Source organism: Astatotilapia calliptera, chromosome 12, assembly GCF_900246225.1.
Source record: "Astatotilapia calliptera chromosome 12, fAstCal1.2, whole genome shotgun sequence".
NCBI lineage: Eukaryota > Metazoa > Chordata > Actinopteri > Cichliformes > Cichlidae > Astatotilapia > Astatotilapia calliptera.
The window spans coordinates 7737101-7809012 of record NC_039313.1 but is presented as its reverse complement, the minus strand read 5'-3'; the positions used below and the strand labels follow the sequence as shown (position 1 = coordinate 7809012).

The following is a 71912-nucleotide window of genomic DNA, read 5'->3' as shown; positions in this document are numbered from 1 at the left end:
GTAATAAAATGTGTCCACTGCAGTGGTGGTTGTTAGCTATGTTACCACATTTATATCTTCTCTTTGTTGTGACAAAAGTAAAATACTCATCATACATTGTGTCACAATACAATATTTCTGGACCACTTGTTTTATAGCTTGGCCTTTTGCTTACACAGCGCAGACTTTCAGCTTTTATTTGAGGGTCTTCACCAAACCGTGACAATAACCATAGAGATGCTGCTTTTCTACACAGTCCCCTGCTTTCAGCTTCCAAAATATAATTGAACAAGTTGACATAATTATGCTGCACGGTTCTGATCATAAACTATGGCATTTTTTGTGTGTCATTGTGTCACTGCTTAATCTTAGTGTCCCTGGTCCAAAGAATCCTGCTGCAGTATTGCTCTGGCTTTTCCGATTTCTTTTTGCAAATTGTAACCTGGCTTCGCTGTTTCTTGCTTTTTTGCATCTTGCGGTGAACCCTCCGTGTGTCCCCTCACAAAGTAGTCTCCTTTTGCCAAATGTGGATAATTGTATGTCTGTCTCCTTGAAACTGCAGTGCACTCTGATGTCGTTATTTTTATTTAATAGAACGTTGTCATTTTTGGATAAAATACACATTTTCAAATTAATTGCACAGGTTTAAGATCACAGGTGACTTCCCCACACTGGTGCTATAATGAACATTCTCCTACACATTCATACATTACATCAAGCAACACTAACTATATGTTGATGCCTGATTTATTCATTTGTTGTGTGGGTTCAAAGTGATGTTTCATTCAACTCTGCATAAACTGATACTAATGAATCATTTATTTAATTTGTGGTCTCCTGCAACCTCTAATGGTTAATCTGCATGTGCGATGCCAGGTGGCCTTCTGGGAGGACTTTCTCTGTTTGGAAGCAGCTGAAGCTGATCAAGTGTTGGGAATCTAGCAAGCACCCAGTTTTGTTTGTTGATTTTCATGCTGAATTCTAAATTTATCTCTGATCTGACTTGATTTTTAGGAAAGATTAGCTACTTCTATCCTGTTACAGCTGGATATAATTTTTATAATACAATGCATTCCAACATATCCATTTTAGAGGGCGCTCTACTGCTGCCCTGCTATTGTATTGCAGAGCCGGCATTCACATGGCTCTCTTCACAGCAGAGTAGTGGCCGAAGCTCCAAAAGGAAATTATGAATGGAATTTTTCTGTTACCACTGTGAGTGTTTCTCTGCCAAACTGTGCCGGCAGCTCGCATTAACAGAGTCCACTGTTGTGAGTTCAGCACATGAAAGAGCAGCTCTGGCACCAACGTGCAGAACAAATCTTCTGCATTATTGCTGCTGCTTTACTGCCATCAGCAAAAACCCTGACTAGTTCACATACCAACACTGGCATTGTGTGCAGTGTATAGAACGAAACTATGTCCACTAATCCACTAATTGGAAGATGGCTGTTTTGATCCACCTCCTCCAGTCAGCATGTCAACTGCCCTTAGGCAACTGAAATAATCTGTTTCAAATGATTACTGAGCATTTAAATATGTAGGAAAAAGCACTGTGTGTGAGAGAGAGAGAGCGAGCGAGGGAGAGTGTGGGTGAATGTGCTCAGTGCTTTTTACTGAATAGAAAAGCGCTATAGTACAAGTCTGTCCACCAGCTTCTTAAAGAAAAGGTAAAATAAGTGACAGCAAAGAACTTGCATGGATGAGTAGCATTTTCTTCTTCTAACTTCCATACCCAGCCCCAATAGCCGCATGTCTTTGGACTGTGGCAGGTAGACGGAGAGAGAACATGCAAACTCCACACAGAAAGGCCCTGGCCTGATGGTGGAGTCGGACATTAGCAACAGTGCTAACCACCGTGCTGCCCTATGACAGCTGTGATAGGCTCCACCCCCCCTGTGACCCTGATAAGGAAAAGCAGAAGAGAATGGATGGTTGAACTTCCTTACTGAATCCAACCTCAAACCTAAACTGAAAATCTGTTTCAATAATAGAGTACTGTGGAAAAAGTATAGGTCCCATTCCTGATTTTTTTAGAGGTTTTTCTTTTTGCATATTTGTCACACCCTGTGTGAAAAAAAAGTGACCTTAAACCTAATAAATGGTTGTGCCCCCGTTAGCACCAATAACTGCTATCAGATATTTCACATCACTGAGGAGAAATTCTGCCCCACTTGTCTTTGTACTTTAAAAAAAAATTCAGCTGCATTGTAGGTTTTTTCAGCATGAAGAGCCTGCTTAAGGTCATGCCAAAGCATCTCATTCTCATTGAAGTCTGGACTTTGATTAGGGAAGTGAAACATCCAAAGGTGGACTTGTTGGTATTTTGGATCAGTGTCCTGCTGCATAACATGAGTGTCCTTGAGCTTCAGAGTATGAACTTTCAGGATTTTCTGGTTGAGACCAGAATTTATGATTGTTTGAATGTTAGTGTGATGTTCTTTTTATCTTTTTATCAAATGCTGTGTTACTTTTATGCCAGGTAGAGTTGGAAAGTGTGTTTTACCCTCAATAAATTAAATTGTAATTTAAAAACTGACTTTTGGACAAAATTAAGAAATCGGGAAAGGGGCAAATACTATTCGATAGCACTGTTTGTTGACTTGGTGCCAAATAAATGACAAAGATGAAAAAGATGCTTAGAGCAGAGTATTGCCTTAACATCTTGCTTATTGTGGAGGATGAGATGGGGTGAGACAGAACGACTTGTCTTCAAAACACGTTTTTTGTTTTAGTTGAAGTCGGGGTCTATGCAGCAAATTAGAGTCGTTGGGCAGAGAAGCATGAATCCTCAATATATCGAACCTTAGCTTGGCATGATTTAAGATACCTGCGCGTAAGAAGCACATGGGAGTTGTTAGTAGTTCTCAAATGCTTTTTGCATGATTGATCAGCCTTGTTGATAAATGCATTGCACACAGAAAATCGATTTTTGATGATACATCAGTTTGGGGTTTTTGTTGTTGTTGTTGGGGGGGGGGGGGGGGGGGGGTTGTTTTTTATCTTGGACTCCACTAGAGTAGCTTTGGATGATTCACAGTGCAAACTAATCTTGATCTTATTTTAGGCCCTCAGGTTGTCCTCTGGAAAACAAGGGAAAACACTAGATCCCCCTTGAAAAAATTATCATAACAAATATTTGATACATTTTTCATGATTAGCAACTCAGATGAGTACTGACAAGATGACTGTGTCTTTGTATGAAATCTTCCTGCAGCTGCTGGGTATCGTCCTGAGCTGCATCTTCTGGAACCTTCTGGTGGAGATGAGCGAGTCAGCTGACATGGTGGACTTCAAACTGAAGAAGTTTAATTACAGCGAGTTGGACCTGGCTGGTGCCGGATGGTGCATGTGCCTGCCCAGGGACGGTGGCTACCTGCCCGTCCCAGTCGTAGAGCCTGAACGTGACCCCATTGATATTCACCTGGAGAAGCTCAAGAAGCAGCCGCTTCGTACACACTCTCAGCTCCAAAAACTGCAGCAGTCCAGATCTGCCACTGGCCTGGATGAAGTAGACGTTGGCCGCAAGCATAAAAGGGAACACTGAATGGTCTTTTTTATTTTTTAATCATCATTATTATTTTGACCTGTCATGCCTTTTGGGAGGTTTTTTTGCCTTTTTTTCTGTCACTGTAGAGTAATTTTGTTTGTTGGAATTGTGTTGCACTACTTGATAACTGAAACTTTCTGTAACTTGATCAAACGAAATTTGGTCAGTTAAAGTGACTAAATGTACTTTGACACTTTGTGGGTGAATTTGTTTACAACAACATGTGAGAGAACAACATGCAACAGGAACCTTTTTTACATTTCTTTTGTTTGTGTCTGTTGATCTTCAATGATTTGTGGCACTAAATCATATTTAATTTAATTTGTATAGCCTTTGAAAATGAACTACAGGATGTCTTCATGTGCTAAAGCTTACCTCAGGCTATTTTGAAAATAGCCCAGTAGTCAGAGCACAGTGTGGTGTATAAATTATAAAACCTTGAAAAAATGTTTGTTTTTGGTTTTGTTTGTTTGTTTTAAAAGTGTTGGAGAAATAGGAGTAGCCAAGTATGTCTTGCGTGTAGCGTCTGTGACGGATGTATAGAGTTTGTGTATTATTTGATTTTATTATGATTTCTATTTAATTTTGTGAAGTCGGTGTACATTGTAAGACTGATAGTTGTGGAATAACATGGAATGCATGTTTTGTACTGTATATAAAGTAAGTTTAAAGCGGGGTCGCGGGAGACAACAAAAAAACTCAGTTTGTGTTACACGTGAATTATACTTCTACATCCCAACTACGTCATAACTTGTGCAATAACCAGAATCCCATTTTAACCATGCGCTGTAACTTTCTACGTAACCCAACGGGAACCTCGTGAGAAGTCTAACTACACGTCAGGTCGACGCATGCCGCAACGACTTGAATGGCGTGGAAGTTTTCAGTGTAGGTATAAAGGGAGTTTCCGTTTACTACACAAGTTAAGACTTTAGTTTCCTGCAGAATTCTTAATCAAGCTTTTGGCTCTCAGTGGGAGGGGGAGGGGGGTCCATCTACTCCATGTTTTTCAACTAATCTTTTTATTCCTCCCATCTTTTAAAGGAACAACTTTAAAGGGATTATCCAGACTACTAATCCAGTGGGCCAACAACTCTGACAGTGGCAGTTTTTGTATCTGTGCAGTGCACTGTTTTGAGCTTTCCCTCAGCTCCTGCTTGTATCAAAACTACTGTTCATTTCAATAAAGCTGAATTTATGTACTGATCTTTTTAATTCTTTTTTTCTCAGGGCTGTTTGCATATGAACAGAATAAAGAATAAAATGCTCTTATGACCTCCAAAGGGAATTATTTGACAACAGCAGCATTTCTCTCAAAACATTGCTGAAACTTTTTCCAGAAAATTGAGGGGGTAAAGCAACAATAAATGACTTGCCAGAAATCCGAGTAAGTGCTTGGATTTCTATGTGTGGCGTCTTCTTTAAAAAGTATCCTAGCCCTAAACTCTAACTCTGTGCTATCAGAATATCAAATGCTTGACTTGAAAATTGTTCTCTAGTTTTGGTACTGAATGGACAGTGCCAAGCTTATATTAGACCTCAGAGGGAAAAAACCACTCTGCATGTAGGTATATCGACCTAAGCTCAAAGATCCTGTTGGGGCAGGATGTATTTTAAAGGTGTCTGAACTCCAAAACTGGCTTTTTGGCTGCCATATTAGAACTTTGGAGTCCAATGGAGGCCAACCTGTATCCATAAAGTATCCTAACTAATAGACATATAACATGCTAGAGTTTTGTGCACCAAAGTTGGAGCAGAGTTTTTTTAAACATGCTGCACCTCACAGGAGGTCATAATATTTATCATCCGTGGTTCATTCAAATGCACTGACTCGCCAAAAAAAGTCAAGAAGTCCGGTTCAGTGTAGTTATTTGACAGGGGTCACCACATCATCGACTGACTTACTTTTGGAGCCAGACACTTTGACAGTGGCTTCATCTTCCCTAGCCTTCAGGACCTGGATGGCTTGCCGCCCCCCCCCCCGACCCCGATTCCAAAACCTCTGAAAATGCACTGAAAGACAACAAGAGGCCAGAAGACCAGAGAGAAACAAAAGTGTGGATCATTGGGTCCAGCTACATCAGATGAGACGAGGGTGAAGAAAAAGAGACTTTTGGGGAAAATTTTGGACTTAATGCCAAAGTCCAGTGGTTTGGCAAAGGAGGAATGCGCTGGTGGGGAGTCCTTCCTCATTTTTATGAGGACCTATCCACACAGAGTCCACCTGACATACTGGTAATCCATGCTGGGGGCAATGATTTGGGACTCTTTTCTGCTTATAAACTTTCTTCTGTCATTGAGAAGGAATTTCTGCAACTGTACACAGAGTTTTCCTCAATGACACTTGCATATTCATCCATCAACGAGCGTCAAGTGTGGAGTTATGGAAATCCAGGCAAAATCAATAAGGACAGGAAGATTGTGAATGCCAGCATTAGAAAGGCTGTCGACCGCTTTGATGGAGTGATTATTGAGCATCCTCGCATCAGGTTTTTCAACAACTCAATTTTTTTACCCGACGGAGTTCATTTCACCAAGAAAGGAAATGAACTGTTTCTGACAAGCATCCGCTCGGCCATCCAGAAAAGTCTTCAGTCAACTCACTGAAAACTGACTTGAGGCATTTCTTTCACAGTCCAAAAAAACCATATGTTGTTCATTTTAGGCAATGTGAGCAACATATAGCTAATGTGTGCTCTCATTTTTCTTTCCTTTTGCCTCTCACCCCCCAACCAGTCATGACAGATGGCTGCCCCTTTCTTAGCCTGGTTCTGTCAAATGTTTCTTCCTGTTAAAAGGGAGTTTTCCTTTCCACAGTTGCCCAGTGTTCGCTATTAAAGGGGATCATTTGATTGTTGGGGTTGATAGTTTAGAATTTAATTGGCTTAAACCAATAAACATAAAACTTCAGGTGAGAGGTTCACATAGTAAGGAGCACTACAAAAATTACAAATAAAAAATAAAGAAAAGAATTTTTGAAAAAGATCTCTTACTGCTTTGTTTAGTTACTTAAATGAACACTGTATTTTTTTTTTTTTTTGTCATAGAAGAATAAGAATATTAATATGAATATGAACACTAAGGCGTTCCCAGGCCAGCCGAGAGATATAATCTCTCCAGCCTGTCCTGCATCTATTTTATGAACAAATATTAGTAGGCTGAAGCCTTTTAATATGAACTTAATAATATGAACTTATATAGAACTTACCTGAATATATAGAACTGGATATAAGCACGTCTAACAGCTCCTATCCAGGCTAAACGCCTTCTTTTGGTAACATCCAACACATAAGCTCCCTCATGATGCTTCCAGGTGAGGAAACAATGAAAAGAGAGCCCATTTTCAAGCCTATTGCCTTGCCGGTAGTCCAATCTAACATTCCAGCCGACCACACAGCATGCATTTGTTTGGCCTGCTAATATGGCGCCTCGACCAAAAATCCTGGCCACGCCCCATATATATATATGGGGCGCACCCCTTATATATATATATAAGGGGTGCAACGATACACAAAATTCACGGTTCGGTTCGGTTCGATACTTTGGTGTCACGGTTCGATATTTTTCCGATACAAAAAAAATGTTCATGCATTTTTAATTTGTCATTTATTAAAATTATAAATATATATTTTAACTCAAAAGTACAGTTTTTAAATTTAACCCTAACCCTTGTGCGTGTTTTTTATTTTGACAGCGAATGCGCACCTGCGGACCACTTATGTGCAGCCCTGGTTATTTAGCTCGACATATTGCAGCCACAGAAATTATTTTGTCCATGAAACCATAAAGCTGCACTTTCTTTTTGCCTTATAGTCTGATTTGTCATAACTTCTCCGTTTTGTGGTAAGCTTTTCTTTGGCTGTCACTTCTTCACCCTGACCTGTCTTATTTGGCTCAGCAGAACTGAAATGCTTTTACACACTCACTCACATAAGCTCAGCGATTCTCTGCGCGATCAACCTCTCACATGTTTAAGCTTGCTGCGGGAGATTTCACTTGTCATGTTTGCATAGTAAGCTAACGATTAATAAGACGATGTCAGAGGAATTGGTGCACAAATTATCATCACTCACAGATCAGTGCTGTCGCTCTCTATACACAGTTCGCACGATTGCAAAGTGAAAGCAAAAAAACAAGCGCAAATTCAAACGCGATTTCAATATGTCACATATTGACAGTGGCTCACCGATGCCAATGACATAATTACCCAGCTACATTTCTGAAAGAATGCAAAAGCATTGACATATATTTTTCCTTCCTACAATAGCCCGACGGGCAGGGTAGCCCGACTGAAAAAATCGCTAGCCCCAGGATGTCAGGCTAGCGATATTGCAAGCCCTGTATCTGATTGAGGAATCACTCATCTTTGGAAAAGAGAGTTTATTACAGAGAAATGTCTCTTTCCAAAATAAAAGCTATACTATCCGCTTCTTCTGGGCTATATTCTCAGCAGCATAAGGAGAATCATGTGCTAACAGCTGTCTAAATGACTCGGCTAAAGTTAGTAGCATGCTTGTTGTTTTTGTCTTTGCACTAGGATGATGTCGGCGTAAATGTGCAGTCATATTCGTTGTGTTCCCACTAGTGCTTTCAGGTTAATCTCGTTGAAATGACCTTAACACCACAACACGGCAAATCTCCGTTAACGAGCTACCGCCGATAGCCCCGTGCATGGGGCTAGACGGCTAACACGTTAACGAGCTAACTGCGCTAACACACTAGTTCCCACCCATGTAATTGAGCATTGCATGGCACATCCAACATACTGTTTTACTTTAGTCCATGACTCGCTTACCTTCAGGGTCATACGTCACATGAAAACCAAAATAATTCCAAACGCCAGATCTGAATGAGGGTGGGGGAGGTGCCCTGCGCTCTTCCTTCTGACTATGCTGTCTGTGTGGAGCACTCAGTGGATCTGCGCTCGACAGTGCAGCCTAGGCGGAGTAGTCGAACGCAGATTCACTGAGTGCTCAACACAGACAGCATCGTCAGAAGGAAAGTTGATAAAATAAATTACAAATGTTGTATTGTTCGATACATATGCGTACCGAACCGAAAGCACTGTATCGAACGGTTCAATATCGATACGAATATCGTTGCACCCCTAATATATATATATATATATATATATATATATATATATATATATATATATATATATATATATATATATATATATATATATATATATATATATATATATAAAAACACCCAGCACGCCCCTGTGGGCGGTTTATCCTTCAAGCTCGGGTCCTCTACCAGAGGCCTGGGAGCTTGAGGGTCCTGCGCAGTATCTTAGCTGTTCCCAGGACTGCGCTCTTCTGGACAGAGATCTCCGATGTTATTCCCGGGATCTGCTGGAGCCACTCGCCTAGCTTGGGAGTCACCGCACCTAGTGCTCCGATTACCACGGGGACCACCGTTACCTTCACCCTCCACATCCTCTCGAGCTCTTCTCTGAGCCCTTGGTATGTCTCCAGCTTCTCGTGTTCCTTCTTCCTTATATTGCTGTCATTCGGAACTGCTACATCGATCACTACGGCCGTCTTCTTCTGTTTGTCTACCACCACTATGTCCGGTTGGTTAGCCACCACCATTTTGTCCGTCTGTATCTGGAAGTCCCACAGGATCTTAGCTCGGTCATTCTCCACCACCCTTGGGGGCATCTCCCATTTTGACCTCGGGACTTCCAGGTTATACTCGGCACAGATGTTCCTGTACACTATGCCGGCCACTTGGTTATGGCGTTCCATGTATGCCTTGCCTGCTAGCATCTTGCACCCTGCTGTTATGTGCTGGATTGTCTCTGGGGCATCTTTACACAGCCTGCACCTGGGGTCTTGCCTGGTGTGATAGACCCCAGCCTCTATGGATCTTGTACTCAGAGCTTGTTCTTGTGCTGCCATGATTAGTGCCTCTGTGCTGTCTTTCAGTCCAGCTTTGTCCAGCCACTGGTAGGATTTCTGGATATCAGCCACCTCCTCTATCTGCCGGTGGTACATACCGTGCAGGGGCCTGTCCTTCCACGATGGTTCCTCGTCTCCCTCCTCTTTCTTGGGTTTCTGCTGCTTGAGGTATTCACTGAGCACTCGGTCAGTTGGGGCCATCTTCCCAATGTATTCTTGGATGTTCATTGTCTCATCCTGGACTGTGGTGCTGACACTCACCAGTCCCCGGCCCCCTTCCTTCCGCTTAGCGTACAGCCTCAGGGTGCTGGATAGGGATGGGTATCGAAAACCGGTTCTTGTTGAGAACCGGTTCCCACTGTTTCAATTCCGTGGAATTGTTTGCCATTTTTGCAAACGATTCCCTTATCGATTCCAGTCGCCCCGAATGACGTCATCACGTTGCGGAGCGTCATTTACCTGGCAGGAAACACGGCGCGTAAGCGGCTCAAACGCTCAAAAGTTTGGTTATACTTTACGAGAACGGATGACAATAGGGCAACTTGCAATACTTGCAAAGTAGATATTTAATTTAAGGGAGGAAACACTACGAATATGCAAAAGCATTTGCTCACAAAACACGCGATGACCTTAAATGAATTTCGTGTTTTTAATTCCGCTCCGGACTCGTGAATCTCAACCCAGCAGCAGCGGTAACGTTTGCACGTCCTCTCCCGTTAATGCGGCAGGTAAATAATCAACTAACAGTGCATATTATGTTAGCGCGATCTGCCTTATTACAAAACCTGCCATTACTGTGCATTTAGGTGATCATGATGAGAGAGACAGAGTCTGGCTGGCTCAGATGCTGGCAGCTCTCGCTGCAGTCTACCGTTAGCGTCTCCTTTGAGGCCAGGATAGACGAATGTCACCGAGCAGTGACTAAGTTTGTGGTAAAAGGCTTGCACCCATTTGCCACAGAAGATGCCCCCGATTTTGAGTGAATGTGTTTAATTGTAGGCAGGGACATTACTGGATATTCTTGTGTAATTGCTACAGAATGATTTATGTTATACTTTGTTATTGCTACAGAAGAATATTTATTTTATTATTTTACATTTACAATTTTTTTTCCTGGGGACCCTGTGACACCCCATTGAAGAGCCGTAGGCTGTGGATCTCTTAAGATCTCACTGTTGGGTTTGTAAGGCCATGTTACTCCTAAATTTCTATCTTGTTCAAAGAGAAGATATAAAACAAAGTTCTAAGCTAATCGACCTTAGTGTTCTCCTTTTTTTAAAGAGAATCGATAAGAGAATCGATAAAGAATCGAATCGTTAAACAGAATCGAAAATGGAATCGGAATCGTGAAAATCTTATCAATACCCATCCCTAGTGCTGGACTTGGGGTGAAACCCTCCATGCATGGTAAGGAGCTTTCTTGTCTTTATGTCAGTGGCTTCTATCTCCTCCTTTGGCCAGCCTATTACCCCAGCAGGGTACCTGATCACGGGCAGGGCGTACGTGTTGATGGCCCGGATCTTGTTCTTACCATTCAGCTGACTCCTCAGGACTTGCCTGACCCTCTGCAGGTACTTGGTGGTTGCAGCTTTTCTAGCGGCCTCTTCATGGTTCCCATTCGCCTGCGGGATCCCCAGGTACTTGTAACTGTCCTCTATGTCTGCAATGTTGCCTTCTGGTAGTTCAATCCCCTCAGTTCTGACTACCTTCCCTCTCTTTGTTACCATCCGACTACACTTCTCCAGTCCGAACGACATTCCAATGTCATTGCTGTATAGCCTGGTAGTGTGGATCAGTGAATCGATGTCTCGTTCACTCTTGGCATACAGCTTGATGTCATCCATGTACAGGAGGTGGCTGACAACTGCTCCGAGATTGGGTACATAGCCCCAAGTGCGATAGGAGAAGGATCGTTGAGTGTGAGAGGAACTGACCTGAAAAATAGGATCATGGCCAAGCTTGAAACCTGGATCCCCCGTAGCCGGTTACCAAGATTACGTGAAGTTCCCTCAGAAGGTCTGCTAGATGATGTTAATGCAGCACTACGGGCAATACCTACAACCACGATTACCGACACTAACAAGCTGATCTACAATACGGCAACAGTGATCAGTGAGATGCTTGGCTACAAGTTGAACAGCGACAAGGGGCAGTACCCTCCATGGAGAAGGAGGCTAGAGGGCAAGATCAAAGTAGCACGGAGGGAGGTTAGCCAACTAACGGAGTTGCAGAAAGGTGCGACAAATAAGGTGCCTAAGAAATACAGCAAGCTGTCCATACCTGAGGCCTTGGAAACTGCCAAGCAAAGACTCACAGCCTTGGCCAGCCGCTTGAGGAGGTACACCAGAGAGATAGAAGGCAGGAGAATAAACCAGCTGTTCTCCACAGAACCAGCAAAGGTGTACTCTCAGTGGCAAGGGAACAATAAGAGAACAGCACCACCAAGGCTGGAGACGGAGCAATACTGGAAGAGCATATGGGAGAAGGATGCAACCCATAACGGCAATGCTCAGTGGCTAGAGGATCTGAGGGCTGACCACAGCGACCTCCCTGAACAGGGTCCAGTAACCATCACAGTGGCAGATATCCAAGAAAGGGTCTCCAGTATGAAGAGTTGGACAGCACCAGGGCCCGACATGGTTCACGCCTACTGGCTGAAGAAGCTGACTGCACTCCACGAGCGTCTGGCAGCACAAATGAACCAGCTGCTAGTTAACGAGAGACACCCGGAATGGCTAACTGAAGGCCGGACGGTCCTGATCCCCAAGGACCCCAAGAAGGGACTGGTCCCCTCCAACTACCGACCAATAACCTGCCTCAGTACTACATGGAAGCTCCTGTCAGGCATCATATCGGCTAAGATGAACAGGCACATGGGTCAATACATGAGCGGGACACAGAAAGGAATTGGCAAGAATACCAGAGGCGCAAAACACCAGCTACTGGTAGACAGAACAATCAGCCGAGACTGCAAGACCAGACTGACCAACCTGTGCACTGCCTGGATTGATTACAAGAAGGCCTATGACTCAATGCCCCACAGCTGGATACTGGAATGCCTAGAATTGTACAAGATCAATGGGACCCTAAGAGCCTTCATCAGGAACTCAATGGGGATGTGGCGTACAACACTAGAGGCCAACTCCAAGCCCATAGCACAAGTCACCATCAAGTGCGGGATCTACCAAGGAGATGCTCTGTCCCCACTGCTGTTCTGCATAGGCCTGAACCCCCTCAGTGAGATCATTAACAAGACTGGCTACGGATACCGACTACGGAACGGAGCAGTTGTCAGCCACCTCCTGTACATGGATGACATCAAGCTGTATGCCAAGAGTGAACGAGACATCGATTCACTGATCCACACTACCAGGCTATACAGCAATGACATTGGAATGTCGTTCGGACTGGAGAAGTGTAGTCGGATGGTATCAAAGAGAGGGAAGGTAGTCAGAACTGAGGGGATTGAACTACCAGAAGGCAACATTGCAGACATAGAGGACAGTTACAAGTACTTGGGGATCCCACAGGCGAATGGGAACCATGAAGAGGCCGCTAGAAAAACTGCAACCACCAAGTACCTGCAGAGGGTCAGGCAAGTCCTGAGGAGTCAGCTGAATGGTAAGAACAAGATCCGGGCCATCAACACGTACGCCCTGCCCGTGATCAGGTACCCTGCTGGGGTAATAGGCTGGCCAAAGGAGGAGATAGAAGCCACTGACATAAAGACAAGAAAGCTCCTTACCATGCATGGAGGGTTTCACCCCAAATCCAGCACCCTGAGGCTGTACGCTAAGCGGAAGGAAGGGGGCCGGGGACTGGTGAGTGTCAGCACCACAGTCCAGGATGAGACAACGAACATCCAAGAATACATTAGGAAGATGGCCCCAACTGACCGAGTGCTCAGTGAATACCTCAGGCAGCAGAAACCCAAGAAAGAGGAGGGAGACGAGGAACCATCATGGAAGGACAGGCCCCTGCACGGTATGTACCACCGGCAGATAGAGGAGGTGGCTGATATCCAGAAATCCTACCAGTGGCTGGACAAAGCTGGACTGAAAGACAGCACAGAGGCACTAATCATGGCAGCACAAGAACAAGCTCTGAGCACAAGATCCATAGAGGCTGGGGTCTATCACACCAGGCAAGACCCCAGGTGCAGGCTGTGTAAAGATGCCCCAGAGACAATCCAGCACATAACAGCAGGATGCAAGATGCTAGCAGGCAAGGCATACATGGAACGCCATAACCAAGTGGCCGGCATAGTGTACAGGAACATCTGTGCCGAGTATAACCTGGAAGTCCCGAGGTCAAAATGGGAGATGCCCCCAAGGGTGGTGGAGAATGACCGAGCTAAGATCCTGTGGGACTTCCAGATACAGACGGACAAAATGGTGGTGGCTAACCAACCGGACATAGTGGTGGTAGACAAACAGAAGAAGATGGCCGTAGTGATCGATGTAGCGGTTCCGAATGACAGCAATATCAGGAAGAAGGAACACGAGAAGCTGGAGAAATACCAAGGGCTCAGAGAAGAGCTCGAGAGGATGTGGAGGGTGAAGGTAACGGTGGTCCCCGTGGTAATCGGAGCACTAGGTGCGGTGACTCCCAAGCTAGGCGAGTGGCTCCAGCAGATCCCGGGAATAACATCGGAGATCTCTGTCCAGAAGAGCGCAGTCCTGGGAACAGCTAAGATACTGCGCAGGACCCTCAAGCTCCCAGGCCTCTGGTAGAGGACCCGAGCTTGAAGGATAAACCGCCCGCAGGGGCGTGCTGGGTGTTTTTTTTTTATATATATATATATATATATATATATATATATATATATATATATATATATATATATATATATATTTTGCCCAGACAAGCGCCATCTTATTGTCCTATCCGCCTACTATGTCACACGATGAAAATATTTGAAAGAGTCATTCATGCACGTCTTCGGAAAATCGTCAACGTCACCCCCAATCAGTACGGTTTCTCCTGCTGGAGAATACAAAATAATGCAGTCAATTTTAGAGCGCAGAATTGTTGTAGGGCTGTATTGGTTGACACACCTGTACAATGTTACGTGGAGATCAAGGGCGGTACTTCTGGATTGGCAGGGGGTGGTTTCTATAAGCAACTGGTATCTATGCAAAGAAGGGAAACCCTTCTAAACAGGAAAAGCCATAGAGGAGCCAAGGCAGTAGAAATATGAAATTCACGTACATTCTATATATAGAATTTTCATTGTAATTCACTAAAACACTAAAAGTCCCATAAATTATCCATTAAAGATGTGAAGGCGGCGCCGTCCTCCAAACGCCCTGTCTCCACCACTTCTCTCCAGCAGCCACGGAGGGACAGGAGGAAAGCGGCAGTCACTCTACTTTAATTACCCAGAGTGCCTTTTAATCATTAACTGAGCAAGACTAACCCCGCAGGGGCAGCGCTCCGAGTTACACCCGCTGCTCAAGTGTGTGTCAGGTATCTTGTCTCCCGAAGCAGGCGTCCGGCCGTCACCTCTCTGCTTGTCACCCAATTGTGCGTTTCCCTCCCCTCAGGTCTAGCCGCTGGCAGAATATCCTCTGGTTCCGCTTGTTTCTCTCTCAGCCCAGCTCGCCGGGCCTTCCAAAAACCTGCCCGCATCCACCAGTTGAGCTCCACTCTCCCAGAATGTCCAGCCTGCACACTTGACCTCTCCAGTATTTCAATTTAGCAATCAGAAGTGGACAGAGTCTCTCAAATATACACACTAAAAAACATGCAATCACTGCAAGGATAAAAACACTCAAGAAGTATGAAAACACAATGCACAGCAACACATGCAAAACAACACATACAAAGTCCAGAAAAAGCCATTTCTCCCCCGGATGACATTTTCATCTTGAAGAAGGAGGACCGGAGGGTATGTTCCAACTCCTCAGCCTCCCTGTGAAAATCTATTCCAGGGTGTTGGAAAGGACAGTCCATTCATTTGTCGAACCTCAGATACAGGAGAAACAAGTGTTCCTGGTCGTAGAACACTGGACCAGCTCTTTACCCTTTCGAGGATACTTGAGGATGCATGGGAGTTTGCCCAACTACATGTGTTATTGTTGACCTGGAGAAGGCATTTGACCGTGTCTTTCTGAGTGTTCTGTGGGAGTTGCTTCGGCCGTATGGGGGTGTCTGGCCCATTGCTGCAGGCCATTCAATCCTTATACAACCATTGCAAAAGCTTGGTCCGCATAGCCGGCAATAAGTCGGACTCATTCCCTGTGGGTAATGGGCTCCGCCTGCCCTTTGCCACTGATTCTGTTTGTAATTTTTATGGACAGAATTTCTAGGCGTACCTAAGTGGCGAAAGGCTTTCACGTGGGTGGTCTCAGAATCTCATCTCTGCTTTTCACAGATGATGTGGTGATGGCCTCCAGCTCGCACTGGAACAGTTCACAGCCGAGTGTGAAGTAGTGGGAATCAGAATCAGAATCTCCAAATCTGAGGACATGGTCCTCAGCCATAAAAGGACGGAGTGCCCACTCCGGGTCAGGGACAAGTTTCTGCTCTAAGTGGAGGAGTTCAAGTATCTTGGTGTCTTGTTCACGAGTAATGGGAGAAGGGTATAAAGGGTACATACCAGTCTGTCGTGGTGAAAAGAGAGCTAAGTGTAAAAGCAAAGCTCTCAATTTACTGGTCGATCTACAACCCTACCCTCACATACCCTCCTCCAAAGGGAGATGGCCCACTTCTCTGCGGAGGGAGCAGCGTCTTGGCAGCCAAAAGAATAGCCTGTTTGAAGGCCCAGTGACTTCCCCACAACGGCTCTGAGCCACCCGCAAACCTGCCTTTTTAAAATTTTCTTAATAATTTTCTTAATAAATGGAGCTCTACTCCAAAATAAACTAACCTCTCTTTATTCTCTTAAATAATTGGTCTTCACTATAGTAGTATATTTTTTCATTAGTATAATATGAAATTAATTCTGCATGTGTCAAGTTGTGTGCCAATATTTGCTGTGTAGTAGAACTGAGATATTAGTTATTACAAATATTTATTTGAAATAATATTAATAAAATTCTCAAACGGAAAAACATTAAACATAAATATATAAAATATAACTATTTACAGAGAGACAGGAATATAAAGGACCCAGCTTAAAGTGGAAGAGCCTCAGGGAGAAGGAGGAGAAAAATAAGAACATTGTTTCTGCCCTTGAGAGCCTGCTGCCTCATCAGAAAACTACTGATTGCTAGGGTCCAATGTTTCCAAATTTAACACAGCTGCGCTGTTTTCAAAAACGAATTTATAAATTTGAAATTTCACTAATACTCTCGTCTGAGGCGGCATGCTCTCCAGAGCAGGAACAAGGCTGAGGAGGAAATGCTCCATTGGAGACTGGCGTGGCCTCTTCAGCGACTCCAGGATGGCCAGCTCCACCGCCGATGGACCGTCCTGGGACCCGTCCCTCGTCTGCCTCAGAGTTGTCCAACTCTGTGGGGCTGTAAAACAGCACAAAACACAAAGAAAAGAGAAGGCTGCTGCTAGATTTTCATTTTCAACATTGAAAAAAACAGGATATAAACAGATTGGTTGTAGATATTTAGTAAAGGGAATCACAAGGGAATCCAACCGAGTAAAAAGTTATCAGTGCTTGCTGTACATCTGTTGCTACAATTACATACCTGTGGGTGCAGCAGCAGGAGCGGAGGGACCTGCTGCAGAATATTGTCTTGACTCAGTCTAGACAATATTAAATGTTAACAGGTTTTAAACAACAGTCATAGAGAAAGTATATACAGTGGTCCCCCATTTACTGCAGCAGGGGTTCTCAGAATAACTAGCCCCTCGCCACTCACTTTATACACTTTTTTTCACACACACGAGCATTACTCACAGTTCCCACAAGTTGATTCTCAAAGTGCAAACCTTCAAAACGTAAAACTATTATTATGCCGCGTTTTTTCTTCGTCTGCCTGCCACTTTCTGCGCCTTTTTCCCTCCCGGTGCAGGTGCCTATTTCCGAATGAGGGTCATAGTTATGGGTGTTTTTGTACAGTTTTTTTTTATTGGGCGTGATGGTTATCAAAACCAGGCATGACAAATTTGGCAAGCGCAGGAGACACGATAAGGAGGAGATTTGTCAATCAGGCTGCAGAATGCAATGCGCATTGTTGACAGTTGTACTGTGCAATAAAAAAATCAGCGAAAAAGCGAGGCAGTGATGGATGAACAGCGGGACCACTGTGTGCTGTTTATTAATAAACAATAAAATATATTCCTATATGACAACATGCTAAAGAGCAGAAAGGTATTTGTACATCAGTGGGAAAATAGCGGGGCAGTAGGTGGGCTTGCTAGCTTTCGTGAAGTCAAAAATTTCAAAAGAGAAATGAATAAACTTACCAGGTTGGCAGCTTCACATATCTTCCTCCAAGCTCGGTCCTTTTTATTCCTGTCTCGGTACAGAAAGCAGCTTTTATTATATTTATACAGCAAGAGGACCAGTTAGCTTTGCACAAAAATACCTGGAAGAATTGTCCTTTAGTGCCTGTGCTTTTGTAGTTTTACTTAATTAAAGTCCAGTTTCCTCAGATTTTTTAAGGACACACTGCATATCATTCCAAGATTCACCACAGTTTTGGCAAACAACTCTTTGAGAATCACCTTGCTGGTGCAAAAGTACTATTCTCTGCCTGTTAAACTATGTTATGTTTTAGCACTCATAAATCCAACTAAATGGGAACAAATGATGTGTTTTTGTGGCAGGTTGCTAATAACAAAGTGCCTAAAGATCAATTTTAAAATTGGTTCTTTGCTAATTTTTTCTTTTGTAAAAAACACGAAAATGTTCGTGCCTGTAAATTCTGATTCTACCTCTTTACATTAGTAAGACGGACAAAAATTCATGCCTTTGTGGAGACTTGATTGAATTCCCCACATATCTGTTTCAGTTACAGGGGAAAGCTGACCAACCAATCTGCAGTCAATTTCACACTAATCGCTCCATTTGCTGTTGGATAAAAAGACACATTTGATACCATAAGCTTCTCCTTCAGAGTATCAAGACCACAGATTTTTTCCTGCTGAATGATTGCACAGAGGGTTCTCATCTATATATATATATATATTAGTGCTGTCAGTGTAAATATAGTTAAAACAATGTTAATGCCATAACCGTACTCGCCGTTAGCGAGTTAACGCAGATTGGCCCGTGCTAATGCGTTGACAGCGTGCAACCCTAGCCCTAGAAACTACTGAGTACCGTTTTGGGTTGCTGCAATGAAATTTCAGGAGAATAAACTAGCCCTGTGCATTATTTTTTCTCTCTGATTTTACCCAGTCCATATCAGGATAGATATCCACAGCATGACTTTTATCCCATTAAGAGTGAAAGTGTTACTTTAATTTTTTTGAGCAGTGTATATATTACTTATTTCTGAATAATATTTTACTGTATATTATTCTGAACATTTTGCATAATGAGTGTGCTGCTTCACTTACTTTAATTACATTTTCAATATACAACTTGTGTCTATTAAGCTCATTTAAAGTTTGTTTGTTTTTTAAAAAAGCCCAAAAAAATTTCCACTTTGCAAAACATCTATCCAATGATGTAAATGTTTTTTTATGTGATAAATCTGTAATAGAGCACAGGAGAGCAGCCTGAAAATCTGTATTAGTGAAAAGCCTGTATTGACTGTGCAGTCAGCCAAGAAATGAGAATGCAGACAGAACTAACAACTAACAGAGAAATAACAACAAACTCTGATCAGTGAGTGGCACTACTGGGACAACTGGATGCTCACCAGTGTCAACATTCTTCATCTTGTGGAACTATAAATGTCAGGGACAGCAACAAGACACTGTGCATCCACCACCATGACTCAGACTGAACTTTGGCTTAAATGTTATAAAAATCTGAAAACCTACTCCCAGTGTGTGCTGGGTGATCGCCCAGTTATCCCACTAGTGCCACCCTCTGATCAAAGTACTGTATATACCTGATCATATGTCTAGAGTGACCAGTGGGGCACGCTTGTGTGGAGTAATTAAGTAAATTCTAATAAAGCTCAGAGGTGGTCTGCAAAAGAAATACATTTAAAACATAGAAAAAACACCAACAAAGGGCTTTCAGGAATAAGTCTGTAAAGGACAATTAGTATGTAATTTCAATGTAATTTTAGATTGTTTTGATATTTTGGGTTTTTTATAGTTTGTTTGTTTTTTTTGTTTTTTTTAGTTAAAATCTCTATAAAGCTCATCAACAGATGAGTGGTTTTGTTTTTAAGTGTTTAAAATCTCGTCGTAGATGATGTATTGACTACGGACCTGATCATGCACAACACACCAACACCCACAGATAACATGGCAGCCCCAGTCATCACACACCAAAGGAACTTCAACAGTGACTTCAAACCGCTCCACTCTTCCCCCAGACCTGGAAAAATGAAAAGCAAATTTCTCCTTAGCTCGAGTAAGATGCTTGTGATGTTGTCCCTGGTTCAGGAGCAGCTTGATATTAGAAATGTCACAGCTGTATGTCTTATTGTAACATCTGACACCAGCCTCCTTGTAAAGCTTTTTCCACTCATTGCACCAACTTTTCATGAGCGTATTCACAGATCTGTGGTCATCCCCACTGCTTGTTCACTTTTTCCTGCCACACTTTTTCCCTGCAGTCAACTTTCCATTATAATGGTTCAATACAGCACTCTGGAAACAGCCAGCCTTTCCAGTAATGACCTTCTGTGGCTTACCCTCCTTGTGGAGGGTGTCGATGACAGCTGTAAGGTCAGCGGTCTTCCCCATTTTTGTGGCTGCTAACACAAACAGAGATATGCTGTATTTATATTGGCTGAATGGTAATTTACTGAGGTCAAAATATATATCCCAGTATTTTGAGATACCGTTACCGTCAAAACTAAAACCCAAAAAGGCTCAAAATATTCCACTTTATAGTGAATGAATATGTTTTTGAATTTAATCACAAATAATAAACTCTTAAACAGGTACATGTGTATACTGACAGTATTCTGGTCAAAACTCGCACCAACAGTCACTTCAAAGCTGTAATAAATTCCCTTCGAGGCTCACATAAGGTCACTGCTGTGATAGCTTGCTATTCTTTATTGCTTTTCCACAGTCCTATACATATTGACCTATTGGCACATTATAGAGATTCTCTACCAGTGGCTGGTGTTAACCATATTCTGAAACGGCTTCCTGCCTGAAGCTCTCTGCTCAGTCCTCATTGCCCATTATTGACCCAGTCACGAGAGAGAGAGAGATAGAGCGAGAGCCAGTTGGAGAGACAAACAGAGACAAATACAAAGGAGCTTTCCTCTTTGCCGACTTTGTACCATTTAATAGTTTGTTGGAGCTCCACTAGCATGTTTTCATTGATGCTTCCCCACAAGCAGCCAAACTCTTTTCTTCTTTTGCTTACTCCAGCTGACAACTAACCCAGGTAGGCTTTAGTATGTTTTTTCTTACTATATTACTTACTTTTCTTACTATTCTTGTTGTTGTTGTTTTTCTTTTCTCTTTACCCACCATTGATTTATCTTGTTGCCTGAGCAGTACTGTGTCATTTTCTCAGCCTATTGAGTCACAGATGACATTTAGTCTCTGTTTTTCCCATCCTTGGCTCCAGGCCTAACATATGTAAATTAAACCAGCAGTGTCAGTAATGTGGGGAGTTTGGAGAACTGTGGTATCTGAAACTAGAATTCTGTCATCTTCAGCTCTGTGTGACAGTTTTGATCATGTCTAAGGAAGTCACACGAGTAGTGTGTGATCAGTGGCTCTTAAAACATTTTTGCTTTATTCCCACAAGACACTGGTCTGTTCTAAAGGGAAATAAAGTTTCATAAACAGTCTTTGAAAAACAAGCTAATGACATGTGGAATCATTCTTTAAGCTTGCTGAGGCACTAATGAGCCCCACTTATCCAAAGTACTCGGATCCCATCTCAATTGATCTATAGGCACAAATTTAACACACACTCCCCGATATTAGAAATCATACTTACAATGTTAATGAGTAAAGCAAGAATTCAACGTGTGAGTGACTGGTGTGTACTGTATGTGCCTGTTTCTTAATGTTTATCTTTTGCTTGTGAATGTACTGATGTGTAACAAATTAGAGACTGCAGTTGTGTCAGTGAACTCATACTACCTTTTTCCTTATTAAAAGTAATTAAACACTTGTCACTGAAGTGAAAAACTGTCACTTTCAAAATTATTTTTCCAGTTTCCTCAATTTCCTCCAGATTAAGTTCACTGGACCAGATACATTATTCCACCGCAATCAAAAGATCAACGCTTATTGAACCAAATCCAAATTTGGCCTACAGAGACTTGGCAGAGCACTCTGTCCCATGTGCACGCTTATGTACGAGTATGTTTCATGTCTCTATCAAGTGACATGGGGTGTTTGGAAGCAGGGAGAGCCTATCGATCAGCTGGTGGGGGGGAGCGAGTGTTGCGCCTGCAGCTCTCGCTCCATCTGCCCACTGGGTGTGAAGGACACTGATGTGACAGCGCTAATTACAGAGGCAGGAAGCCAGCGCTATAAACATTCACAGCAGCAACTCAAGCGGGCTCTGCCTGGCTAAACCCCACCCTCCACCAGCCACTTTACACCACTCATCCCTCAGGGCGGATTGTATTTCAAGAGTTCTATGTGAAATGAGGCATTATCTGCAAATTCCCATTCAAAGAAATATTGCTGTAGAAATCAGATGTGTGTAAAACAGAAACGTCTGTGACAAACACTAAAAAATGCATGATTACGTTCATCGTTGATGTTTTTGGTTTGTTTGCCTTTTTTGTTATTCGTTTGCTGCCAATTAACGGTCTTACATTTTGGTAATCTAAAAAAAACAGTAAAACAGGAATCTAAATTTATGTAAATCTAATTTCAGGTATTTGTATTTGTCTTTTGAGGACAAGAAGTCTGGTTTAAGTCATGGACAAAGTCCCGGTAGATACATGTGTGCTCTGAGTACCTTTTCAGTAAGCAGTCAAGAAAGATTATTTAATTTTACTCTCTATTATGACTAGAATAATATATACATAAGTATGTTTCCTATTAAACCTTGAATAAGCAAGATAGTTGTGCCATCACTGGAAAAATAATCAATAATATTCCTTCACTGGATAATGAGTTAAGCAGAGGGTATAGACCTCTGGGCTTTGAATACTGAGGGAAACCGAACATCATCAACAGCTTAGTTTTAGTGATGAAGAAGCACATGCCCATTCTCATCTGGTGATTGGGGCTTTGATGGGGGGGATAGAAATATCTATTTATTTCCACAACTCCCTTCGTCCAACCCTCTCTTTAGAAATTTCTGATTATTTCAACTTTAAATTGTAATTATGGCTGTCTTAATACAGCATCAGCTCTAATGTTTAGGTTCCTAGGATAGTAGATTTTACTTTATTTTTTACATTTAACCAGTAATACTATTTAATAATAGTTTTCTTTTCAGCTGTAAAAAAATATTAACATATTATTAACCCAGCAAACGTATCTGTTGATGCTGAAAGAGCCTTTGCTCCATTGAGCTTAAGGAAACTGAAGAATGGGGCAATGCCTTCATATTAAGTTCATATTAAGTTACATTGTTACATTGTAACTATAAAAATTCCCTACTCGCCCCTGTGGGCGGTCAATCCTTCAAGCTCAGGTCCTCTACCAGAGGCCTGGGAGCTTGAGGGTCCTGCGCAGTATCTTAGCTGTTCCTAGGACTGCGCTCTTCTGGACAGAGATCTCCGATTGGTTTCCTCAAACAAATGTTGACCGTGAAGCTGAAAACTGTAATTATTCTGTAATTACTGAATTTCATTCACAGCCTGCAACTGGAGTACTTTAAATAATACCATCAATGTATAAAGGAAAGCCCACCCTTAACACCCACCAACAGGAACAAGCTGCCTTTAAGCTCAGCTGGTGGCATCCAATGCCACGTGTGTTACCCTCTCATTTATTTTAATTATGCTCTATTCTATCGACTTGGCCACCCTTTAATTATTTTGCCATTGATCCGCACAGTGACTCAATAAGCAGGTCAGTGAACAGGAGCGGCTTCGGCTGCTGCCGCAGGCTTCGTTCTCAGATATGGAGCAACAGCCAACACACGTGCACATATGTACAGAGGGGACAGTGCCATCTTAGGTTTCGATTAAAAAAGGGAACCCGAGAGATAAATATGTGCGCACTTTTACACTGTGCATTACACAGCAAACACACACAGTCTGCCTAGAGTGTCTTGTCACTCTCTCTTCCTCTTTAGCAGGATGGAGCATGGAGACCGAGGGATGGGAGTCTCTCACCTTCGCTACGAGGATGAGGAGGGTGAGTGTATGTGTACCTGTGTGCTATCCATGTATTGGATCTATCACACACTGGCCCCATGAGCTTATAAAAATGGGAAAGCCATTCTACCCATTTTAGATTTTTATGTTACCATGACAGATCACACTAACTTCTAATTTTCAATTTCTTTTTAATTTTTTCTGAGAGCCTGTGTGGGTGACTGTTGTTAATGTGCTGCAAATGAGCAGTGTGTGTGTGTGTGTATTTTGGGGGGTCTTTGGGGAGTTGTTGTATGCATGTTTGTGTAGCTTTACACTAAGCAGCAGCTCGGCAGGTTCTTTATCCAAACATCAAATATTGGCTTGTGTCTCCCTGTAGTTTAGTAATTCCATCTGGAGTTGTGTGTGCAGTTAGTGCAATTAGTTTTACAGCACTATTCAAATTGCCAGCAGATGATCAAACTCACATCATCCAGGATTTTGCTGCAAAATGGAGGTTGTGCAAGCCAAGCTACGAGACTGTGACTGTCAATAGGCCTAATTTTCTTTATTTCTGTGTCAACAGTGACAAATCGCAACATGCTGCAGTTGTTAATAACCACACAAGAGCTGCGAAACATAATTTATTCTGTTCGTTATAGTAGTTTAACATTCATTAAAACACTCCTGAGTATGAGGGATTAATGAAAAATCTCATTAGGTAATCTGCCAGTGTTGCTGGCTGTCAGTCAACCAATTCAGAGCTGTTCATTTAGCATTCACTGCAACCGCCTGTGTTACAGAAATCTGTTCTAAATGACACCTGTTCTTAAAAATTATTGCCACCTTCTGTATATCTGGAACTCTCCAATCTATGACCAAGAACTGTATATATTTGTCCACAGATCATCAGTCCATCTACATTGGTGTGCCAGTAGCTCGAAGATATCGACGTAAACGCAGGCGAAGGCGTTCTAGTCAAGAGGGTAGTGATATGGATAGAGACAGACATTACAGCCACCACAGACACCAGGAGCATGATCGGTACACAGAGATAGATATGGAGGAGGGACTCATGGATTCAGCAGAGCAAAGTCTCCAAGACATCAACCGTACAAGTAAGTCAGCGGTGAGAGACATGACATGACTTGTGACATGTCTTGTCTGTCAAACACCAGTCTGGAAAGGTGCTTTTGTCACACTGAAAGAGAAAGAGCCTGAACTCTTCTGTTGAGGGCTGGAGTCTACTAATTTCATGTCAGATGTTTAATGATTCTAGGCAGCTCTAACCAATCAATGAAAACGACATTTTTCACCCTTTGTGAGACAGCTTTATTAAATCATGGGAAACAAGACTGTTGTTGTCATTGTGACATACTTTGATGTCACCTTTGCACTGAAGAAACACATTTTTAACATGAAACATGAAGTTTATTGGAGGTTTCCTTATGCTACAGTCCCACTAGGGAAATAGTGATTACCGATTGTCGTTCATTGCAAACATGTGCAATGAACTATTCATTTTTTTAATGACTGCTTCAAAGCTGAGGCCAGGTCTGTGACCATTCACAATCAGCTGCCACTTACAAAGTGACCTCAGGTCTCAAGAAGGCTATAACAATGTAACAATAACATGGAGTCAGTCTGCTATCAGTTTGCAATTGTATGTCGTCAGGTTGCAATCCTTTTTTTCCTTTTGTTTTTATTGTTTTTTAATCTTTTAAGTTGACCCAGCTTAATAGGAGAAGCACTCCTGAAAAGCCAGAGTGCTCCTTGTTGCTGAAATAACAGTCTGCTCCTCCAGCTCTCTCTGAGCCTTTCATGTGCAACAATTTCATGTGCTCTTTCAGAAATTGCTTTAGTTACGTCTCATATATATAACTCATTTTCTGCACATTGGTGTCTTTTATTTGAACATTTAAAAATAGCCTTTCATATTGCTTCCTCCCAGCATTTTTAACAAAGAACAGCAGGAGTCCGAGACACAGCCTGAGAGTGGCTACCTTCTGTTTCAGGTTTGAGTAATAAGTAGTTTGGCAGAACACTGCTGTTGTGGCTTTCAAAACTTTTTCCAGGAAAGTTGCCCACTCTCTTAAATCAGTATGGTGCCATCAGTGGAAAGGCAGCAGAGGTGTTTACTTTGCCTTGATTGTATGCTTACATCAACACAACCTTTTGGAATCCACGTGCCACCTCTGTACATGGTGGTCAGCTGGAGGACAAGAACATGGACAAAGACGTACAACAAAACAATGAGAGAAAATAGTAATCCATTACTTAGAATTAAGGAAGTCGTACTCTACATCAAACAGCAAATGTTGGAGGGTAGAATGCATTCTTTGATTTTACAGTATTGATTTCACAATCGCATGCCATTCAGAAAAAAAACTGCCGAAAGATATTTAAGTCAAATGTAGTAGTTATCAATAGAAACTTCAATAATATTGATCAATGGTAGTTTAAAAGACAAAGCTTGTTGATTTTAATTACAGTCTACAGGTTTGCAGCCCTATTCACAGCTGGCAACTCATTACCCCAAAACCCCACGCATGAACACAGAGTCCTGCTCAATCTCCCTGTAGATACAATGATACAATGGATTGGAAGCACAGTAGAGTTGTGAATGACTAACTGTAATCAGGCAGCACTGAGTGATCCAGGCTTCAGTATGACAGTCATTACTGCTGGGACAGCAGATGAAAATAACAGAATGATTATGCTCAAAATATGGTGACAATTAAAATATTTAAAGTGAAAACTTTGGTTGCACTTTACAGATTGAAATGTCAATTTCAGTGTTTGATTCAACTACTAAGGAAATGCACTATTGTAGCTGCAGTGGAAGAGAAACTGACAATATGGAAAAGATTGTAATTAAGTATTAGCTGAAACCAGTAACTTGACTGTAAAACAAGTGATTACAAAAGCAAGTCTAAATGGAGGGTTCTACTTTTGTAAATGATGCCATGTTTTTATGGATGGTCATTTTGCGGTAAAGAAATCAGCCACACAAACTCGCTTTGTGTAGCAGATTTAATGAAGACAAAACAAAGGTACAAAAAAAAAAATCTGTAAAACAACGGTCGCATGTTTTAGGTGAATTTTTTGCAAGATCCTCGGGTATTTTAAAGCAAATACAAATTCTAATAATGTCGAAAACATCCTTTCCTTCCATCAAGTGTCTCCAGCGGCAGAGCGGCTACGTTACATCCTAAATGAAGACGATGACATGCCGACACCAACGCTCTTCACTGAGATGGACACACTACAGAGAGAAGGAGACGAGCTAGAGTGGAAGGAGTCTGCCAGGTGGATGACACTCAAACAGACAACAGAGGGAAAATATAAAACAAATTGTGTGCTTTTCCTGGTTGGCTGGTTTAGAATGTCTTCTTGTAAAAAAAAAAAAAAAAGCGACTGCGACATAAAATGAAGGACAATTTTCCAGCTGCATGGTTTATAGCTTGTTTAAAGTGTATTCAGCACTAGAATTTTGTTGGGATGGAATTTCAGAGGAACAACATTTCAAAATTAGAAAACTGGAAAAGAAAATATGTTGAAATCATGATTGAATTTACCTTCTTGAACACAGCTCTCTGGGTTCGCATAAAATTGCCGTTCTTGTTCATGGAGGTGGTTTAAATTGCATATTGTGCTTTCTAAATTGTGCTTGCTAAGGTGTCAGGTAAATCATCAGTAAAGTAAAGCATGATTGGGCCTGTGCACCTTTATGCCAGACCAGGCTCTTAGGAGTTTTTACTGCAGGTTTGCATTAGACAAAGGAGTTATATATCACTTCCATTGTCCACTATCTGTTGTTAGAGAACATCTAGTGCATGAGTCTGTGTATCATGGTTAGAGCACACTATGGAAATTTCATGGACTGGAAGCATGTAGTTTCCATATATGCTTGATTAGGTCGTGACTTATCAATCATATATGGTTGCAATGAATATATGGGAACGTTTATGTTATAACAACTTATTTTTTATGTTACTCCAATATTATGGCAGCAGTGTTCAACACAAAAGTCAAAATCTTAATATCTTTGCATTGCAAATCTTGCACAAATGTCACAGACCAAATTTAAATGTGCTGTAGTGAATAAATGTCAAAGAAGAGATTCTCCAGTTTAGTGGCTACAAATAGCAAAAATGCAGTCGTGTTAGTCTGGAACACTGTGTGAAACATGGATTTAGCTACGGTGACATCAACTGTTGATATGTGATGTCCTATTTTGACGCCTCAAGATTTTGGTTTTAGAAGAACTTTGTGACAAGGAGATTCTAGTGGTGAAACCAATGAGCATACCCTAAGTATTTATCCTTTTTAAAAAAAACTTAATATGATCAAGATTTACAAAACAGCCTTAATTTTTGTATTTCATATGTCCCAGAATGAAGCTATAACATGATCATGATTGACATATGGTTTTTAAATTCATTCAGTTATATCTGGGAGGAAACCAGCAGCCAGTAACCTGTTTGTGTCTCCTGTTTAACCAGTAGTCTGCTGTGCATCGACTCACAATCACAAACAAATAAAAGATCATTTTTTAGAGTCCTTGTTAAATCTCAGCCCAAACACACCTTTACATGCTTCTCAGATCATCTATGACAGCGGTCCCCAACCTTTTTGCGCCACGGACAAGTTTGTGCCCGACAATATTTTCACGGACCGGCCTTTAATGTGTTGCGGATAAATACAACAAAATAAAACGAGTACCGGGACCGAAAAAAGAAGATTTATTCATAACACACGTGAAAAGACCCAGGAAAACCTAGTTAATGAAAAAAACGATAACAAAATAACGCTAAAAACCGATAAAAACCCCGAAAACCATAAATTTCACACCCGAGTCTCAAGTCTCGCAGCCCGGTACCAAACGACTCACGAACAGGTACCGGTCCGTGGCCCGGGGGTTGGGGACCGCTGATCTATGATGATTGAAGCTGCTTTTAGGTCTCATGTGGGGCAAGATACAGAAAGAACTAATCTGGACAGGGAAGAAGTATTGCTAACAATAAGGAATGGGAATTTTATGTACTAATTAGAATATTCACAGAAGTCATCTTGCTGTATTTGCATTCTGCTTAGAATCACATTCAATTAGAATTTCAACTTCTCAAAATTACATTATAGAGTCACCAAAAAGAAACTGGTATCTGTAATTGGTAGTACTACTGCTCTACCTATTAAATGTTAAAAAGCATTTCAATATTAGGTCAGCATATCTGAAAAGAGTATGCTAATCAGAGCGACATATCTTAAATACGGTAACTCATCAGAAATGATTATGCTAATTAAGGCAGTAAAATATTGTTATCAAGGACACCATGAGCCCTTGTAATGAAGTGTACGGTGTGAGCTGCTAAAAAATCAGACTAATGGTGTTCTATAAATTTATAGCACTAATAACAGCGTTAAGCAAATAGAGGCTTGGATCTAGGATAGTGATGTTGCTCAGTACTGATTATTACTTAAGTAGTTAGTACTGCTCCGAGAGACTCCTGCTAAATGAAAATAACTTGCAAAAACCAATGACATATACTAAGCAGTGGCCCTGTTGAGTTTTCTTTCTTTTCTTTCTTTCTCTTTCTTTCTTTTTTTCTTTCTTTCTTTCTTTTTTAATAATTGTTTTGGGCTTTTTTAGCCTTTTGTTGTTATTTGATGGTGGAGAGAAGACAGGAACGCTGGGGAAAAACCAGAGTAATGTCATGTAGTAATTGGCCTCAAGTAGGATTTGAACACTAGTCTCTGCATTAACCATTAATCAGCACCCCAGACATGAAATTTTAGGTAAATTGTATTCTCACCTATTCTGTCTCTCTGCATGTTCTTGCTGCCTTTAGGTGGGTGAAGTTCGAGGAAAAGGTAGAGGAGGGAGGGGAAAGGTGGAGTAAACCCCATGTGTCCACACTGTCCCTGCACAGTCTTTTTGAGCTCAGGACATGTCTCCAGACAGGAACAGTGCTGCTGGATTTGGACGGCTACTCGCTGCCTCAAATAGTTGGTGAGATATTCACATTTATAACTGCACGTCTTTATGTGTGAATAAGCAGTCAGAATTTACTGTTTTCAATAAGTGCGCTGCAAGCCTAGCAGCTCTTTAGCTATTTGGTATTTTTTATGTTTTGGGGGGTTTTGCAACATATTTTATATTTGTAACCATTTAGCTAACATAATTAAGCTAACAATCATGTTAGCTAAATATATTATACTCCATTTCCACATAAGTAATAAAACAACAAATACATTAATAATACGTGAATAATAGAAGTATATCAAAATATCAGTATGTAATTTTAGTAAGTTATGAAACAGCTGTACTTTATAAAATGAAACATTGTTTGAGTTGCTTTTGCTAAACAAACTGATTGGTGATTCATTTTAACACCTATACCTGGCTTTCTCTGCTATGACATTTTTGTAAAATATATATTAGTTAACCCTCTATAGACACCCTCTTTATTGAGGTTTTGCAGTCACACAACTACTCACATGTATGTGATGGCAAGTGAGTTAGAGACTAGAGACTGGTCTGCAACCATCTGGCAACCACTGGTTAGGAAGAAAAAAATATTTATTACATGACTAGTTGGCATGTGGTTGGTAAAGGTTGATGCCAGTTCCTGTAAGATCAATTGCTTAATCCCCAAACGCACAGGTCCAGACACGGGTCAGTGATCTCCTGGCAACCACCAGTCATTAAATGTGTATTTCCTGACCGGTTGGCGAAAGCCTTCTTATGACCATCTTAGTCACTAACAGATTGGTGTTGATACTGACACCCGATAACTTCCTTTAACTATTATTTTAGCACAAACTAGTGCCACAGTAACATTACCTACAGCTGTAAATTGCTTTATCATTTTCCCTTGCTTTATGAATAACCCTGCATCATGACCTTTTTCATCTTTCCCTTTTGCATATCCAAAAGCTCAAAGTATAGCTACAAATGCATTAGTATGGAGTCAATAAAGTATAAAAAAATACAGTTAAAGACAAGAAAAAAATCAATGAGTAAATGTATTGTTTGCCAGTTCTCAGTAAAAATCAATGCTTAATAAACTGCAGGAACATTTTCTAGCACATATCAGATCTTTTTATATTTCCTTAATTTTCCACTCGCTGGTCAAGTGATTGATAAGATTGTTTTAAAAGTGGTGCTCCGATATTCAAAACCAGGTCACATTTTTCTCAGTAGTAGTTTGTTGTAGATGGTTATTGATATTTTTAACGATTTTGTATAGTATAGATGTACCTTTATCCTTCTACATAGCCTGAATTTAGATAAGCTTTCTTTTCTCTAAGTATTCTCTGGGAATAGTTCTCCAGGCTTCGTGAAGTAGACTCCAAAGCTCTTTGGATGTTGGCTGCATTTTGTTTCATTACATGTCATGATGATTCCACACTGCTTCAGTAATGTTGAGGACTCTGAGGAAGTTCTGTTGTGTCTTTTTGTGTTCAAGTATGCCTTTACTGCATTGGCAGTGTGTTGGGGATCATTGTCATGCTGGAAAATGAAGCAGCTGCTAATCACATCCTTTCTAGGTAGCATAGCATAGTGGATCATAATCTGATTAATTGTAATTCCATCAGTTTTGCTGACAGACCCTCCACAATGTTAATGCTTCACAATAATGAATGTTTAAACATTTATTATTGTTCCTTATTGAAACAGAATTTTTTAAATTGCATTTTTCTTATGTAACTTGACATACCTCAGCCTTTATTCCCTGTTTCTATTTGTTAAAAATGGCTTCTTGTCAATCACCCTTCCACTGAGACCATTTCTGATAAAGCTTCAGTGAATTGCAGATCTATCAGCTGAGTGTCTCCTGTGTCAGGTCTTTGTTGGATTTATTGCAATTTGTTCAGGACATGACTTTAGATACTGTTCAGCTCTGTTGTAGATAGTTGTTTTGGCCTGTAACTTCTTATTTTATATATTTATAGAAGAATAATCTATAAATGAATAAATACTGTAATAAAGCTAATAAATATCAAATATTTATTATATATACAATGTTTTCAGCTAATAGCTCTTTGGGATTCACCTTGTGTTTGCAAAAATTGGATTTTATGCCTGTCAAACTGTTTTAGCTTTGGAATTTTTCATAAATTCAACCAAAGAAATGGGAACAAACAAATAGTGACAGGCTGCTAGTAACAAACATAGATTCATCCCTTGAGTTAGGTCTGTTACCTAACTATTAGTGAAGTCTTTTTTATGCCTGAATTCAAAATTAAGTGTTAGATGACTTAGCTAAGAAAAAAAACATTCTTGTTAAAATGGTCAGATACATAGACTGGGCTGAAAATGAGTGAAAAAGCAGACAATGGTTGAAGGGAAAAAACAGAGAACTATTGCCCAAGACAATTTTAAAATTAAAGGAAGAAGTAACCAAGTAAAACAGTCTGGCTTCTCTGAAGCAAAATGTAAAGAAGTGCCCACTCAAGATTATTGCACAGTACAGCATAGAAATCGTAGTTTCCTGAATATTTTTTCTTTACCATTTTCTGTGTTAAAGAGAACAGTTGGTGTGTTTCTGAAATTTTAAACACATTACTGGCCAAAATCTTTCTTCTTGTATCAATTTGTGTGATCTGGACCAACAGAAGACAACAAATTCACATGACACCATTTTTTATTTTGCGTCTCATACAAATTCATTTTAAGCTGTCCTTGTGTCATTTCACAATATTTTATCTCTGTATTCCCCAAGACATAACCTTAAATTACCCACACAGATAGATAAAAATGTCTTGTCAGTGGTGGTGAAGGCAGTAGCACACTTGACCCTGAATCACAGTGGCGCTGGTCCATTGTGCTGTCCTGTCCTCTTTAAATGTGATTTGATCTTGTTCTGAAATGATTACTTCACTTCCTTCCAAGGTGCTATTAATATATCTGGGTTTTCTGTCTAGAGCTCAAATGCAGCAGGTTTGTGTGCTTTTTAGCACACTGTGATTTTTAAAATGAGCAAACGGTGAATGATTTTGACTAATTCGTTCTTGTCTTCTGCTTTGTATGAATATAATCTTTAATTAATGTGATCTCCTTGTTCATGCACAATAGCTGTCAGCCTTTCTCTCACTATGATAAAAAGCATCCTGCTGTTCATTTAATTGAACTTTTATGCAACTGCAGAGTCAGACAATTTTTATAGGGTTGATCAGGCTGAGACCATTGGTTTAATTTGGGTGGCACAGAAGCTGACGTCTTGTTAATTAAGAGCCAATTTTTTTTGGTCACTCATTCGCAAAATTCACTTGTGCGTGCATGACTACCATGTAGAAGCCCACCATAAGGAGTCACATTATTGTAAGCTTTTTGTGTAACTATAAATAGCTTTTTTATTGACAATTAAACATTTCCTTACTGTTTATAAAGCTCAAATGATAGATTTAAAACATGGCCATATGGTAATAAGAGTACATTTCTGCTGGCAATCATGCTTAAAATTTTACCAAACAACTAATAGTTGTTTGGTGGCCACTGGTCAGACTCCTAAGAGAACATGCAAATGATAATAGTGTACAGTCATACCACTTTGATAGGCACAAGCACAACCCGTTGTTCCTAAGTGGCATGAGCCAGTCTCAGGGGCAAATGAGACTGCGTCATTTTTTTACACTGAACAACAAGTTGCCATTTCAAATAACAAGTTAGACCATTTTAGATGTGGATGTAGACAGCATAACAGAACCATAGACGTATAATTTACACAGAAATTTATACTTATCATCAGTATATGCAAAGCATTCATTATATTACACGATAGCAGACTACAGTCAGTGTTATGAAACTCTTTTTCAACTCTAACTTCCAGTTAGGAACTCTTAAGATGTGAAATTTTGTGTCTCTTTTCTAGATGACATCATTGAGAGACAGATAGAGGAAGGCATGATATCTCATGATCTCAGAGAAAAGATCAGTTTTGTCCTGCTGAGGAAGCATCGACACCAGACCAAGAAACCGATCCACCGTTCCTTAGCTGACATTGGCAAGTCCAGCTCTTCTACCAGTGAGTGACCCAACTTGTGACACAGATTGACCTGCCCTGTGTAGCTCTGTGTGAATAATCCATGAGAGACCAATATTCTAAGTATAGCAGGGGTGGGTGATTAACTTTCTCAAGGGACCACATGATGAACCGAGACTGTTGGGGAGAGGCGCAGCAGTAAGCTGAACTAATTTCTGCTCAGTGTTAATTTTATCTCATTATAAACGACTACTAGTAAGAGTAGATGTTATAATTTGGCCATAATTGTGGCTCATTGGGAAAATTGATTGCTCATTCCTAGTCTACAGGATAACAGGTAGTTGACCTGCCAAAGTATTACATCAGCTTGAGTTTCCCCTGACTGATAATATTAAACACATTGTTGGAGAGCTAGCATTATGAAATGCCATCACATGAAACAACACTGTGAATCCCTAATTATAGCAATTCTTTTTCTTTGTCGTTGGCAAGGGCAAGGCAAGGCAAGTTTATTTGTATAGCACAATTCAACAACAATGTGATTCAAAGTGCTTTACAGAGACATTAGAAACAAAAACAAATAAAAAGCATGATTTAAAATTGATTAAAACAAGCAAACTAACTAACTAACTAATTAACAAACAAACAAACAAAACTATATAAAATCAAAACAGGTAAAATCAGAACAGTAGATAAAATCAGTAGTTAAAATGTTAGTTTTGAAATTTAAGCTTAAAAGTGTGGATTTGGTTCTTTATTCAAATGCAGCTGAGAACAGGTGAGTCTTCAACCTAGATTTAAATGAACTGAGTGTTTCAGCTGATCTGAGGCTTTCTGGGAGTTTGTTCCAGATATATGGAGCATAAAAGCTGAATGCAGCTTCTCCGTGTCTGGTTCTGACTCTGGGAACTGATAAAAGAGGGATCTGGAAGGTTCATACTGGGTCAGGAGGCTTGGCTTCATTCTGGGCTGACATGTAATTTTGATGCTACTGAGAAATGAATTATGCATATATTTAACTCACTCACTGAATGAATGAACACTCTTGAGTCAACAAGGCTCATATCCTCCACAGGGGACGTATTAATGTTTGATGAGTTAATTACCACTGTAGCATTTTCACATATCATCAAGACAGGACACATGGTGTTCAAGAAATCATAAAGCATCACCTCCAATCACTGATTCTGTTGTGTTTCTCTTCCTGCTTCCCTTCCCATGGCAGATCGGAATGTTGGACCCCGAGGTGGAACAGGTCCGGGGCAAATGGCCAACTTCAACAGGTCCACAGAGGACCTCCGAATAAAGCAGCAGCCAGCAGCCAACTATGGCCGCCTGCGTGAGTGTCAGGTTTTGGCTTGTGAAGCCGGTTGATGTTTTTCAAAATAAAAGTCATTATATTTTTCCTTGTTTTAAGAGCACTGTGAAGAGTCAAAGCCTATATAACCATAATTGTATCATCCTACAATCTCCAAATAACACATTATAGTTTCACTTGTAGATTGCTGTTTAACATTTCTGCATATGTGAAGACTGAATAAATAAATTCAGGACACCAAGCTCAGATTGTTAGCTCATATTTACAGACCAATCAGTATCCTCTGAGCACATTTATGTACTCAGAGGATACTGATTTGTCAAAGCCATCTCTCCTAATTCTGGATTTTCATTCTAACACATGGAAAATTTGCTCTTTAGTGATTCTTGAGCATAAATAAGGACGGGAAAAAATAGACATTAAGAGTGACTACTTCATGACTGTCATGGGCTGGGTCTGTGACCCAGCATTTTGAGTTCATGATATATTGTTTATTTATGGGGAAATGTTAAGTTCTTGTTTTGTATTATTAGTTAGAACTTGAGGCTTCATGTTTTGCCATTTATCGTTTGGGTTTAGCTCATCTAGCTCCCAAAAAACCCCTAAGTGGTTCAGCCTTAGTGCTGTTATTGGATCCCCTCATTTCCCCTTTCCCTGGGTTTTGGTCCCACCTGCCCTTTGTGTTTCATGTCTCATGTGTCAATGTTGTTTGGTCTGCCTCATCATGTTCTCCTGTTTATTTTGAAAGTCCAGTTTTCATGTCATTGTGTTTGAGTTTACATTTCCTGTGCATGGTTATGTTCATCCTTGTCAGCTGTTTCCTCATGTGTCTCGACTTCCCCTGATCACCTCATGTGTGTATTTAAGTCCTCTGTTTTCTATGTTTCGTTGTCAGGTTGTCTGTTTGCATCCCCATAGTGTTTTGTCATAGTTTTGTCATAGTATTTTCACTGAGTTTCTTAGTTCTTTAGTTTCTGAGTGTTCACAGTTTTCTTAGTTTTCATTTCAGCGTCTTTCAGTGTCTGCTTCTGGGTCCTGTAAACTAAACTTATCGGCGCACCCCGCCGTGACAATGACATCATATGGTGGCATTCATAAGAGAATGAGATTGACAATATAGTGTAGATGAAACTGAGATGATGGGGAAAATGGTGGACAGGAGGGGAAAGCAGGTCAGAAAGCAATGAACTGAAATGACGCATTATTTCATTGATCAGTAAAATGCACACACATGCTGACACAAAAGTACTGTCAATAAATGACAGCTCTTTGGATTTTTAGAGGTATTTTTACTTTTTCAGTTACATGGATATCACATAGTGCACCATAGATAATTATCCTTCAGTGTAGTGAATGTATATCGTAATAGTATTGAGCCCCTGGATTCCCACCTCTAATGACAAGAATTATGGCTGCTGAAGTATTCAGTATATATATATATATATATATATATATATATATATATATATATATCATAAAATACTTTTGAATTTTTAAAGATTGATTTCCAAGACTTACATCATCCTACAAGTTACACCCAGTGTGGTTAAACTGAAAGTGAAGGAAATGGGAAAAGTAGCACCAAAAGAACAAAAAATACAAAAGACAAACTGTTTCCTGATTTAAAATGATGATCTCCAAATACATTACAATGATCTACAACTTTGCAATACACTCTATACCAGAGGTGGCCAACTCCAGGACTCGAGAGCCGGTGTCCTGCAGGTTTTAGATGTGTCCTTGATCCATCACAGCTGATTTAAATGGCTACATTATCTCCTCAACATTTTTTGAAGTTCTCCAGAGGCCTGGTAATGAACTAATTATTTGATTCAGGTGTGTTGACCCAGGGTGTTATCTAAAACCTGCAGGACACCGTCTCTCGAGGCCTAGAGCTGGCCACCCCTGCTCTATACTATATACAATATACTACAGCCTTTACAACCTCACCACTAACTGTGACAAAACTAAAAACATACTTTCTGTCCTTACTTCCAAAATGCATGAACATCATAAAATAAGACTTTATGGCATCTGTAGTGCATTAGACTGTGAAGATTTACCCAATAGCTTTATCTCATAGAATTTATGTGCCAGTTATCAATTTCAGGCCTGAAATGATTCCAAGTAGGTGGATATAAAGAGTAATAACTGTATAACTGTCCCAACCTCGCAGGTCACGCCCAGAGCAGGAGTATGAATGATATTGCGGACACTCCAAGCACAGACCAGGTGAGTTATTACTGAAACCAGCTCATTACATTCAGTATGTCAGGGATACAGCCTTCACATGCGTAAGGCTTTTTAAAAGTGTGTTTTATAGTTGTGTGGCTTTGGTTTGATCCTGACAATGACCAAATTCATGTTCCTGTCTTTTCTACTGGCAAATGTCTATCTGCCTGCACTGAGGGAATCTCTGGAGGATACATTTATTTCCACTCTGTTGCCTTTCATGATTGGACAGATTGCCTACCAGTAAGGCATTTCATTGTATTGAATTGCTGTTTCTTCATCGCTCATCAATTTGTCATTGCACCTGCTCGCTGAGGTGACATCAAGTGACAGAGAGAGTGTGCAAACACATAACTCACTCATTAGTGAAGCTGATGCAGTAATGGGAGTTAAACCTGGTGACGCATGCCAGTGCCGCTGCAAAGGCGTGCTGATGTCGCTTCAATTAGGCTACAGGGCTTTGTAACTGACAAGTCAGATTATGTGTCATTCACTGGGAGGGATCGTGTAAAAAAAAAAAAAGAAATGAATGAGAATTTAAAGGGTGCTATGTGGGCCACAAAATTTGTCTGTGACAGTCGGCAGGGGGGCCAGCACTGGTTGTCCGGTTCCGAGGGCTCTACTTATCGTTTGGCTAGCTGTTCAAATTCTATTTTGAGGTCTACATCGGTCGCATGTGACAACGGACAAGCGATTGTTCATTTTGTTACAGTGTGTATTTGCGCTTGTGTGTGCCACATTTTCTGTGTCGATATTGAGCTGGCACTGAGAAAAAGATGGATTTCACTGTCGGTCCATCAGTCCACGTGCTTTGCTCTCACGTGGAGCCGCAGATTCGGGTTATGTGTTGTTGAAAAGGCTCTCCACTACTCTGTGTTATTGTGCATCAGTCCAATTTCCTGCCACACCTTTAGATGTAATCAAACAGGTCAGACTGGTTCACCATTTCGGGTCACAGGCAATTGTTTTCCCTCTCTGATTGTTTGTGTGCATTTCTTTAAGGATTTTATGCCCACTTAACTACACAGGATTGCATTTAAAAAACGTCCTCCTGGGCTAATCTGCCGGGTTTTGAGAGACTGTAATGACAGAATGAAACTTTAATGATCCCTGTAGGTAGATCCAATCACTACACCTACCAACACCGTCACAATAAAAGCACACGTCTCAGTTACAGCAGTCTTTGTCTTAACATCCTCCTAACTGAAAAATGACTTTATAAGATAAACTTAAACAGCTGGTTCAGTATTATTATATTATTTTCAATTTGGTGTCATACATGAGAGAATAGAAGACTAATACATTTTTTAAAGTTACATAAATGATTTTGTAAGAAGTTTATTTTCTGTATGTTCAGTTTAAACTATGAGAGCGCGACAGTAATACGTATAGGAAATTGAAGATTGCCACAAGATGCAAAAACAAAACAATTAAACATGTAAAATGAAATATGAATACCTCAGAGCAAAGTCTATAACATGTAGGAATTACACATATTCTACCATGCCGACACGATAATGCTGGACTGCGTTCTCCCTTTTTTCTGTAGTTGAAAAATAAATTCATGAAGAAGATCCCCAGAGACGCGGAGGCTTCCAATGTCTTAGTGGGCGAGGTAGACTTCCTCAACAAACCTTTTGTGGCGTTTGTTCGCCTGGCCCAAGCTACAACTCTAGGAGGTCTAACAGAGGTCCCTGTTCCCACCAGGTAAAAATCCCTACAATATGTCATTGCCCGCCAACCAACAACAAACATCTGCAGTCCCAGAACATACCTCACATTTGTTTCCTCACTACAGATTTCTGTTTATTCTGCTGGGGCCCCAAGGAAAGGCCAAGTCCTATAATGAGATCGGCAGAGCAATAGCAACTCTAATGGTGGATGATGTAAGTGCCTGTCACTGTGTGTTAAAATCCTTCCATAGCATGCGTTCTTCATTAGACTTGACAATCTGACGCTGACATTTCTCAGGAAACCTGAGCAAAGATAAATATAAAGATTCTTCACAGTTCCTTTAAAGGACATGTTCAGCGTTCACTGGCATGTCCAGCATTATGTTTGGAGTACGTCTGGAAGTGATGTTGATTGTTAAGCATCAGCTATAAGTGGGGTTTCTATTTGGATAATGAGTCGTTAATTGTTTTCTAATGGCAGCAGTATTCTCTTCCCTGAAAACAGTTTGAGCTGTTATTCTGTGTTGTGTCACTAAGTTACTGTGTGTCATTTTAATAGCAGATACAAACAGTAAGGAAGTGACAGGCTGTTATTTTAAAAGAGTCCGAGTGCAAAAGAAGCACATTTTCCATCCACAATTAAAACATGATTATAGGTTTGTGGCTGGTAATATGAAGCTGACCTATTATTGAGTATTGACAATTATTATGTGGCATCTCAATAGGAGTTCAATCTCTCCTCTAGTGCCACACTGACAAGGCAGTGCTGGTCAAATTTAAGAGCAGAACATGTTTAAGTGTAACGCTTTATTTAAACCTGTTCAAAAACCAAGATTAGGTCAGCAGCTGTCAGTCTCTTCCCGTAATACAGACAATATTCCATTAAGTAAAAACATTCAAATTCCTACTTTAGTAAAAAAAAAAAAAACCCAAACTTTTTATTAAACTAATTGTTTCATCAATTATTTTTATAACTTAATTTGTTAAGTAATACATGTCTTAACAGTACCAGTCAAGATATTGGACATTCACACCTATGGGTACACAGCTCTGCCACCACACAGCTGCAGCTGTCATGAAACTCTATGTATGCGTCATTGCAATAGCATGATTGGCTCATATTAACAGATTTCTACTGAGGATTCTTTGAGTGCCGTGCTTCTCTCCTACAGGCTCTCATGTTCAGTTATTAGGCTTAACTTTGATGACTTTGACCATGTTCTGTCCTTTCAGTAGAACAGTTTGTGCAGTTGATAATTATTATTTGCTGTAAAGAACTGAATTTACTCAATAATAATAACTAGCATTAGCATTAACCTCTGATTGGTGCTAAACATTAGCATGTTTAACTAAGACGGTGAGCATTTACACCACTGCACCGGCTAGATTTAAGCATGTTAATGTAGTCATTGTGCTTATGTTAGCGTTCTCTTACACAGAGTCAATAGTGCTGGTTATACACACATTCATTGACTCTATAACATTAGCATTACAGTCAAACTGTATTGCTAATTTTTCGTAATCTTCTTAATGGCAAAATGTCCTTTTGCTTGAAGTTGTTTTACTACTGTATGTGCCAACAACTAACTGTAAAGCATCTGTCCTATGTAGAAAATAGCCTGTGCAGTCATTAGCTTGATTTAACTCAACCAAAAAACATGGCAGCACCGCGAAAAAGGGCTCTGACGCATCTAATGACTGTTCTACAGATCAAAACCAAGTTATTTGAAGTGTAGTTAGATGGAGAAAATCAATAAAGTACCACATCTACTATTTGTAAAAGATTTCTGAATGGGGCCAGTGCCCATTAGAACATTTTCACTGCCAATTAGAACCACTGCTTGATTTTTTTCCCCCTGTTGTTGATACAGCCTTATTTAGAAACATATAATGCTTGTGCACACTAATCTCTATGGGCATGATTAGTGGCTGACTGGCAGTTATTCTTGAATTGAATCCAGCTGAGGACAGATGTCAATATAGCCTTAACAACCAATGTTCAATATGTCTCCATCAAAGGTGACAGGCAAACACAGCTTATTAGGGCAGTACATACTTATTACTATTACCAAGAGAAAGCGTAAAACCTTTTCTTTTATTTCTCTGTCTTCCTCCCTCCCAGCTCTTCAGTGACGTAGCCTACAAGGCAAGAGATCGGGAAGATCTTATTGCAGGAATAGATGAGTTTCTGGACGAAGTGATTGTGCTTCCACCTGGGGAATGGGATCCCAAAATCCGCATTGAGCCGCCTAAGAAGGTTCCCTCGGCTGACAAAAGGTTGGGGATGTCTAACCGCCTGAGTAATACATATAAAGGTCAAAAAGCTGTAGTTGAACAATGAGCGATGTGCCAAGAGCAATTGCAAACTATACTAAAATCCTTTAGGTCGAAATATCGAGTTACAGAAAGAAAGGGTGAAATTGTGCCTTTCAGTCAGCAAGTACCAGTTTGCAAGGTTGAAACAGCTTATAGACAGACCATTCGAGTGAATAAATATATGTGAAAAAAGTTTAAATCTCATATTTGCTCACATGTGTGACATGTACGTGTCCTTTGCAGGAAGTCAGTCTTTTCCCTAAATGAGCTGGGACAGATGAACGGCACAGCTGGCGGAGGTGGAGGCCTGGCAGAAGACGAGGAGATGCCAGTTCAGCATGAGCTTGGAGAGGAGCTGGCATTCACTGGACGGTAGGCAGCCCGGGCCGCGTGGCAAACTGCTGAGAGGTTTAGACTAAACACAAGCAGACTCTGGGAATTTGAATATGGCCTTATCAAAATTTGGCAGAATGGGCAAGTTATTTAAGCACACCTGTCCTAAAAAAATGCCGATACTTCCTTATAAGTAGCGTGGCTGTAGGTACAAAAGTTAAACTAATGTAAAATGGACAGTATTGGATTGCCAGTTTCAGCTGTGCCTGCAAAAAGAAAGAAACAAAGAAAATGGAACATTCCTTGTCTTGTTTTGTTTCAGAGTAGAAAATGTTCTATAAAAGGATAAATATGGCTTTATCCAAATCCAATTTGCCAATGATAGCCTGAGAGAGTAGGTTTCAGTGGTAAGTAGTGCTTACACTTTGTCAAAGTCAAAGCACAGAAGTGACTTTTTAAACTTGGAGAAAATAGACTTAAAAGCGAAAGCAGTGACCTCTCCTGCCTACAAGTATAGATGTCAAATCACTGTGTAAGTGATTCATGGATATAGTCTCTGCTTTCTTGCTTCAGAGAAAATACTGTGACATGCTGAGAGGCGGAGTGTGTGAAGCATCCTAACCAACTGTGTCGGTTGTTGTTGTGCAACAGGTTCTGTGGGGGTTTGTACTTGGACATAAAGAGGAAATTGCCATGGTTCCCTAGTGATTTCTACGAAGGGTTCCACATTCAGTCCATCTCCGCTGTGCTTTTCATCTACTTAGGCTGCATCACCAATGCCATCACCTTTGGTGGGCTCCTTGGGGACGCCACTGACAATTACCAGGTGATGCCGAGTGCCGTAATAACGATTTGTACATTTGGAGAAAGCACTGTTTGAAGTGCATTGCAGCTACTACCTTGCTGGAAAGAAAATTCGAGCTACCCAGATTGATAGTAAGCATCGAAAACAAAGCATCGTTTATTTAAATCACAGCATTTGTGACAATTGCTCAAAATCACCAGGGAAACAGCTGTTTGTGGCTTGTAGCCGTCTCTTGTTTGTTATTTCCCTTCTGTCTGTGGACTGCTATGGGATGAAAATAGCATTAGACTTAATCAGTGATTTGAACAATAAATCTTTATTTTTGTAATTTATTATAGATCCTAAACAAGCCCAAACAGATGGGGCAAAATCACAAGCTCACAGTTTTTGACATAAAAGGGGCCAATTAAATCCAGTAGGTGCCATTTCTGAAATCGTCGGGGTCTTATTAATCCTTTTCCCGAAGTATCAAAGCCTGGTGGGAGTTTCAACCTCATTAACTTGTTCATTAAAACAAGTCATCCTCCAAGCCAGCCCATAGCTTTGTTAAGTTTGAATCAAAATATCAGAAACATACACATGTCATATTTGACATCTCTCTGCTATTAGCATGTTGCTGTGCCTGTGTAGTTCATGCTGTTCTGCCTTTTTCTCTCAGTCCTTCTTTCTATGAGTTTGATCTTGAATCTCTTAATCTTTTTACTAACTATATACAAAAAGTTCTGTATATTGTTGCCTGTGTTCAACAGAGTAAATGCAATAACATTAACTGGTGTTATTTAGGGGAACTGAATTGTGATTTTTGTTTTTGAGAAGACATTTCATTTATTTGTCATCATGATGTTTTTTCCTCAAAGCAGACGTTTAGAGATTTCCTGTAATTTCATTGCAGATAATCAGATTATTTTTGATGTACTTAGCTAACGTCACTTTAAACCCCTTAATAAAGTTCCTTAACAAGGAAGGCAGAGAGCCTTTAAGTCTAGACAGGGACTGAACTCCAACTGAGTACAATTCCACAGTAAGTAAACATTACATTGTTAAAAAATCGTAAAAATGGTGGAGCTGCTATCTGACCGGTAGAAAGCTTCTGACAAACATTTTTTTTCTGTTTCTCGTCTCTTGTCGTTTGAATATAGAAATGCTCTTTATATATGAGGAGAAACATCCTTTTTAATTTATAGTGATGGCATTAATGATACCCTATAGGAATAAGAGGTTATCATATGTTTTTATGTTTTCAAAATTCTTGTTGCGACTGGAGAAAAGTTGATCTTGCAGGGAGACTTAAGGTAAGTGACGTCTGTGTGGGCCTGGAGACTGCACCTTGCTTTGATTGCTTTAATTGTCCATGATTTTGATGAACCTGGTTGTAAAAAGTCTTTAAAAAATAATTTTAACATTTTGATGGCTGGCAACAAGACATATTTACTAACATTAAGTTTTCAACAATAACACAGTCACATTAGTTAAAACACAGAAAACAGAACGCCTTTAGAAGAGCACAGTGAGACCAGATAAACAGAAACACTGGCTGTGATGTCACTTGTCATGTCGGCACAACAAGATGCAGATGAATGATTTTCTGTGTTTTTGTTCTGGCTCCCTGTGAATGAGGAAACAGCTGCACTTTGGCCTTCTGGTGGTCACAGAACCTGGTGGAAAATTCTGCAATGTATGTTTTATGTTATGCTATGAAAGAGAGTGATGCTGTCAGCACTGCTGTTTGACAGCATTGGCCATGAATTATTTAATATTACTGTAGATCCACCGTTATTGTTCTGATCTGTCAAGATGGCTCAGCCTTCAGATTTTTTTTATTATGGTTAAAAAAAATCCACAATATCTGATGTAATGCAGAGTTATAAGAGTGTAAAAAAAACAACTTAACTGTAATTATGTATCTTCAATCTTGCAGGAATGTACAGTACAGTGGAACAGCAAAAACCTGACACATGTGGCCCTTCAGTTGATGCAACTGTTGTTCACTGAAGCCTCATTAGAAATGGTCTCAGTAGAAAGGTGGCTTTAAGAAGCCATTGAAAACAGGAAGGTATACAGAATTACACGAGAACTGGAAATTCAGTGGCAACGCATCTTATGTCATTATAAATCCAAATTCAAATCATTCTCCTTTTAATATCCAGCCATCTGTAAAACACAGTGGAGGCTCTGTCATGGTTTGGAGCTATATTTCAGCCAGTGGTGTTGATGAAAATATGAATGCAGACAAATGCCGTCTGATTTTGATTTACCATCTTCACCATGATAGTGATCCCAAACACCGCCTGTCCAAGCATACTTAGAAGTGCACAATGGAATAATGTCAGCCATGGATTGGCCTTACTGGAACATTGTTAAGGCAGTGTGGGATCATTTTAAGAGAAAATTGAACAAAAGGAACAATATCCAAAGAAGAGCTTTCAGTGTCCTTGAACAAACCTGGAGAACCGTTCCTGAAGACATTCCAGGTTAAACTATCAGATCTTAATGTCAGCTAATCACATCAGTAGTTCAAGCACCAAAAAATAGCAGAAAGAAGAATGATCCCTGCTATTCCCCTAATCAGTAGTTAGGCCAATGTGCGGAGGACAGATTTCCAGGTTACCTGGAATGTTAACTGGTGACCTTTAGTGATAATTGAGTAGTGTTTCAATAGAGAGGAAAATTAGAGTTACAGAACAATTCGTATGTATTTCAAGATGAGTGTCTCATAGATGAGTCTACTGTCGATGCATCCACTGGCCATTGAAGCGGAGCAGCAAGCGCAGGCAACACATGTAAACACAGGCAAGTAGCAGCAGTAGATTAAAATCAATGGGTGTCTGTTCAGGAAGTTCGAGCATAATTTGCGTGTCATGTTTATGAAGTTAGGTAAGATACATATTAAGTCTTAAGCTCTACGCAGCTAGTTTGTCATGTCAGTGACACAGTTTTCCTCTGTTTAATTTAGTTTGTCTATAATTAGATAATCTACTTCAGTGCGTCATGGTGTTATGTGAGAGAAACTACAAAACACCATCATCAGTTACATTTTGCTGCACAGTCATAATACAGTGATTCTGTTATTTCATTAATGTGAACCTCTCCTCACTGGAGTATTTGGCTTTGTAAATAGAGTCCACTGCAATGAGGTCAGAATATTCAAGAGTCGTTATTGTTTATAAATATCTATACACCAAAATGATATTGCACTCAAGACTGACTCAATAAACTATGGAACTCCAGAGTGTTCAATGACAAAGTGAACAAATTTTACTTTAAATTCTTGAAATGTATTAAAATTATTATTAATATATTTTAACTAAAAAGTACAGTTTTTAATTGGCTCTGATCTGGAAAGTATAACAACAATGACAAGTATTCCTCTTTGGATTTTTATGGATGTAACCCTTTTATTATATGCGTGCTTTATCTTTAGACCTGTATATAATTTGTATGAGGGGTTCAGTGGCGGAAACCGATATTACTGTCCTTTATGTGGACAAACATCCTAATCTCTACAAATTTTCAATATGAAGGTTTTGGTTTCACATAGGAATCTTAAATTCTATTCTATTTTATAATTAAATTCTAACTTGAAATGGGGTTTCTGTGACTGAACTAATCTCCTACTCACTGTAACTCCTCCACTGTCTCCTTTTGTCTTTATAATTATTATTATTTATTTATTTATTTTTTTGTCTTGTTTTGTTTTGTTTTTACTTTTTATGATTACTCTACAATGTCCTTTAAGTACTTTCTGTTTGTTAAAAAGGAAAAAATGCTAATAAAAAGAGATTTGCAAAAAAAAAAAAGTACTGTTTTTAAATTTAATGTTGCAGAAACAACAAAATAATTTCTAGCGCTCAGTGGATCTGCGCTCGACAATGCAGCCTAGGCGGAGTAGTCGAACGCAGATCCACTGAGCTCTCAACACAGACAGCATCGTCAGAAGAAAAGTTGATAAAATAAATTAAACATTTTGTATTGTTCGATACATATGTGTACCGAACCGAAAGCACTGTATCGAACGTATATATATATATATATATAAGAGAGCTTGTGCTGGGATGCCATCTGGTCCAGCTGCCATCCATGTGTTGTCTGTGAAGGTTCTCAGTCATCCAGGTCATCGTAGTCAAAGGAGCTTGCAAAGTAAAGCGTCTGGACTTCTTTAAGTTGCTTGAAGACTTTTCACCTCTCATCCGAGAAGCTTCTTCAGTTCTAAGTTAGAACGGATGAGAGGTGAAACGTCTTCAAGCAACTTAAAGAAGTCCAGACGCTTTACTTTGCAAGCTCCTTTGACCATCCATGTGTTGATTTTTCTGACATGTTCTAGTTCATTGTGAGCTGTTCTCTTTTTTCTTGTTAAGCATCAATATCTTTGCACCACACAAAAACAAACTGTCATTGACAAAAACACAGGTCCAGGCAGAAATAACTCCAGATTAGTGCTTTGACTTGCCTATATTGCTTCCCTGTGAAGCCTTTTGCATTATGTCTAATGCTCTCAAACACAGCAGTTGCTATCACCTTTCTCCCACCAACACACAAAGAAGTCTTTGTTTTTTTGTTACTCTGCTCTCCTTCTCGTCTTGAATTGCTGTCTTAATCAGCAACAGAACACTTTGCGATTTTTAGTCACCTGTTAATTTCACAAATTGGTGTGGGAATCTCATTCCACAGCAGCACTTATTTCAACCCTATTACCTCTCTTTCTCTCTGTCTCTCTCTCTCTTTGCCAACAGGGTGTGATGGAGAGTTTCCTGGGTACAGCCCTGGCTGGTTCTGTCTTCTGTTTCTTTGGTGGTCAGCCCCTCATCATCCTCAGTTCCACTGGACCCATCCTCATCTTTGAAAAGCTGCTGTTTGAGTTCAGCAAGTGAGCTGCTTTAGAGCATAGTAGATTTATATACTGGGAAGGTTCATGTTCTGAAGAGACCTCAGTAATGTCAGGAGTAAACATCTCATCTCACCACATTATTATGTTTACGGTTTGCATTAAAATCATTTTAGGTTGAAGAGTTTCAGTTGAAATGCTATGTGCAGTATGTGGGAGCATATGTATGGCTTTATTTACTTCAGGCTGAATGCAAATCCAAATTTCTGAAATGCTGCAGAAAGAAGAAGATGAAGAAAAAAAGGATTAATGCCTTGATTCTAATTTGCTGGTTACTTTAACCAGAAAACAGCCAGAGAAGCGCTTTTGCCATTCTGATCTTTGCTCTGACTGCAGTTCTGCTGAAGTAATGAGTTCAGCTACCATTAAATACCAACCCTCAAATCCCCTTTGCAATCACTTGTACTTACCTCAATTTATATTGACAGCCCTGATACCACAGAGTATAAATGTAAACACAGCCTGCTACATAGTGTTTGTACTGAAACAGTGAACTATTTTTAAGTGTGAACAAAAACAAAATGTTAACCAAAAATCAAACTTTCTTTATTGTCACTGTGAAAAATTCCAAGAGGTATATTTGTTTATACGAAATATTTGTTTGCATGAAACAAACTAGGTCAAGTAGATGACATCCCAGCCTGATACATACTGATGCGCCCAAAAATACCAGCACTTTAGCTGGTGTTGTATTTTTCTGAGGATTCTGCAAAATGTGGTCCTATACAGAGCCAGCGTTCCAGAGACAGCTTTGAGATTTCAGTATGTTAGTTTGTATGTAGAGGGTTTGTTAACAAGACAGCATGACAGATGTGAAAAATGCAGTCACCTGTATTTAAAGGTGAGATAAAGATTGACAATGAGTGTGATCCGATGCCTTCGTGCAGATGATGCATGTAATAATGTAGTAATCGTTGATAAACGCTCATGGGTCAGAATATCAGCTTGTTGATGGCCATTAGGGCTGGCGTGATGCAGTGACACAGTGGTCCTTCTCAAAGATTAAATAACATTAGTGGGCTTCCACATGAATGCTTATCTAACTTTATCACATTTAACTGTGTAAAAACTGAATAAACTTGGAAAAACAATCAACAGTTTAAATATACAGAATTATAACCAGTTTGAATGTAATAAATTAAAAAAAACATTAATTAAAACTTTTTTAAACTTGTGTAGATTTAATTGTGGAAAGAATTATAATTATATGCATGCAAAGTATATATGCATGATAATAGATCTATTTTGTGCATGTGACTGATAAGATGATGATATAAAGAAGGAAGGATAAGAAGTCCAAACCGAGTCCTTCTTGTTTAGTTGGTGATTTTGCTCGCACATATCATGTGTTTGATGACTCAAGCCTTGATATTTGTCTGTAAACACTCCAAGCACGGTTGTTTTTCCCCATCAAGCTGCTCTATATTCACAGATAATGTACTGTTTGCACAAAACTGGACATCTTTGTGTTCTGTGCCTAAATTCATCATTGCTCCCACCTGTTTTTCTGACCTGTCGCTTCCACAGGAGCAACAGCATAGATTACATGGAGCTGCGTCTGTGGATCGGCATGCACTCGTGCCTACAGTGTTTCATCCTCGTAGCTACAGATGCCAGTTACATCATCAAATACATGACGCGTTTTACTGAGGAGGGCTTCTCCAGCCTTATATCCTTCATCTTCATCTCTGATGCCATCAAGAAGATGGTGGGCGCCTTCAAATATTATCCCATCAACACAGACTTTAAGCCCGACTATGTCACCACCTACAAGTGCGAGTGCCTGGCCCCAGACCCGAGTGAGTTCACCCCTTGACTCAGGGATAGAGAGAAAAGGGGGATTATTAGTCTCATTGGACTGACATGACAGGCACATTACAGAAGCAAACGCATGTGTGTGTTCACTTTATCAACAGCTTTTTTTGAGAATGCCGTCAGCTTTAATGTCTTGACTTCATTGGTTTAATTATTACTTATGACAATATGTGAATAAATGCAGTACAGCAAACTAAATAACTTTAATTATGCATAGGGCTCATGATAGGGTCATGAAGCAGGATTTATTAACAAGATCTGTTGATTGTTGACAAGAAAAGAAATTATCACTCAGTGTTATTGTGAATTTTATTTATCTCAGCTTTGGTACTTATTTCACAGTTAAAATATTTAAACTAATTTCTCACGTATATCAGAAAAAAGATTTCAAATGAATGGCTGTCGAGGTAATAATGCGCATCAGTTTTTAGTCGATCAGGTAATAATGAAACGTTTGCCTGCTACAAAGAAATGTTAGATCTTTTTTTTTTTGTCCACTGGTTTCCTTTGCAGTGTTTGCTCACTGACAGAGCGTTCACTTTAATGGCATACATCATTAATGTGTCTCCTAGCAGATGCCTATTTTAAGCTGCTACCAGTCCACATTATTTAGCACACCGAAGATTAAATTATACTGTTTTAGCTGTTTTTGACCATCTATAGCTGTACAGGCATATCAAGCATATGTTGGAGGCAACTTATTACAACTATTAACATCACACAGAGAGGACTGACAAATAACTACACTATAATAGGTCTGTGGATGTCTTTGTCATCATTTCTTTATAACCATACTTGTGATGATATCTGGAGTAGAGTTATAATAGTTTTGTATTTTCTAATTACTATTTATTTTTATTTCATTTTCACCTTTTGGTTGCGATTTAGTGTAGTCATTTCAGCAGTATTGTTATTGTTTGAAAATGCAAAGTTTTAGTTTCCGTTTTAGTCTTTATAATTAGTATTACTGTCTGGGGGAGGCAGACAGGGGCGCCACCGGGAAGGGGTTGGGGTGGTGGCGGTCCTATGTTGGTAATAATGTAATAAGTTTGCAGAAAAGCTGGTGCCAATCCATGGACAGATCACTGGTGCATCTCAATGCCAACACAGAGACAGGCAACAGTTCACACTCTTACCTGATCCAACACTTATCTGTCTTTATTGAATAAGTTTCATCAATCAGTCAATTAAAGCAGATTTTTATGCATTTCAAAATCTTAATTGTTTTTTATATGTACCTATTTTCAGTGATATCAGCTATAATAGCAGGACATTAACTAGGCATATCGTTCTTTTTTTCTGTTTTTGCCATCTTTTTCAAGTAACCTACATTTGACAGCAGCATAATGAAAATGGAAAGTTCTGTTTTCGGTGTGCCACCCCAATATGTTTGGTGCCCCCCATATGGCCACGCCTACAAAACAAATCTGGAGCCCCCCCGATGTAAGAGGCATGATTTAGGAAAATCAGTACAGGTATTGCAAGAAAATACAAGCAACTTTTTAACCCTCTCAGGCTCAAATTAAACTTTTTGTTGCTAATGCACAACCAAGTCCTGCAGTGGTACTTCTGAGTAATCAGGTTGTTAGTTTTTAACTGTTGCAAATCGGCAACGCCTGCCTTGAGAGGGTTAAAAGCGGTTGACTCGCAGTCCTGTAGATATACAGAGCCTCAAATATACCACTAAAACGAAGTATATTTCCTCTAGATTTTTATTTTATTTTACTTCATTTTTTGAAGTTCACAAAATCGCTTCAGAGAGTTTTGATTTTTTTAAAAAGTGATTTAGTTTAGTTTTCTTTTTTTGTTTGTTTTGTTTTAGTTAATTATAGTAACCTTGGTCTGCAGTGCTGAACAACAGCTTTATTCTTCTTGGGTTGGGGGGTTTGATGATGGTAATCTACCCACCTTTTTTCAAGTGCAGGTAATTTGCAGTCATTTCTGCAGACATTGATTTCTGTAACTGATTGTTATCCTTTTTTGCTTTTGCCATGCACAAACAATTTGGCTGCCGTCTCTTGCAAGTGAGTACCCCTTTGTCTGTCTGCATGAGACTCGGAGTGCTCTCTGTCCAGCTGCTGGATTCTCATTATATTTTGCGTTTCTTCTTTCCTCCCCTTTTGTTTTCTTCATCACCCCATCTACGCTATCCGACTCATTACCTGCCTCCTCCCTACTCTCTCTCTCCCCAATCCGTGAACAGTGGCTGCAATGATCTTCAATGGTTTAGCTCCAATGCCAGATAACAGCTCTAGTGTCTCTGGGGTGAGTGCTTGCTTTCATTAAATGTTTAATTTTCTACTTTTTGTTGCTATATTTCAAGATAAATGTCCACAGAGTTGGCGACATTGCAGCTGCAGACATGCTTTGTTTACAGCTAACCCAGGTGTCAGCTCTGTCTCTAAAAAGAAGTCGCTTTCCCTCCTCTGTGTCTGCGTCTCTCCATCAACCCCACTGACCTTTCACTATTACTAACTTTACATCTGCGCCGACAATTTTTCGCTCTCTACGTGTCTTTGTCGAAACACTACGCTCTTCTTCATCCTCTCTTACTGCTGCCAACACCATCCCAGTTGAATGTGACAGCTCTGGACTGGAGCCAGCTGAGCAAGAAGGAGTGTGTGAAGTATGGAGGCTCTCTGGTGGGAAAGTCCTGCAAGTACGTCCCCGATCTGGCCCTCATGTCCTTCATCCTCTTCTTTGGCACCTACTCCATGACCGTCTCCCTCAAGAAGTTCAAGTTCAGCCGCTACTTCCCAACCAAGGTGGGTAAACTATCTGTCAGGTGGAGGTAAGAAGAAACTAGACTGAATACATGTATGTAAACAGTGAAGCTGCAAGTAGAGGTAGTGAAGTTAGATGTATTTAAATACCTGGGATCAGGTATGGACAGGATTAAATATGAGCATATCAGAGGGACAGCTCAGGTTTAGCGGTTTGAAAAAAGTCAGAGAAGCAAGCCTGAGATGGTTTGGGCATGTGCAGCAGAGTGATAGTGGATATTTTGAACAAAGGATATTTGATATGGAGCTACCAGGCTGGAGGAAAAGAGGAAGATCCCAGAGAAGATTCATGGATGTAGTGAAGGAGGACAGGAAGCGGATTGGTGTGACAGAAGAGAACACTATGGTGAGATGGAGGCAGATGATCTGCTGTGGCTAAAAGAAGAAGAAGAAGATAGTATAAACAAAAAAATGGCTGCCAGGTTTTTGAAAGTGTTAGATGTTTTTGGGCAGAAAACCTAGCTATTAGATCATTGTTCTTCCTTTTTACCTGCACAGCAACTCTTCTAGCAGGAAGTGGAGAGCCAACCAGACAAAGAAGTAATTCTTCTTATTTTGCTATATTCCTTTTTCAGACACCAGGATTACATTTGACTAAAGTGAAACTTGGCAGGCTACTTTTTCTTTTCAGTATTTATAAGCAGCTTCCTGCCTATTAGACCTCGGAAGCATCTCATCTTTAAGTTCTGCAAATGTTTATCTTTGTAATACAGACTGTTCTCTTTTTCTGTGTTTGGCACCAGCTGAGGAAACTCATCAGTGACTTCTCTATCTTCATGTCCATCATGACCTTTGTTGGGCTGGACATGTTAATGGGACTCAAAACTCCCAAGCTTATTGTCCCAACAGAATTTAAGGTAATTTCCAAACTGTTTATATATAGAAGAAAACAAGTAAAAAACAATTTCCAAAATGAGCAGCTCTATGACATGTTGCTGTATTGGGGACTGGTAGGGAATTTTGAATGGAAACATGAACATTTTGGATAACAAACGTGCTAAGAGTTAGAGAAGACGATCCATGCTGCCGTTATATCTGTTAGCGTTGCAGGGATGCACTTTGACTTTCTACAGATTGCATTAACTCTCCACAACAAAAGAACTTCATCACACTGGCTTAAAATTATGTTCCAATAATGATCTTGTGGAACTGAATCCTCGCTTTTAATAAAAATAAAGCTGCCTTTCATTTAACAGCCAACTCGACCGGGTCGTGGCTGGCTTGTGATGCCTTTTGGGAAGAATCCATGGTGGGTGTATCTGGCCAGCTTTGTGCCCGCCCTGCTTGTCACCATCCTCATCTTCATGGATCAGCAGATCAGCGCTGTCATTGTTAACCGCAAGGAGAACAAACTTAAGGTAGGTGTGCAACCAGTCAAATCAACATCAAAAGCCAAAGTAACAGTCACAAAACAGCGCTATAAATTCAGACAGAAGCCTATCGACTCACAGCCTGCCCCTTATGAGGTTGCTTTTAATAGAAATGATCTTTGTTTGCCCTGCAGAAAGGCTGTGGCTATCACTTGGATCTGTTCTGGGTTGGAGTCCTGATGGCCACATGCTCCTTCTTGGGTCTGCCCTGGTACGTGGCTGCCACCGTCATCTCTATTGCTCACATCGACTCTCTGAAGATGGAGAGTGAATCGAGTGCTCCAGGAGAGCAGCCGCAGTTCCTCGGGGTCAGGTAGCGTAAAAACAAAGAGCTCAGAAATAAAAAGGAAACTGCAGTTTGTCAAATAGGCCGCCACTACCGACATCACAGAGCTACAGAACCACTGTCCTAAATCCTTTGTAGCTGACGTAGATGAGTGCATTGTGAAACTGACTTGACGCTCTCTTGTGTCCCGTCAATGTCAAACATACAGAGAACAAAGAGTGACAGGCATACTGGTGTTCGTTCTCACTGGAGTCTCCATCTTCCTTGCTCCTGTACTTAAGGTATGAGGTGCATAATGGATTTTTTTGTTTTTGTAATTGTTATATGAGGCTTTTTTTCTTTGCTGTTTCCTCAAGATTTGTTTTTATTATCTGCAAAACTCAAGATGCTCACTACAATGAATCAATAAATTATATTAAACAAATTTCAGGTACCCACATTTTGAAGCCTCCATATTAGTTTTTCAGTTGCCCTGTTTGGGTGGTTATTAGCTTGGTTAGAGCTGTGTCTACAAACTCTACACATCTACACTCATTTTTGCTAAGAGTCAGAATTTCACTCTCATTGTGATGCTGTGAACTCTCTTAATTATGGCCAACATGTACCTTCACTTGCAGTTCATCCCCATGCCTGTGCTGTACGGTGTCTTCCTTTACATGGGTGTAGCATCTCTCAGTGGAATCCAGGTACCATGCGTATGCCAGCTGGTGTTATTTATGATTTGAGTAATTTGTGGCTGGGCAGCTTACTTATTGAGTTACAGACAGCAGATGTGAAGTGGCTTATTTAAAGCTTTTAAGCAAAAAATGTAACAATAACAACCAACAGGTATGCTGATACCATTATGTCCATATAGACCGCAAAGATAAAAAAAATCGAAAAGAAAAGAAAAAGGTTTTCAATTCGACACAATGTGTGAAACAACAATAAATAAACTGCACAAGTCTGCTCTAAATAATTTAAGCACTCATGATCGTTGTAAGTTTATTTGTATTTAACATAAATTCCTGCCCCTCAACCCTCTTGTTGTCATTGCCTTCCACAGTTCTGGGACAGGATAAAGTTGTACATGATGCCTTCCAAGCACCAACCTGACTTCACCTACCTGCGTCATGTTCCTCTCAGAAGGGTACACCTGTTCACTCTGATCCAGATTACATGTCTGGCTGTGCTCTGGGTCCTCAAGTCCACCTTCTTGGCAATCATATTTCCCGTTATGGTAAGTGTGATGAAATACTCCCTTTTGCACCACAAATTATAGATCCTGTGTTGTGAGATGGATGGAGCTGAGAGACAAGTGTTTTGAAATGGAAGAAACACAGATGCTGATGCTAAAACTACAGGGTGGGCCATTTATTTGGATACACCGTAATAAAATGGGAATGGTTGGTGATATTAAAGTCCTGTTTGTGGCACATTAGTATATGTGAGGGGGCAAACTCCTCAAGATGGGTGGTGACCATGGTGGCCATTTAGAAGTCAGCCATCTTGGATACAACTTTTGTTTTTTCAATAGGAAGAGGGTCATGTGACACATCAAACTTATTGGTAATGTCACAAGAAAAACAATGGTGTTCTTGGTTTCAACGTAACTTGATTCTTTCATGAGTTATTTACAAGTTTCAGACCACTTGTAAAATGTGTTCAATGTGCTGCCCATTGTGTTGGATTGTCAATGCAACCCTCTTCTCCCACTCTTCACACACTGACAGCAACACCGCAGGAGAAATGCCAGCACAGGCATCCAGTATCCGTAGTTTCAGGTGCTGCACATCTCGTATCTTCACACCATAGACAATTGCCTTCAGATGACCCCAAAGATAAAAGTCTAATGGGGTCAGATCGGGAGACCTTGGGGGCCATTCAACTGGCCCACGGCGACCAATCCACTTTCCAGGAAACTGTTCATCTAGGAATGCTCGGGCCTGGCATCCATAATGTGGTGGTGCACCATCTTGCTGGAAAAACTCAGGGAACGTGCCAGCTTCAGTGCATAAAGAGAGAAACACATCATCATGTAGCAATTTCAAACACCCAGTGGCCTTGAGGTTTCCATTGATGAAGAATGGACCCACTATCGTTGTACCCCATATACCACACCAAACCATCACTTTTGTTGTTCCAACAGTCTTGGAGGGATCCATCCAATGTGGGTTGGTGTCAGACCAATAGCGGTGGTTTTGTTTGTTAACTTCATTCACATAAAAGTTTGCCTCATCACTGAACAAATTCTTCTGCGTGAACTGAGGGTCCTGTTCCGATTTTTGTTTTGCCCATTCTGCAAATTCTGTGCGCCGATCTGGGTCATCCTCGTTGAGATGCTGCAGTAGCTGGAGTTTGTGAGTAGCTAATATCTGCCGAAGGGATGTTCGACTAATGCAACTCTCCAGTGACATGCGGCGAGTGCTACGCTGTGGGCTCTTGCTACGCTGTGGGCTCTTGCTGAATGAAGCTAGGACAGCCACTGATGTTTCTTCATTAGTGACAGTTTTCTTACGTCCACATTTTGGCTAATCCAACACTGAACCAGTTTCATGAAACTTAGCAAGCAGTTTGCTAACTGTAGCATGGGAGATGGGTGGTCTCGTAGGGTGTCTTGCATTGAAATCTGCTGCAATGGCCCGGTTACGGCGTTCACCAGATATCAACACAATTTCACGTGTTAACCTCTTCGACATGTCAATGGCTGTGAACAAAGAGAAACTTGTAAATAACTCATGAAAGAATCAAGTTACATTGAAACCAAGAACACCATTGTTTTTCTTGTGACATTACCAATAAGTTTGATGTGTCACATGGCCTTCTTCCTATTGAAAAAAACAAAAGTTGTATCCAAGATGGCCGACTTCTAAATGGCCACCATGGTCACCAGCCATCTTGAGGAGTTTGCCCCCTCACATATACTAATGTGCCACAAACAGGACTTTAATATCACCAGCCATTCCCATTTTATTACGGTGTATCCAAATAAATGGCCCACCCTGTACATGAATCTTTTCCACATATAGAAGCTGTAAATGTGCAGAATATGTAAAAGCGATAGTTTTAATGGTGTTTTTAAAGTATGTAAATACTGCTCTGATTTTACTGTGTCAACCAGTGATTCCCATTAACATCACCTATACATGGCATCCAGAAAATCATATTCACAGCATAACTCATATATGAGATGAATGTTACCAGGAGCTGAAACAAGATCTCTGTGTTGGTCTGTCTCTGTGTCAAACACCAGATCCTGGGTCTGATGGTGGTCAGAAAGATGCTGGACATGGTCTTCTCCCAGCACGACTTGGCGTGGGTGGATGACCTCCTGCCTGAAAAAGAGAAGAAGAAGAAGGATGATGACAAGAAGAAGGGGAAGGGGAAAGAGAAGGAGAAAGAGAAGAAGAAGCCCAAACCTGATGACAATGAGGAGGAGGTGAGAAACTCAAGCTTTTTCTGCCCCCTACAGGACTGACAAACCATGACATAAGTGTGTGAAGCGCACCGTCTGTACTGTGTGTGTATGTGTTTGCTTGCAGGACAAGTATCACGGCTACGCGAACCACTCACCCAGCTCTGAGTCAGACTTGGATCGAAGGTACTGTGTTCTCAAACTGCACATCCCCTACAAAGACCTCGTCTATCCTGATGTCACACAGACTCAGTGGGGAGCATACTGCCAGGCTGCAGCCACACGCAGGGCTCTTTAACACACACAGATATATATATGTCAAAGTGCACAGTTAAAGGGTCAGTTCACAAAATATACATAAGGATCAGTGATACTCGGTCAGTGATGCAGCATAAGACATAAAATAGTCCAAACTAGGAAAATGCAGCATAAGTTCACACACTGTTTAAATCCTGCATATAAGAACAATTTTGAAGATATTTATATAGCTGACAAATAACCTTTGATGTGTTACTATAAATTAAGATATGCAGTTGTTCAAAAATAATTAAAAGTAGCTCCAACTTTACCAGTTGGTAAGCTCCTTTGATTTAAAGCTATATTAATCTCACCCCCCTCTTTTTTGCAGAGAATATTTCTTGGGTGGAATGTACCTGCAAAAAAATGTATTAGTTACACTGATTTCTGTATAGCTCATTACCACTAGAGGGAATTGCATGTTTGTGCAGTTTGGGTGAACTGGAACATAGACAAAATAAGAAATTTTAACTGAATGGCTCATCAAACTAAACATGAAACTGGCAAATACTTGGATAGACTCGGTCGCATGAAAATTGATCACATAGCCTTTTTATATTGATATACTGACTTATTGCACACCCTTTAAATGGCCTGTATTTTAACAAGAAATTCAATTCATTACTTCTGTATTTTCCTCTGTATGTTTTGTAAACATACACATGTGCAGTCCCATGGTTGTCATGTGTCATGTTTGAGTTCGGTCTCCTCTCCATGCACTTTAAGGCAATGCAGATGGTTGTTGTGCTGAACAGTGTAATGTTTTAAATATCTGACAGCCTGTGTCTGAGCTGCCCTCTGCACACAACTCAGCATGTTGTTACTCTTCACTGCTCACCTTAAAGCAGCATAGTTTTGCTATGTATCTCAAAGGCTTCAGTGTTCGTTGTGTAGTTTAACATAGTGTGCGAGCAGTCAAACTAGATGAAGAAGTTATTGTGTGGTCTTTTTAGTCCTGTGTGTATCTAGCACATAGAGAGGATATATTTTAGGCCTCTGTATACACAACTGTATAATCCTCCATGTGCAGCATACATCATTTGGTTGTTTCTTTTTCTTCCATGTGCTGAATCTCTTTAGTACATCAGTCACACCTGCATGTGATATGTAGTCAGACCCCAGCTCTCCAACCTGCCTCCGTCCCTCACAGCAGTTTCATTGCATACATTTTGCACTGAAAGTGCCATTTACATTATTTAACCATAAATACTGTAACTTTGGGCTGTTTGCCCTTTGTGGCTGATTCAAATGTTCCCATCATGTCTGCATTGCTTTATTAGAGGCATGGTTTGGAATTGACACTGTGAACTTTTTTTGTTTACATGCAGCCATCTGTGGAAGTACATAAATTCTCTGTGACGTTATTTTATTGAAGGATTTATACAAACACAAAATGCACTGATCGCCGGACCTTTGAAGCTATTGTATGAGTTTTTATACAAGTCTTTACAACATGTGCTGACATAATGCAAAAGGCAGGCAGGCATAATAGTGCACAATCAAAAACTCAAAAACACTTGATATCAGAGTCAAAACAAATTTATCATTGCAAATTAACATTTAAAAAAGTAGGATGTTTTATTATTATGTTATTCCAATGTACTCAGTAAATTCAAGCTATGTTTGCTCACGTTTAATTTAAACCACAGGCTGCATATAAAAGATGGGTATGGCTACTACAGCATCACCCAGTGGTTAATGAAGTCTTCTTATGAAAGCCAGATGAGCATATTCACCATCCATTTCCGATAGATGTCTATTCAACTAGACTTGATTTAGAAACCAGGGCTCCCCCTGCTGGCCATTAGAAGGAATACGAGTTTAGTGCACTTTACTTTTCAGACCATAATGTAGGTACAGTCTATGTCATTCACAGTGTGGGAACCATCAGCTAGTCTGCTGACTCCCTGTGGGAGCAACAGCCAATATTTTGGGACTGATTTCACTCGTTAGCTAAGCGCTAACCCAAACTGCTGTAGTCATCAAGGCACCCAAGCGCTTTGGGTGCCTTGAAAAGCGTTATATAAATCCAATCCATTATTATTATTATTATTATCATCGTGTCTCACAGCCAAGCTCCGCTGCATTCCCCTCCCCTCCTTGTAGAACCACTGTGTCTTTGGCTATGGGTGTGTATGGTAACTGGACCTTGCCCTTCTCAGCATCACCCTCCATTTGAAGATCTCCTGTCCGTCGTCTCCTTCCGTGACCATGGGCCGAGGAATGCCGTGCCCGGTGCCCCAGGTCAAGATCGAGATGGAGTCAGATTACGATTCAGACATCGACCACCACCGGCCCCGTGACATGAGCAGTGAGACCACATTATAAAGCTGAGACACGATATCTCATTGACTGAAGAACATAAAACAAAGTGTGGGCAGACTACTGAAAGCAGCCAGTGCTGACCCGCAGACAGCACAGGATGGCACAGACACCTGACAGCTGAACCCAGTGAGATGGGACTGATGCAATAACTGCACTTAAGACTGCACTTGGATAAGATTTTTTTTTTAAATATTATTTTAAACAGGTCCATTTGGCATACATTGCTCTGAATGGTACATTGAAAACTATATACTTGTGTATGTGTATAATGTAAAGGACTGTAACAAGCAGAAATATTTATCTGTATAGTGTTTTTTGTGAAATTGTATCTTATTATAGCTATATTGTACTATCATTGTAATTACACTAAATCCACACTATACAAGGCCCAAACTTAATGTACTATGCTCTCATAAGCCTGCATGTACAGAATTGGATTTCAATGCAAGATACATGAAAATAAGCAATACCTTAGCAACCAGAGCCATGCCTTTGTTGCACTTGTGTTTTGGTGTGTTTGAATATGCAAGTGAACCTGACCCTCCCCACCTCCCAATTTCCCCCCCAGTTCAACACTATAATAGCACAAGCAGGAGTAAAAAGAAACAACCAAAAGGCCACGATGTTGTGATGTTTGTTGAAAAGAATCCATTTATTTTGTAAGATGTAGCGCGCAGGTTCATATTAGTGTTCTTAAAAAAATTCTGTGTGAGAAATTAATTACTTCGACTACATAGCAAAGACATTTACACACAAAGAATATTAATGAACTAACAGAATTTGTGTAATTAAACTTCTATTATTTCAAACTGTGTGTTTTTTCCTCAGAGATATACAGCAGGGATGTATCGCAGCCAAATCTGTGGCTTAGCAAATGTTGATTATTCCAACAGTGCCTTCATTCTTTCTGATCCAAGACCAATGAGGCACATTTTGCTAAACATTAAACCTCATTTTAGCAATGTGGACTTCTGCAGCCTGCAGATACATACATTTATAAACAAGAGAGATGAGAGATAGCCTTTATTTGTCAGTTGCAGGTCTTTTGCCCACAACCGAGATGACATCTCCTTAGAAATGCATCGATCTAATATATGGTAGATGACCCCCTACAAATTCTGACTTTGTTGAATAAAAGGACGCCTACTGACGACTGAAATCCAAACGACAATTGTGCAACAACAAAAAAGTTTGTAGAAGAAAAACTTCCAGGGCAAAGAGAGAATTTTAAAGCCTTATTTTAGGAGAAATTCAAAAGTTTTAAACAGTTTTATCAGATCTGATTGGTGATTCTGAAAATGCAATATCCTATGACGACTGGAAATCTTCACCCAAAACACTGAGTGGCAATATTATCTCAAGAAAATATTATAAAACGGGACACTACACTAAATGTCTGAGCCAAATATTAATATTATTACTATTCACAGCAGATGGCTGCTCCTCCCCAAGAATCCTCCTTCCTGTTCAAACTGAGTTTTTCCTCCCAACTGTCGCAATTGGGTTATTCACAGGGAAGGGGGTCATCTGATTGTTTGGCTTTTCTCTATTATACGAAGCACCTTGAGGCAACTATATTTGTGATTTGGCTGTATATAAATAAATCTGAATTGACTATTACTAATATTCATAAAATAATCATCCTAATTTCAAATGAGTCATATTACTTCATAAGAATTCGTTCACTTTAACGTCTTCCTATAATCAGCCCGTGCAGTCTTTAGTCAAAAGGAACTGGATGCATCACGTCAGCGCGCATGAGATGTTCTGTGGTGGATCAGAGTGTTTTGTGAAGCCATCAGCAAAGCCCTCCGCTTCCACCAATGTGGGTGTCCTGTTGCACATGGGGCACTGTTTATTTCGTTCCTGTGAGGCTCTCATCCAGATGATGAGGTTCCAGCGCTGACCAGAGGAGATGGGTAAAGCACCATGCATATGTTGACCCCGATGGAGGAGGCCCTCAGTCACCCTGTGTTCAACCTCTGAGCACTCCGTCTCACTTACAGGAACCTACAGAGAAGGCAAAAACTATTAATTATACTTTTGTATCAAATAACTTTTTTATTATTTTGTATCTATATGTTTTAGTTGTACACAACAAAAATGAAAAACATATCATATCATAAACAACATCATAAATCATAGCAGGGCATCACCTGTCTCATATCACCAAAATAAAGGTTGCCCTCAGTGAACTCCTTGCCCAGTGAAACATTCAGGGTGACTTCTGCATTGTCATAGTGGTAGCTCAAGTCCAGATCTTCATTCATGTCATATTTGACCACAAAGGCCTTGTGACTATCCAGACAGCACCCCCCACAGTCTGGATAAAGCAGGGAGGTGAGTGGCAGCAAGTACTGTTCACGGAGAGGTGTGATGAAGTGCTCGTCAAAGCCCAGCTCATTAAGGAGAATCTGCAGATACAAGGAAGAGCAACAAGACAACTTATACAGCTTTATTTCTACAAAGGTAGAGACACTCTCTGAAATGTTAATAAAAGCACAAATACAGGAATTTCCAAATCATTTAAACCGTCCATTTAAATTGTTATACCTACAAAAGGCAGCATATCCAAGTAATGCTTACAAAAAGAAATTCCTGTGATTTTTTTAGCTAATTTGGTGAAGTATTAGAAAATAAATAATTGCATTTATTTTTTTGGTTGGGCAAGTAGTTAAACATACAGCCCCAACCTCCCATCAACCCCACTCGTTTGCAGCAGAAGGCTCCTCCTCCTTGAGCCTGGGTCGTTTCTTATGGTTAACAGGGAGTTTTTCCTTCCCACTGTATGGGTTAAATCCCCATATAAAATCTATCTACAAAGAAAAAAATAAAGCGCAACTTGAGACTGAGACAGCATTGTGGGAAATCTTGGATGCTGAATCCTCCAAGCTAAAAAGGAGAAACAGCAAACAGCTTATCACCACATAATCCAAAAGCCAGCATCAGTGATGGTATGAAGGTACATTTGGCATGGATCACTTGGACATCAGTGAAATTAGACAAAATCTATAATAATTCAAGCTTGTGGCCCCAAATCTTGTTTTTAGAGTCATTAAAGATGTAAACATCTGGCCACAACTGCACAGTTAAGGAGATGGTATAGAGTGTTTTCAGTGGTTTCAGAAGGCTTTAATTTATTACCCCATACTGGTTCATTGTGTTGGGTCTTCCTTTAGGGGCTGCAGACTGCTCAAAGTGCTTTAACTCCTCCATAAGATCCTCACAGAAGCTCTTGTCAAATAAAGGAAAGCGATACACTCTTGGAGCTGCAACAGAGAGGAGAGAATGAGTTAAAGATGCTCTGTGTGGCATAAAGCTGTGGAGTTAACGACAATAAAATGTCTTGATTGTCTTGAGCTGTGGTAAAACTTCGGGCACTGTGATTCTAGCCCTTTCTTCTCCGCCACTTGTTATAAATCAGTAGTTCTATTAATAGACATCATTGCTTAGCATTCAAACTGAGCCATCACGTCTGTTATGGCCCTAGCAGGGCCTGCCGTGACTTTGACCCAGTATGAGTGTGTCCTGCCATCTCTTCCGCCTTAGGTGCTGCCTTTTTTGGTACAACTGAATCTACTCAGCAATTAAACCAGATAAGTCCAAAGAAAGGAGAACTCTGATGCCAGAGAGCCTTTTATTTTGGCTTGCAGGTTGTGAGGTGTGTTTGCTGTGGCTCTGTGTTACTTTCTGGTGTTAAAGCCTTTTTTTAAACTTACTATCTGGTGACCAAGTCCTGGGTCTTACCATTTTCTCCTTTCTTTCAAAGGTGACAACAACTTCCCCATCTCTCTAATTGGATTTGTAATAACAATATTAATAAAAGCCTTAATTTAACAATTTCGCCTCCATGTCTCCCTTTTCTCAATTCAGACATTTTTTGTTAGTCTCCCACATCACCTGGACTTTTTAGGGAAATGTAACAACTTCACATTTGAATCTCTGTCTCTGAGGAGTTAAAAAGAACTTCCCAGCTTACCCACTTGTTCCTCCAACAAGCCTAAGAGGCCTTCTTCGGTGGCACTGTCGCTTTGACAGTACTCAACAATCTGTTTGAACTCTGAAGTAAGGTAAGACTCCTGAGGGGAAGTGAAGTGCAAATGTGTTTTATCAAGGTGTTAATGTTTCATTATTCACAATGCTGATGATGGTTAATGCAGTGACTACCTGGAGATGGTAGACATGAGGATGCAGAGGCCGGTAAATATCTTTGATAGCAGCAGCTCTTTGAGCAGATGTCACACCTAGATGCTTTCGTCTGTCCACTTCCTGGGAAATCTAAACATAAACAGGGCGGACACTTTCAGTTTATTAGTAATGCAAAGATTTCTCATTTGTTACCTCAGCTTCTTTTCATAAAATATTAATTCTCTAGTTATTCTCTGTTTGTTATACCTTCCTAATGAGTTAGGCTTGAATGCTTCATGGCATTAACAGGTCACTTATGAATCCCAATGATATTGATACCATCCTAAAAAGAGATTCTCCTTTCTCTTTTAAGCTGATCCAGGGCCAGCAAATTGAAGTGCACATAGATGCCACTAGTGGAGCATCAGCTGTTCTCAAAGAGCTGAAAAACATCTGTACTACAGACATCAGAGGCAGCAGAGTTTAAATGTTAAGCTGGCTAATCGCTCACATCCAGAACTGCCATGATTTCAGCAGCAGCAGCTTAGTTTTCAGTGTTTTTTTTTTAATATATCTGAACACAAATACCAGTATGTACAGTGTGCCCCAGCAAAATAGCAAAAAAAGGTATAAATTAAATCCAGATTTCCTCTGTTATTTTCACCGGTAGCTGGTAGCCAGGTGATTATCAGCAGTTACCACGCCTACCTAGCCGCATCAGAGCCATTTTCCGTCAAAGACCTCCATTTTAGACCCACCTATAGACACGTGACTGGACAGACATCACATGCAGTAAATTTGGGCCCACGTGGGTTTTGGCCTTGGAACGTCTGATTGATTGAAGTAACGTGAACGTGGCATCGTTACTGTGATTCTATTGGCTCAAACAATTAAAAAGAGGTGTCGATCGTGCAAATTGACCAAAAGAAACCAAAGTTACAGCCTCTCAGAGTTTAAAGGGCCAGAGACCAATTAAACACTCCATGCGCACGGCAGAAAAGGACCATTACTAGGGCTGGGCCAAATTATACTGTTCACGGTAGTACTGGTACAATGTTAGGCAACGATAGGAAAATGAAATATCGCGATAGAATATGGGTAAAATGCGCATGCGCAGTGCCTTTGTTTTCATACGCACACAGCCGAAAAAGCACAGCAGCAACAGAGAATGAGAAGGGGCAAATCGGATTGTTGAGTGAAACGGCTGAACCAGAATTGGTTTGCAAAAATGGTGCAACTTCAGTGATGCGTTTGGTTTGGTGTTTGTCCGTCAGATACACAACAAAGCACATTTTTTGTGCATGCCGTCATTGGTTGTGTCCAAATTCATGGTCTGCATCCTCCTGAGACCGATTACGTCACAGCGACGCGCCGAAGGCTGTCCAAATTCGTAGACTCCTCTGAATGCAGCCGACAAATGCGTCCTCCTTTTCCCCGAATTTGAAGGATGGGTCGGGTGTGTCCTTCGTGGCCTACCATATCCCAGAATTCAAACTCCAGTTTCCAACAATGGCGGCCGCTACTAAGTTTTAAAATTACTCATACTAATCTTTCTGGGTCACAAAATAAACTTTTAATATATTTTCAGGGGAGAAAGTAGCTGTGTAAACATCAAATATCTGCTCGGTTTATCAAGATATCGCATATTTGCAAAAGTGCTTCAACGTTTTCGGAGACGTCTGCTACCCACCAGCTCGATAGCTAGCCGGGAGCTCGAGGGTTACTGAAGCCGCCGAGAATGGCCCAACTCCCGGCACATCATTTTCAGATCACCGCAGACTTTCGCTACTCAGGTTAAACGTAATATACAAGTCACTCAGACAACCTAAAAATGTTATTGTTTGGCTTTTTTCAGTGTTTTATTTGTTCACGAGTAAATTGGTTTGGCTGAGATTAAAGTTATTAGATTAGATTAGATCAAATAAAACTTTATTAATCCCCCACGTGGGTTCCTCCTTGATTTTCATACAGCTGACTAAACGTCAAACAGAAAACTGATTAAACAGAAGTGTGAGATGGTCGAGAATTTACGCCAGTGTCCTGTTATATTTTAGATGGCACAGAGAAGATGGCCGAGTTTATTACACTCCACCGAGACAGTGGTGACACTGATCAGAAGGCTAGACCGTCCAATTCCACAGCCGTTTACTTCCAGCCTACCCGACCTTCTGAGGACCCGGCCCACATAAACCACGAAGGCCGGGTCCTCAGGAGGATGCAGCCCATGAATTTGGACACGACCGTTATTACCGTATTTGTTGGACTAAGGTGCTCTAAATCTGGGAGTAATCTGGGTCCTAAACTCCGTCCGATTCAGGTCCCAAAGTCAAACGAACACTGCAGCATCACTGAGAGTTAAAAACTGTCTAAATTCTTTCATCTTTAATAAAACGATCAGCATTGCTGCTTTACCAGGTCTAACTATGAAGTTTAACATCCAGGCATCCATGAAAACAGAATTTATTACATTTAACGGAGTTAGCAGGAAGTTAGCCCGCTAGTTTCGCTAGTTACCCAAGCACGATATAGCATGTTCTGACTGAGAGATTTCTGAAAAAATTCAAACGTACAGCTCTGCTATCACTTCCAACATAAATGAAGACAGGAAACTAAACAGCAGTGATGTTTATAAGGTTACTGAAGTTGGGTTAGCTGGTATATAATGATGTGCTACGGCAGCAGTCCCCAACCTTTTTTGCGCCACGGACCGGTTTATGCCCGACAATATTTTCACGGACCGGCCTTTAAGGTGTCGCGGATAAATACAGCAAAATAAAACTAGTACCGGTACCGAAAAAAAGAAGATTTATTCATAACACACGTGAAAATACCCAGGAAAACAGAGTTAACGGGAAAAAAAACGATTACAAAATAACGCTGAAAACCAATAAAAACCCTGAAAAACATGCATTTCACACCTGAGTCTCAACTCTCGCGGCCCGGTACCGGTCCGAGGCCCGGGGGTTGGGGACCACTGCGCTACGGGATCACTAGCAACACAGCTATGTTAGAATAACATAAACAGTGAAGCTGGAGGATGAACGCTAACACTTTTCCACTCGATAAAAGTTAACATGAAGGTTCCTGATGGTTAGAGATAAATGCAATCGCATGGCAGGATGCTGTAAACAGACCAAACTTCAGTCAGGAGAACAACTGAAATAATCCATCCACAATAGAAGGTTAGTCATTAATATACTGCAACAACATGGGAATAGAGCAGCTGTGATAGAATACAGGGCGATAGTGGCTCAAGAGTTGGGAGTTCGCCTTGTAATCGGAAGGTTGCCGGTTCAAGCCCCAGCTTGGACAGTCTCAGTTGTTGTGTCCTTGGGCACTTCACCCCGTTGCCTACTGGTGGTGGTCAGAGGGCCCGGTGGTGCCAGTGTCCGGCAGCCTCGCCTCTGTCAGTGCGCCCCAGGGTGGCTGTGGCTGCAATGTAGCTTGCCATCACCACTGTGTGAATGGGTGGATGACTGGTTGTGTAAAGTGCTTTGGGGGTCCTTAGGACTAGAAAAGCGCTATTCAAATGGCCATTTACCATTTACAACATTAATGAATCAATGGTACAGAAGTGGAGGAAGCAAGAAGAATGAGTTGAATAAAGTTTGATTCATCTGACTGCTTTGTTTCGCTTAATGTGCCTTTTAATCCCATGCACCTTATGGTCTGAAAAATACATATTTGATTTTTTTATTTGGCACACTGCAGTTTAATGTTGCAAAGCACCTCTTTTTACCTTCAGTGGATATTATACATGGTTATGCTCAGGATATGTCAGCCCATTTCTACTGGAAATGCCTTTTGGTTAAACTTTCAGCAAGGAATTTGCATTTGCACTGTTAAATTTGTATATAGCTTTAATGCACATAAAAAAAACAGCTGCTTGTTTAAGTGAAATTAATGGATGGGGGTGTTTTTGCGCTAGTAAAGTTGTGGAGTTGTATTTTGTCTCGCAAAAATTATATCGTCAGTTATATCGTTATCGCAAATTTTCAAATATATATCGTGATAAATATTTTTGGCCATATCGCCCTGCCTGACCCATTACCATGTAAATGTGTGGTTAATTCTTCAAAAATGTATTTTAAAAAAAAAAAAGCATTTTTAGGCATGTTAATAAAATTAATCAATTTATGCTCTTAAATACCTAAAAAGTTCAACTGGCATGGTTTTTTGTACAACGTCTGGATATTCATGTATTGACAGCGCTGTAATTTTTCACTGTTTCACTTTAAAAACATAAATCTTTGCACAGATGATGTTTAAATGTTGGTTACTGAATTTCTGTAATGAAACTGAGGCATATTTTAAAAGGGTTATATGCTTAAAAAAAAAAAAGGGGCGAGGATAAAATCTACTTACTTTTTCTGTGTTCCAGTCTCAGTAACTTTGACACAGTAATATCTGCTTCAATATTTACACCTCGGATGAAATTTCACAAGTGTTAGCTTTATTTTGATACCAAGATTGTAAGCACAGAGTTTGTAATTGCAGAGAAATAATCAATTACATTTGGGTATTGCATTTTTGAGCAGGAAGCTCAGAAACCCCTTTGGGACTTAAGAAGTTATGGTGATACTTAAGGAGGTAACACCTCAAATCTGATGAAACACCTGGCGACGCATAGTGGTTTTTTTTTTTTAAAAAGCCGAGAAATGCACCGTATTTGATAGCTTGCTGCAAGACCTCCATTAGTGAGTTAGCACGGATTGCGCCGTGCGTGGAGCTGGACGGTTCTTATCATTTTGCAGAAAAAAAAGAGACTGCTAAAAATAAAAACATAAGAGGTTTTTGGACAAAGCTTGTGTTCTCCATTCTTTAAGCACTGGTTCGAGCACCGTTTCAAAAGTACAGATTTGGCACCGGTATCGGATAAAACCTAAACTATACCCATCCCTACTAAACACAGGCATCTTTTACAAGTCATTCAGAATCTACTACTCTTGATGCCATAATGCTTTTTGGTTCTTAATTTATAACTGCTGCCTTAAATGTTTTATTATTAGTGGTCCAGTGCGGTTATTTTTCATTTGATATTTTTATGTTGTTTTATTGTTGGGTTTGGTTTTGCCAGCTTTAATGTAAATAAATAAGCGGTCTGCAGCAAAACTGGGTTTGGGTCATCACTTTGTCTTCCACCAAAAACACATTACAGTCCAGTCAGCATTACTGACTGGTCTGTAGTCCGAATCCCATTGGAAATCTGTGGGGTGAATTAAAGACCAAGGTCCATCACAGAAGACCATCAAAACCAGAGGAGCTTGAGAGATCCTCCAAAGTAGGAGGGATTGCTCACTGTGTGAGACTTGTTGCAAACTACTACAAAGAGCTGCACCCTCTTATCCAGCAAAAAAAGACAAACAACTGACTGTTAGCATCCCCGGCACGCTAATTATTTTGAACTTGAAAGTTTTTTGTGAAATCATTTTGTTTCTGTGTACAAAGCACAATAATGTAAGGGTTTCAAATACAACTGGGATGCTTGAAACAGCTGTGTCAAAAATCCCTTGGCCTGTTTAACAGCACTTGTAAAATACAGTATACTTCTTACCTTGTTGAGCACTCCCTCAAACTGTTCATCCGTGACGCAGCCCAACTTCTTCAGCAGCTGCGCGGTAACAATTAGCAAACAATACACACCTGTCAGCTCACAAAGTTGCCATGTCACCATTTCTCATCATATTTGTATTTCATATCAAAATGTAGCAAACTGGTATCCACTCACTGCATGGTAGTCCAGCCTGAACTGCTGCTCGGACACAAAACGAACATGGAGCTTGTATTCCTCCAGGAAAATGTTATCAGTCGTGAAACAGTCACAGGTATAAAACCGAGGCTTTTCTTTGCCTTCGTTCGTCATTGCTGCCTGTTCAAAGATAACTGCTTAAGACACAGGGAAAAACATTACCACGGACACTACTGTCAAACGCACGCCCTGTGACGTTGCGCTCAGTGACAAATATGTCACCTCCGGTTCGACGTCCTCCAAATTAAAAGCACCATACATACATACATCCCATTCCATCCGTCAATAGCCCCTCCGTCCAAAAGGCGTCAAAAACATGAGACAGTTATATCAAATATGAACAGCCCTTATATACACTGAGCCTAAGTCCATGTTTTAATTTTTATTTTCGTGTGTGTGTGTGTGTGTGTGTGTGTGTGTGTGTGTGTGTGTGTGTGTGTGTGTGTGTGTGTGTGTGTGTGTGTGTGTGCGTATACACAGTATGTCTATGTGTTTGTGTGTTGGGTGGGTGGGTGATGTTATAATCTGTAGAAAAATATAAGTATTAAAAAAAACATGCACCTGGGAGTCAGATGGAGACAGTCATGGACTCGAGATGTATCAAAAAAGGGACTTATTGATTTTGTCTGTTTTCCACTGTATGTGCAGTAATGTGTCAGTAAGCACTAGTTGAAGTTATGACGCCTGTGGTTAGACTGTAATCATGAGTTTTAACAGAACTAAAGTGGTTTCAGTATAAAACTACACTTTTTAGTATGATTTTGAAGGTTCCTGGAGGAACATTGGATGCACTTGTGTCTGGATCATTGCTTAGTGAAACTTGTGGTTGACACTGAGTTCGAATGGATCATGTTCCACATGTTCCCTGAACCAGATGGTGGACAACGGTGGGATGCTGCTGACTTCAACTGAAGGAGTGGGGGCGCCAGTCAGCCTCCATCGGAAGTTATACATCAGTTTGGTTTTTGTCCTGTATTGAATGCTTGACCACCTCTTTATCCTCTCAAGGATATTTAAGTGTGCACCAGAGTGCACAACAAGTCTGTTTTGTGGACTTGGGTCCACCTTCTGTGGGAGATGCTTTATGAATATGGGGTTTCTGCCCACTTACTGTGAGCCATTTGGTGCATGTGCAACTGCAGTAAGAGCCAGCAGTAAGTCAAACTATTTCATGGTGGGTGTTGGACTTCGCCAGGGCTGTCCTTTGTTATGATACTCTTCATAATTTTTATGGACAGAATTTTTTGGTGCAGCCAAGTGGTGAAAGGCTTCCATTTTGGTGGCCTCATGATCTCATCTCTGCTTTTTGTCGATGATGTGGTTGTGTTGCTTTTTTGAAGTCGTGGCCTCCAGCTTACAGTGGAGTGGTTCACAGCCGACTCTGAAGTGGCGGGAATGAGAATTAGCATCCTCAAGCCTAAGGGCATTTATTCTCAGCTGGAAAAGGGGGGATTGCCCACTCTGGGCCAGACACGAGTTTTTAACCAAGTGGAGGAATTTAAGTATCTTTCATCTTGCATCCACACCCACACTCACATATGTTCACAAGTTCTATCTAATGACTGAAAGAATTAGATCGCCCATTGCATGAAGGGTGGCTGGCCTCTCCCTACTTCTGCGTTAGATCTACGTCATAACTTATGCCATAACCGGATTCCCATTTTACCCTACCCAGCAACATTTTACGTAACCTGAAGTGACCAAACAAAATACCACGACCACTTGAATGGCGTGGAAAATTGTAGTGTAGGGATAAAAGATGCTTCCGGTTACTACATAACCGGTCTAAATCAAGCTTTAAGTCAAGATTTACGATAGATTTATACTTTTTAGAGCTAAGGTCAGAAGTTAAGACATTCGAGAAAAACTGATACAAATAAACAAAAACCAACCAACAAACAAAAAAATACAAAAAAAAAAAAAACTTAGCAAAACTTAGCAAACTGCTACTTCCGGCTAACTTTTAGCTACGATTGTTTTGTTTTTCTTTTTTAAGAGACGTCTCTGAGTACCTACGGCTATACTTCCAGAAGGGGGTGCTAAAGAAACAATAATTGATAGCAACCACCTAAAGGACAAAGTAGAAGAAGACAGGTACAGTATTTTCATTCTGACCTGTAACTCTTGTGTTTCTGTAGTTTAGATGCTAATGATGCCGTTGGGCAAAAGGTATTTCTATGTTTAATAAGGAGCACACTGGCTGTGCTCACTTTCATCCTGTGAAATGCTGAGCGTGGAGTCACTGCCAGTGGCTGAGGAGGAGGTGGTTGAATCCAGCTCCAACAAACTCGGAGACATTTACACGTTTGTGGCTAAAGGCAGTTTTCCTCAGACGATGAATCCGATACGAAAGAAGAACCTCAAGAGATACGCTCAGAAATTCATCATCGATGGTAGGGCTTCATTCAGTCACTCGGTTCAGCAGCGGTGTGTGTTGCTTTTGTTCATCTCCAGCAGTCAGTTTAACTCCTGGCTTCTCCCTCCCCTGATTTAAAATTTCCTTGCTAGGCTGGTA

At 40.5% G+C, this 71912-nt stretch overlaps 3 protein-coding genes across 7 annotated transcripts in view; 2 read left to right on the top strand and 1 right to left on the bottom strand.

Moving 5' to 3' along the window:
- Positions 1-4735, top strand: part of LOC113033829 (tetraspanin-15) — a 20425-nt gene extending 15690 nt beyond the window's left edge. The window contains exons 8-9 of one of the 2 annotated variants that reach the window (XR_003274086.1): positions 3197-4417; positions 4574-4735. Coding sequence is in view for 1 of the 2 variants with exons in the window: in XM_026187962.1 (XP_026043747.1) it covers positions 3197-3526 (330 nt within the window). In the remaining variant the exon portion in view is untranslated. Of the gene's footprint in view, positions 1-3196 lie in introns of both variants that reach the window. The other variant, XM_026187962.1, reaches the window with a different exon arrangement.
- Positions 4736-20699: 15964 nt separating this feature from the next.
- slc4a5a (solute carrier family 4 member 5a) lies at positions 20700-60329 on the top strand. 4 transcript variants are annotated; one of them, XM_026186979.1, is made up of 26 exons: positions 20700-20869; positions 23705-23763; positions 24608-24820; positions 26882-27011; positions 29555-29715; positions 33581-33733; positions 34917-35030; positions 37186-37241; positions 38791-38948; positions 39040-39127; positions 41037-41191; positions 41474-41602; positions 42215-42389; positions 47099-47232; positions 48778-49049; positions 51269-51330; positions 51639-51830; positions 52592-52705; positions 53045-53206; positions 53353-53531; positions 53713-53785; positions 54122-54190; positions 54550-54723; positions 56737-56922; positions 57026-57084; positions 59358-60329. In XM_026186979.1, the coding sequence occupies exons 2-26, from the start codon at positions 23706-23708 to the stop codon at positions 59521-59523; spliced, it is 3432 nt and encodes a 1143-aa protein (XP_026042764.1). In that variant the 5' UTR covers positions 20700-20869; position 23705; the 3' UTR covers positions 59524-60329. The 4 variants fall into 4 exon arrangements, with proteins under 4 accessions (XP_026042764.1, XP_026042763.1, XP_026042765.1 ...); XM_026186978.1 differs by having other exon boundaries at positions 23702-23763; XM_026186980.1 differs by having other exon boundaries at positions 20701-20869; positions 23702-23763; positions 51296-51330.
- Positions 60330-61080: 751 nt separating this feature from the next.
- Positions 61081-69649, bottom strand: ogfod2 (2-oxoglutarate and iron-dependent oxygenase domain containing 2). The gene is made up of 7 exons (XM_026186982.1): positions 69377-69649; positions 69203-69259; positions 63688-63798; positions 63500-63599; positions 62665-62789; positions 61677-61934; positions 61081-61530 (listed from the first exon to the last, which is right to left on the bottom strand). Exons 1-7 carry the CDS (start codon positions 69509-69511, stop codon positions 61264-61266), a joined length of 1053 nt encoding a protein of 350 aa, XP_026042767.1. The 5' UTR covers positions 69512-69649; the 3' UTR covers positions 61081-61263.
- Between the last annotated feature and the right edge of the window lie 2263 nt (positions 69650-71912).

What these genes read in the sequence shown, in the direction of transcription:
- ogfod2 (XM_026186982.1), bottom strand. Translation starts at nt 69,511, where the DNA reads ATGACGAACGAAGGCAAAGAAAAGCCTCGGTTTTATACCTGTGACTGT. An exon ending in CTCATGTCTACCATCTCCAG is followed by an intron (nt 63,600 to 63,687) that starts GTAGTCACTGCA and finishes ACTTCCCCTCAG; the next exon opens with GAGTCTTACCTTACTTCAGA. An exon ending in CTTGTTGGAGGAACAAGTGG is followed by an intron (nt 62,790 to 63,499) that starts GTAAGCTGGGAA and finishes TCTCTGTTGCAG; the next exon opens with CTCCAAGAGTGTATCGCTTT.
- slc4a5a (XM_026186979.1), top strand. Translation starts at nt 23,706, where the DNA reads ATGGAGCATGGAGACCGAGGGATGGGAGTCTCTCACCTTCGCTACGAG. An exon ending in GAGGTCCCTGTTCCCACCAG is followed by an intron (nt 38,949 to 39,039) that starts GTAAAAATCCCT and finishes TCCTCACTACAG; the next exon opens with ATTTCTGTTTATTCTGCTGG. An exon ending in CCGCAGTTCCTCGGGGTCAG is followed by an intron (nt 53,532 to 53,712) that starts GTAGCGTAAAAA and finishes TCAAACATACAG; the next exon opens with AGAACAAAGAGTGACAGGCA.